This window comes from Papio anubis, chromosome 8 (genome assembly GCF_008728515.1).
Source record: "Papio anubis isolate 15944 chromosome 8, Panubis1.0, whole genome shotgun sequence".
Lineage (NCBI taxonomy): Eukaryota > Metazoa > Chordata > Mammalia > Primates > Cercopithecidae > Papio > Papio anubis.
Genome location: NC_044983.1, coordinates 88,592,998 through 88,665,086, shown reverse-complemented (window position 1 = coordinate 88,665,086; position 72,089 = coordinate 88,592,998). Strand labels below are relative to the sequence as shown.

General features: G+C 38.4%; 1 long non-coding RNA gene across 5 annotated transcripts; it reads left to right on the top strand.

The window, feature by feature from the left end:
• Window positions 1-11,903: 11,903 nt before the first annotated feature.
• Window positions 11,904-51,067, top strand: LOC103886963. 5 transcript variants are annotated; one of them, XR_650853.4, is made up of 7 exons: window positions 11,904-13,128; window positions 27,176-27,292; window positions 29,226-29,324; window positions 29,890-30,038; window positions 32,105-32,256; window positions 42,311-42,436; window positions 49,885-51,066. It is a non-coding gene; the product is annotated as an uncharacterized LOC103886963 (long non-coding RNA). The 5 variants fall into 5 exon arrangements; XR_650855.4 differs by having other exon boundaries at window positions 42,311-42,421; window positions 49,885-49,962; XR_002523887.2 differs by lacking the exon at window positions 11,904-13,128 and adding an exon at window positions 17,310-19,356 and having other exon boundaries at window positions 49,885-51,067.
• Window positions 51,068-72,089: the final 21,022 nt, after the last annotated feature.

The window sequence follows — 72,089 nt, the reverse complement described above, 5'->3', positions numbered from 1 at the left end:
CTGGTACTGTTTCATAAGAAGAGAGTGAGTGAACTGCAAAAGCCCATTGCCAACAAAGCAGCTCCTTTAATGTGATGCTGTTAGAAGAGGTTTTTCCCAATCAAATTGCAGTAAATTCCTAGGGGATAAGGAGGTCTGGGACTCCATGTTTCCCACCTCACTCTACCATTTATTCCTGGTGATAAAGAAGGCCTCTGTCTGTTTCAATGACTAGGGGCTGTTTTAGGACACATTGATGGCAGCGGTGGGCTGTCTGGAGTAGCCACTACCATCATACCTGCTGCATCATGGAGGGATGACTGGGGCTGCATGCTCCATGGAGCTGGAAGCTGGGAACAAGCAGGAGCCCTGCCCCTTCCAAGTTGGGGTGGGAGCTCCCTGGATGCTGTTGCAGCTGCCCAAGCCACGGCTGCAGACCTGGGCATCCCTCTGCTCTCAGTGCCCAGGAGCAGGCCCTTCTGGCTACAGCCCTTCTGGCTACAGCTACAGTCACCCAAACCATAGCTGCAGACCCAGGCCTCCTGCTCCACAAAGCAGGTAGAAGCCCTGCACCCCCCAGGTGCAGCTGCAGCCACTCAAACAGCCACTGTGGACCCAGGCATCTCTATAATCTTGGGGGCCCCGTAAGGCCCCCCTTCAAATCATCACAGGCTCAGAAGTGCCTGCTCCTGCTGCCTGGCTTCTCCTTGCTGTCTGCACCTGCTCCAATCTTGGAGAAAAGTCAGGGCCAAGCCCAAGAACTGTCACAGCCTGGCCGGGTGTGCACATGCTTGAGGCAGTGCTGACGTGCCAGACCCTTGCTGTCTTGGCACCCTCTGGACTTCGGGCACTGACAAGCATAGGAGGGAAGCTGAGATGGGGCTGAGGACAGCTCGGTGCTGGTCTACAGGTGCCTCTCAGCACCTACAGCCTGGGCATCATGAGGAGGCAGACAGGTTCTTGGGCAGAAGAGGGCAGGTCTCCAGTAAGTCCTCATCTTCAGTCTGGAGTGGGAGGCCTAAAGGCTGGGGGCCAGGCTGCCAGTCCTTTGGACTGGAGTGTGAACTTGTGATGCCTTTTCTGGGCTCACCCATGGCTGCCCATGGACCAATTGGAGTGCATTTCTTCCCCTCTAAGGCCCATAAAAGCCTTGGGCTCAGCCAGAGCTGAGAAGATGTTGGGACAGCCAGCTGCAGAGAGGAGCAACCCACTCTGGGAACTCCTCTCTGCTGAGAGCTGCAAAAGACGAGGGAGAGACGATGGGAAGATGATGGGATGACCTGCCTGCAGAGAGGAGCCATCCACTTTAGGGCTTTCTCTCTGCTGAGAGCTGCATAGACGACGGCACAACCAGCTGCAGAGAGGAGCTACCGTCTCTGCTGGGAGCTGAACACTTGTCAGGACACCCTGGCTGCAGAAAGCAGCTGCCCCCTGCAGCTTTCTTCTGAGTTCTGTTGCTAAATAAAGCTCCTGTTCATCTTGCTCACCCTCCACTTGTCTGCATACCTCATTCTTCCTGGCAGGACAAGAATTCGGGACCCACCCAATGGTGAGGCTAAAAGAGCTGTAACACAAACAGGCTGAGACATGCCCCTTGCTTGCCATGTTGTGGGTGAAGAGAAGGAAAGAAAACTTGTGGCCCTCCTGGGAGCCCAAACTTAGGAGCTCCTCAAGCTAGAGCTGTGACTCCCTCTTTTGGACTCTGGTGTCATGGTGTTTGTGTGATTCCTGGTGTCTCCAAGCTTCTGGGCACCACCATGTTCCTTAGTGCCAGCTGTGGAAGCTGCTTGTGGTGTGCCTGGTCTGGTCACAAGCTTGCAGAGAGCCAACACCTGTGCCGGCAACTGGAGCTGCCTGCCCCACTGCAGCAGCTCACGTTTGACTGCACAGTGGCTGGACCCATGCTAGCTCACATACCCCTCATCGTTCTATGCTTGACTCACCCTTGGCATGGGACCCAGGCCGTTAGCATAAACCAAGAGCGCCCTGCCAGGGAAAGTGGGCAAAATAAGCCCAGAGGGCCTGAGCAAAGCTCAGGCAAAGGCGCCCCTGGCCACAGAGGTTTTCAGCCAGAAAAACAACACCCCAAAGATCATGTAACACCACCATCATCTAGGTGCTTTTTCCTACCAGTTATTGGCTTGAAGTGCTGATAAATCACACTCTGTCCTACCTATGCTCCCTATAAATATACATAAATGATAATTTCCCTAAGCATGGTAAAACTCTGATCAATGCTATAAAGCAAAATGTAGTTATTGCTGCCTGGCATATAAGTAATGCATTTCAACACTCACTGTCCTCCTTTAATAGTCCAGGTAGCATTTAGTCAATAAAGACTCAGAGAGAGTGTGTGTGTGTGTGTGTGTGTGTGTGTGTGTGTATGCTTTTTCTTTCCTTTCTTTGCCAGACACGAGATTCTATTCTCTGCCCCACAGGGGTGTGGAGTAGACCTCAAGAAATTAGCCAAGTGAAACAAGGACATCCTGGGAGGTGAAAGCAGTGTAAACCCCGCAGAGTGAGCTTCCCAAACTTCTGTGGGATTCAGACGTTTCATGGAACATAGACACTTCCTGGTGGGAGATGAGAACACTGTGTACAAATAACTCTATTTGCTCAGGTTCTGCCTACTTCTATTTGTTTCTTTTGTGACAGCATGATTTTTAAAATAGCATAAGGGCAGGGTGATGCTTCTACTTACATAATGTTGCCCCTGCTGGGAGGTGGGATGTGGAGCAATGTCATGTGGGGTACACATGCATGTAGAATAGTGCACTTAGGCAAAGAGCAAGGGTGTCTTCAATGCCAGGTTTGCAGCAACCTCCCTATGGGTGTCTTCCATTGTGACCTCAGCAATGTAGCCAAGGACTGGGATGTACTTGGGGTGAAAGTTGTGCCAAAAAGTTTAATTAGTTTTCTTTATCTTGGTTGCCACGATCTGGGATTCAAATAAGCCACTGAAAGGAAAAGTAGACTTATTTTAAGAATATGTGTGATGAGAATTGGAAATGAAAGACCATCTAGGTCTTGGGGAGCTCTACGGGTCTGTTACTTGTGGCCAGCGTAGTACTGAGTCTCACAGCACATTGATCATCAGTTTTACTGCATGCCCAGCTCATTCTCCACCCATTGCTCATTGGATAGTTTCTCCGTCTTCTGCAGGACTGAGGAGAGTGCTCATCTGAGTGGTCACATGAACACCATCACCCATACTGTTATCAGGTCCAGGGTTCCCTCTTTACCAAGTAAATAATTCACTGTAGAGTTAGAGCTATATTATTCAATGTCTTTGATCTATCAAGGCTCTACTTACCCATAGGGAAAAGGAGTGCATAGCTTGTCTTTTTTCCTTCCTGTGCTGAGTGGAGTGTCTCTCTCCCAGGATCTTCTGCCCCAAACTGTGCTAATTTGTATTAAGTTATTTTATAATATTTTATTGACTTGAAGTGAATGTTTCTTTGATTTAAGTTTTAAGAATTATATAACATCATGGGGCATTGCAAAACTGTAAGACAAACATTTTATTGAATTGTTTTCTTAAACTCCGAAAAGTAGAATGAAACTCAAAATGAGCATGGAATGAAAATAGTCTACTTACCTTGAAAACTAGGCTTTCCTCTTAGCTGGTGATAATTACCTGTATTCACAGCCTTATTAATGTAACATCTCTATCCTTAAACATTATATTAATAAGAATTCTATTTACATTGTATCCCTTTTAACCAGTGAAGAGTTTGATAAGCACAGTTTCTATGTGGCTTTTACTGAATATTACTTTTAAATGTCATTGTTTTGATGGCATTTATCAGGCATTATAAGGACCTACCTCTTCATCAAACTTCAGTAAATTTAAGTTTCAAATTTATTTAGATAAATAATACTTAGATAAATATGAAAATTATAATTTACATTAGTTCGGTCCATTGTGCTTTACAAAGCCATCTCAAGTACACTATGGTATCCAATCCTCAAACCAATCATTTGAAAGACGTAGGATGAAAGCTTTTGAGTTTAAATCCAACTTCCATTAAATGTTGAAGTTGAGATAACAACTTGGATATGTATTCTCTGAGTTTAATATTCTTCTTTTCTAAGAGTCAATATTATTGAAAAACAGCATCTCAGATGCAGGGAGTATAACAGTTTCTGACTCAGTCTCAGTCAAGACCTCACTGTATAGGAGAAGTTTTATGTACCACACATTGTGAGGAGTTATCATGGGAATAACAGCTTGTGTTCACATTACACATGTGCAAGCTCATCATCTTTGGTCAAAATTGTAATCCCAGCATGAATTCCCCTCGACACTCTGGTTCATCTTTCTTTGGTCCCAGCGGTCAGTGTTCAAACATCAAATAATAAGAATGAGCCAAATACAGTTAGGAAAAGAAATTTACTGTGAAGAAACATAAAAACCTTGTGCCACAGAGGTCCTTTGACAGAGGTTTGGCTTATATTGACAGGATTGATCATACTGTTGGTTTCTGTTCCTCTAAAAGTCTGTAAAAATACATCTCACAGAATATCGATTTTCTCTATTCATGATAATTCATGTATAGGTCAGAAAGGACTCTCCTTTATGAAGAATATAACTAGGATGACTACCACATTAAAATATTTTTATTATTATTTTTTAAGGGATGAAGTCACACTATGTTGCCCAGGCTGGACTTGAACTCCTAGCCTCAGGGGATCCTGCCTCAGCCCCCTGAGTAGCTAGGACTATAGGCATATGCCACCACACCTGGCTTTACCCCCATAAAATTTTGTACTCTTTCCATGATGAGATCTTTTTCACATTGGGGGACATTAGGTTTAGACTGAACAGACAAACCCTAGTAGAGACATTTTTATCTCCCAGAAACACTCCTGTGTTTGATTAGGAATAAGGTTAATCAGATGGAATCAAAATATGAATTTCCACATAATGAATTTTGACCTCTTGAACAATAAAAATTCATTGTAGCATGGTTGAGCAATACTTTGAAATGTTAACTAATGTATATTTAGTGCTCACCCTGGCTGCTTGGCTTATGAGTTTCAGAATCTTAAGTCTCAAGCAAACAGGGAGGATTTATGCACTTAAACATAATTCCAAGTGAATATATGATAGGAAAAAGCAAGACTTAGCACACACATTTCCTCCTCAACTTCCAAGACTTGAAACCAATTATACTACACTGAGGAAGGAGAAGAACATAAAGGTGAAACAAAAAGTGAGTAGATAATGTGGATCCTTGAGAAAGAAATTCTCTCACCCTGGTTCCTCCAACTCCTGAAAACAGCATTTTTAGGAAGATTAAATATAACAGCTGTCAAAGGGAAGACTCAGGGGGAAGCAAACTCAAAACTTACTTTCAGAAAGCAAAGCAACCCTGGAAAAGCTTATAATCTAATGTTTAAAAAAATAGCAACCAATGCCACACAAATCAATGATTACTGGTTGAAAATAGTCTTGGAATTTGTTGAGCTCACTAGCTGTACCAATGCTTAATGGATTACACTGGAGTAAATAATGCAACATTTGAAAAGAATGACACCACCTATTGTACTAATCTGGATATTACTCGCTTCTACTTTCAGGCCAGTGATTAAGGTACCCACAGACAAGTTACTAAACATTAGGGTTTTTAAAAATATATATATTCTTCAACTCCATAAGCAAAAAGTAAGAGAAGTAAAAGAACTTTGTCAATTGCAGTTTTTGAATGTAAGCAGCAGAAGCAGAATTTAGCTAACTTTAAAAAAAGGCAATTTGTTAAAAGATGATGGAAAAGTTTTAGGATCAAAGCAGAGGCTGCAAATCAAGCAGGAAAGGGGAGACAGGCAGCTTCTAGGGGCTCAGGAACATCACTACATGAATTACTTGATGGTCTTCTCCAGGCACCATTGCAGAATTGAGTCACATGCAAACATGTTTATTCTCTGCCATTCAACTTACGATTTATATTTCAGAGGTAGGAATTTGGTCACATGCCTGTTGCTTGGCTAAGGAAAGAACAGGGTTCCTTGACTGGCAGGAGTACCACCAAGCTGTATTCAAAGGTGCAGTTTCCCTAAAAAGGAAACTGAGGTCTAGTACCCAAAGGAGGAGGGAATTGGTTTTACAGGGCTAACCAATTATGGGCTTTACAGGGCTAACCAATTACAGGGCTAACCAACATGTTCCCTGCAAATTGTATGGCATTTTGATATTTGTGAATAAACAGCAGCAAATAATACAGAAGTATTATTATATTTACATAATATATATAAGTATGCAATAGTTTCCTGTGTTTCTTTCCATGTTTTCTGGTTTGCAGTATCCATTTGCACAAAGGATGTCAGAATTCCTCTCAAGTTCCAATTGCCTTTTAGGAGAAGGAACAACTTAACAGATCCTGAGATGCTAAGACTGGGTCTGAGCCAGAAATACTAAGTGCTGAACATTAACATTTGGCAAGTGACCATGAGATCTCCTATAGGCAGCCATATATCTCTTCTTAAAAGAGAGAGTGTCCTTCCCAATCAGCTTGAAAAACAACCCCAATACAGTCATCATTTAATATGCTTTTGTAAATTTCTTCTTCTAACTGAACATTCTTCTGTTGTAAGAACTGCTATCTCTTCATTCATCACTGATATTATCACTAGGAACCCAAATATTTAGAATCGCTCAATCCTCACAATTCACGATTAAGTAAAACTTACGCTTAAAGTAAATATCTCTTATTTATTAAACTGGTTTCATGATAAAGGAATGGAAGATGGACATCTATCATTACAGTCTACAATTTCCAGTTTGTAATAATGGCATGCTGATGTAAGTCATGCTTAGCTCTCTAGTGGACTTTCTGCACCAGTGTACTGGGCCTTTCAGTTAAACTAAAGACCGATCAGCTGCTTTCTATATAAATGCACTAATCACTCATTTATTCATACTATTTATTAGAAACCAATTATTATAGGATATTCAAAACTCACTTAGGGACCAATTCATTTAAAAATCAATTACACAGTTAGATTGTATAATGTACCAATTAGTCTAAATGATTTTCGGCTTTTGGAAACTATTTGTAATTTACAAAATATATCTCACTAAGTTAATAGAAATGATATATAAATAATTCAGCAACTTGTATGTTTATTCACATCACTTCTTGTAACATCACTAGTTATAAATGTTGGAGATGGGGGTATGGAGAATGCTACAACTCTTTACTTCTTATTTACCTCACTGCAAAGAGTACTTGAGGGTGGGCAACAGAAATTGCACCTAAGATGGGCTCCAGCTCCTTCAGGTAATCTAATCTGGAGGCATAAAACCAGAGCAATTGATTTGAGGTCCAGGTTGAACATAAGCACAACACATAAACACTTTTAGATACACACTCAAATGCACACATAATATACACACCCACTTACAGATACACAGAGCTCATGAAAGTACTCATCATGTAAGGCCAAAAGTGTTGACTCCCAATTATCTTTGAGTGTGAGCAGGTTACATCAAGACTATGAGGCCATTTTTTTTGTTTCATTTTTGTATCCATTTCACCATTATATTCTTCACTGCACCTAGCATCATTCCTTCATACTAGTTGTTCAGTTGTGGTTTTTCAAATAAAAAAACAATTAAAAATTCACACAATTTAATAATATCATTTTACAGTAATTACTGTACCCAATTATTTGTTCTTTAAAAGAAAGAAGAATTCACTATTTTATTCCATTTTGGCACCTTTCCTTATTCTAGTGAAAATGTTAACGAGAATTTTATAATCTCAAAACAGATGCTGTTGCAGAAAAGCAGTCCAAAATCATCCACGAGCTGAGAAATCAGCTGCTGGACATTAGAGAGTAAGTCTTCTCCCTACGGAATACCCAAGGGTCATATAATGTCCCACACCATGCTTTTTTCCTTCTCAGGAATGTAGAGTGAAACGTAAGTTACAGCTAATTTGTAAGAGAAAATAATACCAAATTTATTCAATATATGATAAAAAAGACATGTATATTGAAGACAAATTTCATGCTCAGAATCCATGACATTCCTAATATTGCTCACATATTCCTGTGAAATTCCTGGAATCTTGAATATTTTAACCACGTTAGAGATGAAGCTACTGTCAGACACATGGGCCTTGGCACTAACTATCCCGACTCTTTGATTTGTCTTTAAATTTTCAGTACTGCAAAGAACTCCAGGGAAACATTTAAATTGACGGTTGGCAATCAGAAAATTGAAATACTAACAAAGTAATCTCTGCACATTACTATTTTTTCAAAGTAAAAACTTGGCTCGTTTCAAAATAAATCATTTTGTCAACCTTATAACCTAGATAGCAGCAAAACTTCATTTTGAAACAAAATTGAGTGAGGACAAAAACATCTTAAAAGCAAATGTTATATTCACATACATCCATATTTAGAATCATTGTCATTCATCACAAGCAATTGGATAGTCTTTTCTGAAATTCAGTCAATATTATTTTCCTACTTAGTTAGGTATTTGTTTTCAGAGTTTTAAGGATTTCTGGCCATTTCCGTTTTGTTGTTTCTTACATTTTTTTCCTTTAAAATAAATAGCCAATAGAAATGACAATGTATTTCACATCTTTTGGTGATACTGTAGATATAGTAGAGCCATCCATTCCCAAAGAGATTTGGCTGCTGTCTTAAGAGTGTTCCTTCTAGAACCTGGTTTCATCGGATGAGAATCACTTTATTTTCAGTGGGATTTGTGTGGACTGATAACAGATAAAGAAGTGCAGAGGACTCACATTATGATTAGGAAAATAACTCATCATGAGAAATATAGATTGACAAAATGGAGAACTTTGTAATGAAACCATGCCCTCGGTAATGTTAGCAACACGTAGTTAGTCACCTTTCAGGTATTAAATGAATAATTTACTCTTAAATTTTAAGAAACAGAAGGAAAGGAAGACACTTTCTGGCAAATTAAAGAAATATGGATTACCAGTGTCTGCTTCCTTGTGCCTCTAAATGTTTCTATGATAGAAGCATTTGGTCTAGAATGTCTTTCCCATTATGAGAAGAACTTGTCCCTATGACTCTTGGAATAAAATTGCAATGTCCCTGTATTAGTCTGTTCTTACACTGCTATGAAGAAATGTTTGAGCCTGGGTAATTTACAAAGAAAAGAGGTTTAACTGACTCACCGTTCTGCATGGCCAGGGAGGCCTCAGGAAACTTACAATCATGCAGAAGGCACCTCTTCACAAGGCGGCAGTAGAGAGAATGAGCACCAGGAAATGCAGACACTTATAAAACCAAACCATCAGATCTCATGAGAACGCACTCACTATCACAAGAACAGCATGGGGGAAACCACCCCCATGATTCAATTACCTCTCACTAGGTCCCTCCCATGACATGTGGGGATTATGGGGATTATAATTCAGGATGAGATTTGGCAGAGGACACAGACAAACCATATCAGTCCTTGTCCAGGGCACTGAATGTTGAGAGTAAAGTAGGCTGGTGGGGGAAAATAGGAGGTGAGGGGCAAGAAGAGAGAAGAAAGGAAAGTGAGTCCAAGTTTACCTTCTGTGGAAACTGCAGCCCCTGGAAATCAAGCAGTTATCCAACTCCATTTGAAAGAAGTATCAGAGATCCCCAGATCTTGCCAGGGTACTTGGTGCCTGGGTGCTGGCTACAATCAGCTAGGCTAGGTCAAGGACTAACACTTTCTTTTAAATTTCAGCACAAATTTGATCAGATGGAGCATCAGAAATATGATTATCTGACTAATTCAGTAAAGACAGAATTTTGATTGACCCACGAATGAACAGACTGAGATCATCCACTCCTATCTCCTATAAGCATTCATACAAAGTTCTTTTTCAGTTCAAAACCCACAGAACTAATACCTGAGGTAAAATAGAGAATGATTTTGGGGAATTTGAACGAATATAGGAAACTAGAACTCCAGTTTCTGTGTTTGCCTTGCAGAATCCATGAAGTTAAAGTAATCAGTTATTGCAAGAAGAAGGGGGTTCAAATCATTGTTTTCTAAGTTCATGTATATGTGTGTGTGTGTGTGTGTGTGTGTGTGTGTGTGAGAGAGAGAGAGAAGTGCAAAGAACTTAAGAGCAGAGCATTTTTTAGTTAAACGATTTTCTGCATTTTGAATGAATATGATTCAGACTTAAAACCAAACAAAACTTTTAATTCTTTAAAGTTGATCAGGTTTATTTTAAGCAGCAGGACTGATCTGCAGAAGAATGACAGAAATGTTCCTTTCTCCCTTGGTGGTTTACGGCTGAGACCTGTACTTCCTCAGTATATCAAAAAATGGAAGAATGTGTTCTGGCCTTGGGGTTGCCAGATTCAGTAAGTAAAAATGCAGGATTCCCAGTTAAATTTGGATTTCAGATTTTTAAATGAATGTTGTTTTAATATAAGTATATTCCATGCAACATTTGGGACATACTTATATGGAAAAACTTGTTTATCTGAAATTCAAATTAGCCAGGTACTTATATTTCACCTGGCAGTGCTATCTGGCCTCTGCCTGGCCGTTGTTTCTGTGGGTGGCTTATTTGACAATGTTTCCTGTACTATTTTTTCTATCTTTCTGGCCAGAGATCCAGTGCTTTTCAGGCTCCCACATTCACCAGAGCCATCATGGCCGCAGGGTTCTCCCAGACATAAACCATTTTGCTTCTGGAGACAAATCATAAAAGCCAAGATAATTGAAAATTCCAGTGAGAGACATAAAACAACTTATTGCACTGAGTATCTGATAAAACCTTACTGTTTAAAATTTTATGTTAGTGAAAAAAAAAAAAAAAGGAATGAGATAGCGTGTACCAAATCTTCCTTGTCAAACTTTGGCAACTGAGATCTGAAACTTCTGAATCTGAATCCCAACTCTGCCATCTACAAGCTGAGTAAAACCAAGTTATTGAACTTCTCTGAGCCTCAGTGTCCTCGCTTTTACATTGGAGATAATGACAGATAATAATATTAGCTACCCTAGGAAGAGGATTAAATGAAATAAGATACATAAAGTACTTGACACAGTCATAGTAACAGCTCTTTCTATTACTACTTTTACTACTGCCACCTCTACAACTATTGCGATCACTAACATTACGTGCAAGGCATTGTGGCAGACAATATAAAGCAATTGTTAAAAAGCTCACAGGCTGTTTTGGAAATAGACCAGCTCCTAAAGAAATAAAGAACAATATAAGCCAGCAGGTCCTAAGTGCCAAATGAGGGTCACAGATGGGTAAACTACAGGAGCTCAGAGGAGGAAGGGACATTGGCCATATCCCTGGAAGCATATGAGGATAGAATGGTTCATGTCCTACCATGTTCCCCTGGGAACTTTCCTCTTAATAGACACCTCCAAATGCAGATAACTGATTACTTGCTACAGCTCTACCAGCTGCCTCTATTTCCTCCATACTACCTGCAATGCCCTAGGTCTCTTGACTAACAAACACAAGTGTGCTCCCTAGAATCACCAATAACTTTCTCCAGGTTAAATTTGAAAGCTGTTATTTCTTTCTGTATCCATCTGAAAACTTTTTTGACCCTATGTTCATCATGCATCCATTCTTTTCTTAGTATACTCTATGTATTTACCTGTTTGACTCTCTTCTATTCTCTGCTTATGGATGCCAGCCAGTCCCTGGCCTTCTCTTTTTGCGCCCCCCGCTTTTTTTTTTTTTTTTTTTTTTTTGAGACAGAGTCTCATTCTGTCACCTAAGCTGGAGTACAGTGGCACAATCTCGGCTCACTGCAACCTTGGCCTCCTGGGTTCAAATGATTCTCATGCCTCAGCCTCCTGAGTAGCTGGGATTACAGGTGCCTGCCATCACACCCAGCTAATTTTTTTGTATTTTTAGTAGAGATGGGGTTTCACCATGTTGGCCAGGCTAGTCTCAAACTCCTGACCTCAGGTGATCCACCCTCCTGGACCTCCCAAATCTTTTTGCTCTTTTTAATTCCTCTGTACACTTTTTACTTTTTAGCTCATTTGTGCAAATGGTTCCTGTTGCTAATTTTATATGAATAAAATTTATGTTCCCTCTAAACAACTTCTTTCCATTAATCACTAAAACAGTTGAAAGAGGAATATCCTGGTAATGTGCCACATTTATGAGAATATTAGTAAGCCTATAGTCTTATACCAACAACAAATTCATAAAATTGAAGTCAATATAGAATTAGCATTGCACTGAACCAGATTAAGGTTGACAGATGTCCACTCAACTAAATGAATATTTCCAACTTAATTGAATCATTTGGCAAGTTTTCCTAGCTGACCCATGTGGTTATTCCCCATGCTTTGCCTTAAAAAGTGTATTATTAGGATGTCACCTTAGTAAACATTGAGAAATGGTAAACTTTCTGGCTTCTTTATTTTCTTTCTTTTTCCCCCCCCCCCAATGATATCCATTGAACTACTCTTGGCGTTTTGTGAAACAGGCATGCACCAGGGACCACAACAGCAGAACGTTAGAGAAAAAGATAGTGTCAGAACTGGTGGGGACTTGGGGAAAAAAAGTGGTGACGGAGTTTTTTTTCTCTCTCTCTCTTTAACAGATTCATTTTATTTTCATCACGGGGTGCACCCTGTTGGCGAGTTCTCTGGGTCAGACCTCCGATGGCTCCTAGGTCTCGGGGCTGCGTCTGAAGTTACTCGTTGCTCAGGAAGAGAGTGGAGACGGTTGCAGTCCCCTCACTCAGTGGGTCCGGCTGTGTCCCCTCACTCTGTTCCTCCGCCTGCGTCCCCTCACTCAGTGGGTCGGGCTAGGCCCCCTCAATTCCGGCTGGTTGCCCTCACTCAGTTTTTCCTCTGGCTGCGTCCCCGCACTCAGTGGCTCCCGCCGCAGTTCATGCTGAGGGAGCTCCTGGTTCAGCGGGCCAATGGGGCCTGATGGCGCTGGCCCGCTCCCTTCCTCAGGTGTTCTTACAGTCGAGGTCTTTTTTGGAGCACTTTTCTTCCCGGCTCTCCCTCGACGAGTTGCTTTTCCTTTCTTCGCTATTTTGGGACACTTCTTAGGGCTTCTGGGCCTTGGCTGAGAGGAGGACTTCGTCTTTCGTGTTCCCTTGGTGCTGGCTGGTGGTCCGGCGGTGGGCAGGCTCTCGGCTTTCCATCCGTCTTCGACAAGTCAACGTCTCCTAATGGTACGGAGTTTTCTAATTTATCAAAATAGGAGTCCTGAGACTTTTAAAAAATAAAATAACGTAGATAGCCTTAAGATTATTATAGAAAAATGTTCAGCTAGTGGGGGGCAAACAAACTTTTCCAGAGCACCAATTGCATGCCTGGTTTCATTTTTCAAATACAATTAAAATGGAAGTCCTGCCCTTTATCCAAATTCTCACAGAGAACATGAGATTCGACTTTTGAACTCAGTAATACTGATAATATTAGACTAATATCTTAATGATATAGACTACTAATAATTAGACTGTTTCCAGGTAATCACGTTTGCATCTGGAAAAAAGGGAATGCTAACATTAGATGTCAGACTAATATCTTAAATATATATTCTAATTATTATTAGACTAATAAATTGGCCTATGGAGCAAGAGATTTGCTGTTCTACAAAACTAACAAATCAATAGACTGGTTGGTTTAGGGAAACTACTCTTTAGAAAAAAACTTAAAACCCCAACATGAAAAAAGTGAAGTCTGTAGCTCTGCCTGGAGCCTAAAGAGAATTTGGACATTAAAGAAAAATAAGGTAAAACCAACTATCAATCAATTGATTACTCGTTTTTTAGAATTGAGGATCTATTCAAAGATATAGTCCATCAACCACTTTCCTCAGACATTTTCATCAGAAGAATATTTCATTTTTAATAGAAATAAAATTATCTGCAATTCATATAAAGTTTTGTCATTTTCAAAGAGCTTCTTTACACACATGATGAATGGGACAGGATCTACAGTAAAAACAATAACAGCAACATGGCTGTTGGTTTAGGCTCTGCCATTTTCAAGGTAATCAATTTTTCCATCTGGAAAAAAAGGGAATGCTAATACTTCTCAGGATTGTTAAGATGATTTATTTAAGTCACCTAGTAAGTTTGTCCATTGGGATCCATATTGACATAAGGAAATAATACCTCAAATATCCAAATTATATAAAAATAATTGTTATTATTACAATAAAGTATACTAATTTTGAAGCATATATAAATGATTTTCTCACATTTTTCTGTCCTTCAGAAATGCCTGTCAATGTATAGAAATGATTTACTTAATTAATTACATGTATGTGAGCATCTTGAACATAGCCAGCAACAAATACCTGCTAACTGGTTATAAATGACATTGATGAATATTTAGACAAAAATTTCAGCAGGTAACTCTGAAGTTTCTATGTGCATAATGTAAAAGCAAAAAACATATTTTAGAATTATATCTGGATTACATGTATTCTAGTGGTAAGGGAGATTTTGTGCTGATTCATGTAACAACAGGCCTACCTGTCGTTCAACGCCAGCATCCATTATGATTGGTGGTTGATTTCCATGCCATAAGTTTTAGATATTTTGCATTTCACCCTTCCCTTATAGTTATATAAAGATATTTTTAAAATTGTAAAAATCAATTGGTCAACACATACATGTGAACACATACCCATATGTACATTTGCAAAACACAAACTCAACAAAAGACAAGTATCTAGAATATATAAAAAAACTCTAAAAACTTGCTAGTAAACAAACAAATAATCCAATTAGAAATGGGCAAAAGATATAAAGAGACTTTTTTTTTTGAAGAGGACACACAGATGGCAAGTAAGCTTATGAAAATATGTTAAACATCATTAGCCATTAGGAAAATGCAAATTAAAATCACGATAAAATATCATTACACACCTATCAGGATGGCTAAAATAAAAACATAATGACAAAGCCAAATGCCGGTGAAGATGGTGAAACTGGATCACTCGTATATCGCTGGTGGAAATGTAAAATGTAAAATGGTACACTTTGGAAAATAAGTCTGGCAGTTTCTTGAAAACATGCAACAACCATATGACCCAACAATTGCCCTCCTGGGCATTTATCCCAGATAAATAAAACTATATTCACTTTATGGGTAAATAGCCCTAAACTGGAACAATCCAGATGCCCTTCAGTGAGTGAACGGATAAGCAAACCATGGCACATCCCTACCATGGAACACTATTCAGCAACCAAAAGGAACAAACCACTGATACACATGACAACCTGGATGAATCTCCAGAGAATTATGCTGAGTGAAACAACCAAAATATCCTAAAGGTTATATACTGTATGACTCTATTTAGATAACATTCTCAACAGGATACAATTGTAGAAATGAGAAACAAATTAGTAATGCTCTAGGGCTAAGAATAGTGGGGGTGGGAGGAAAGGGGTGTGACTACAAGGGCAATGTGAGGAACACCTGAGTAATGAAAACGTTCTGCATCTTGACTGTATCAATGTCAATATCCTGGTTGTGATACTTGAGTTTTTCAGGATCATACCACTGGGGGGAACTGGGTAAAGGATAGTGGTGGGGAAATTTTTCTGTATCATTTCTTACAACTGCACATGAAATAATTATCTCAAGATAAAAGTTTAATTTTAAAAAACGTTAAAATATATGGCATTGAAATATTAATCTAGGCTACTGAGATTTTGATGCTCTCTTAAATTTTATACCCGAGTACTCAAGGTGAGTGACTATCTTGCCTTACTTTGGCTCCTGTCCTAGAAATCAGATTAAATGTGGAAGAAATCACAATGAATGGGGCTCGAAATGAATTGTCAGGAGTTTCTAAGGAGGATTCTGCAGGCTTGTGGTGATAGAGGTGATAGAATGCTTTAACATATTTTGGGAAATAAGAAAGGTAGTTAGTAGGGAGACTAGAAACCCCAAGAAGTTCAGGAGAAGTTTAAGAGACAGAGCTTGGGAACAGAATCTTCCTTACAGCACTTATAGGGAAGCACAAAGAGAAGGGATATTATGCAAATATAGATATTTAGAGGAATCAAACAAAACTAGGTTTTTGTTGTTGTTGTTCCCCTTCCATCACTCCGTTCCCCCTGCTGTGAATCTTGCCAAGAGGAATCTTAGAATGCTAATGTCTCGGTATTTGACACAGCAAGTGATAATTGCACAGTGGCCGATTGATTTCTGACTCACCCTTTTGCAGATCAGTCCTGCAACTTTGCATTCATTCCAAGCCTCAAGGAGTAGAGCACAGCAGCAGCAGGGCCCACCTTCACCCGTCAGATAATAAAGTTTAGTCATGCAGCTTAAAATAAAATAAGCAAGAAGCAGATGGTGAAAAGGACAGAATGTAGCATATTTAATCTGTCCATGTTTGCGAGGAAGCAATTGTCTTCTTAGCTTCAGAAAACAGAGCAAGACAAACAATAAAGCTTCTCTTTCCTGGACACATATGAAATTGTTGATAGAGATGATCTGGAGTTTGGGGTAATTTGACCCTCATCTTGCTGAATTCTCTTTCTTGGAACCAGGAAACTGAGCTGGTCTGCTTCTCCTGGTAGGCAATCAATGATAGGAGGAGGTTAGCAGCAGTCTGCTCAGTAAACAACTCCGAACAAAATGATCATACCCAAATGAAACCAATATTGGACAAAGTGAACCTCCCAAGGCCTGGGGTGGTCATCTATAATAAAAGAACTGTCAGAGCAAATGGGCTAGTGTTAAATACTTCAGCCTAAACTGTTAGGCAGCGGACCCTACGAAAACACAAGGTGGTGAGTAGTGTCATGGAGCGTTTATTCCAATTTGGCTTGTTTAGAATCGCTACAATGCTGGAGAAAGACGACAGAAAAAATGACTTTGCCTCCTCTGAGAGGGCTCTCTGACACTGAAATCTGGAAGGCTGGCTTGAGCCCTTTGTCTGGAATTTATTCTTATTCCAGTTCAGATGGTGCCTGAGTATTTTTTAATGATGTGTCAATTAAGGCCCATTGCTGACTGCCAGAGTGGAAGGATCGGGTAGAAATCTGTGTGCAAGACGAGGTAGAGACGGGTGGCTAAAGAAGGAGAAGCCGTGAGGAAATAGGCAGAGTTCGGAGAGCAAATGAAAACGAGGTTCAGCCTGGTTGTTGTTGTTGTTGTTGTTTTTCTTTTTGTTTTGTTTTGTTTTTTTTTTTGAGATGGAGTCTTGCTCTGTCGCCCAGGCTGAGTTCAGTGGCGCCATCTCGGCTCACTGCAAGTTCCGCCTCCCGGGTTCATGCCATTCTCCTGCCTCAGCCTTCCAAGTAGTGGGACTACAGGCGCCCGCTACCACTACCACGCCCGGCTAGTGTTTTTTGTATTTTTAGTAGAGATGGGTTTCACCATGTTAGCCAGGATGGTGTCCGTCTCCTGACCTCAGATGATTCGCCCGCCTCGGCCTCCCAAAGTGCTGGGATTACAGGCGTGAGCCATGGTGCCCAGCCTGTTGTTTTTCATTAAGTTTAATCACATAATGGGGAAAACATTCATAAAATCTACATTTTTTTTTTTTTTCAAAAGAACACATTCAAATAGAAGAAACTTGGAGGTGGTCAAGAAGAGAACAGGCCTAGCAGGCCCAGCCATGACTCCCTTGCCATTATTCCATATCCTTGTGGAGTGTGAATTCCAAAACACAGGGGCGGGGTATGCTAGTGGACTACCTTCTGGTGAACGCCAATTCCCTTATCTGCATACACTGGGCTTTATGCTCTGCCTTATAGTACAATGAGTCGAAACTGAGTGAGGAAGACGAAAACTGAGCCTCCCCTTCCCATGCTATAGCTGTTTTCGACGGCCTGTGAGTCTTCACCTGGAACAGTACACCTCACACTTCCCTTCCTTCTCTGTTTCGGACCTACAGAGAATGTAGCACACATCTCAACATTTAGCTTTCTCATGTTTTCATTTTCATTTACCTTGTTTGTTCATCCACGTGGCCAGCAGGTTTTGAGCGCTGAGGTTAACACAGTAAGCAAAATAGCCACATGGAGTCATATAGTTCCTGAGTCTCTCATAGAACTTCCTGTTAAGCCAGGTAGCAGACAATACCCAAAATACCTTAAAAACAAGGCCCCTCCCTGCATCTCATGATTTCTCAGAGATAATGGGGTAGGTTTAAGTGGTTCCATTGGAAAGTAAGTGATCTGATGAGTTTGCTGAACTCATTCTCTGTAATGGTTCCTAAACTAGACTTCTTTTACAAAAATACAGACATCAGGCTTATAACTTTGATGATTTCCTAACAGCGAAATATGAGACTTTTAAAAATGGGATTATTCTACACTATAGTTATATCGGGCAATAAAACACGAAATTGCCCATGCCATAACAAAATTAGAGATTAGAACCTGTCCTTGACTGTGGTTCTAACCATATGGACAGAGAAAATGGAGGAAACGGGTCAGCAGGGGGAGAGGAATGAATCAGACATTCAGAGGGTCACAGGAGCCAGGGATGGCGGCCAACTGTCTCCGTTCGCGTGCGCTGAGGGGTTTTCCAGGACCCTGCACTTTTAGTGCTAATGCCAGGAATGAGTGAGTTAGCCACCGTACCAGGGGCTGAGTTAGCCACCTTACCAGGAGTTTCTGGACCCCAGCTTTGTTGCTGCACTCAACTCTGTGAGAGATTTCCCTTTTTGCTTATGCTTATCTGATCTGGGTTTCTGTCACTTACTTGCAAACCGGAGTCCTAACAAATGGTTAAGTAGCATTTTCCACTTTGTAAAGAATTTTTGAGTCTCAAGACAACTTTTTGAGACAAAGTAGATGACATCCCCATTTTGAAGAGAGGAAAATTGGCTTGAAATCCCAGGCACATTTACCAGCTCATATGGCTAAGTAGGTCAGGTAGCAAAGCTGGGCCCCCTGTCTCCTATCATGAGAGCTTTGTACTTCTGGAAAGCTCCCTTTCAGTGGGTGGGGGTGGGTATCTTGCAGGAATAGATTCTCTACTGCCTGGGCATCCATCAGTCACAACCTGCACTTTTAAAGACACTTGCTCTTATATACCCCCTCTTCTTTACCTCTCTTAAGTTTGCGTGCTGCATAAACTTCCTCCACCCTACATTGTTTGAAACTCTGCCATTGTAGCCCCTTTTCCTATCCAGGGTTTCCTTGCCACTTCACTGAGTGAAAAGGTGGGAAAGTAAGAGTAACCAGAACTCAGAGATGACCTCCCTTACAGTCTTTACAAACATGTAATTTAATCCTCAAGGCAATTGTATGATATAGATTTTACTCTTTCCTTTTATAGATAAAGAATTTGAATCCCAGAGATGATTAAGTGGCTTTTCCAAGGTCACTCAGCCATTATGCAGTGAAACTGAGATTCCAGTTCAGAGTGTCTGACTCCAGAGCCCATTCATTATTTTGCCCATATATAATGCAAACTTCTAGGTAGGCACAGCCCTCTATTTTGGAGCACGTAATTTATTTCACTGGGAGAACAAAGGTGAGTCTGTGCAAACTCTCAGGACAGAGAAAGCTCGGTGATAATGTCAGGTGACTCTGGCTACCGTTTTAGGGCTGTCCTATGCAGCATAATTCTAGAGCTGCTAGAACAGTGTAGGCCCTAAGATAAAGTATAGTTTCTGTTCACAATTCATTTATACTCACTCTGGAAATTTTTCCTTCAAGCATTTGGAAGACCCTTATGTTATCAGAAAGGGGTTCCAATCCAGACCCCAAGAGAGGGTTATTGGATCTCACGCAAGAAAGAATTCAGGGTGAGTCCACAGAGTAAAGTGAAAGCAAGTTTATTAAGAAAGTAAAGGAATAATGGCCAGGTGCAGAGAGTCATGTCTGTATTCCCAGTGTTTTAGGAGGCCAAGGTGGACAGATCACTTGAGGTCAGGAGTTCGAGACCAGCCTGGCCAACATGGTGAAACCCTATGTCTACTAAAAATACAAAAATTAGCCAGGCATAGTGACAGGCCCCTGTAATTTCAGCTACTCAGGAGGTTGAAGCAGGAGAATCACTCGAATTTGGGAGGTAGAGGTTGCAGTGAGCCGAGATCACTCCACCACACTACAGCCTGGGCAACAGAGCAAGACTCTGTATTTAAAAAAAAAAAGAGAGAGAAAGTAAGGAAATAAAAGAATGCTACTCCATAGACAGAGCAGCCCTGAGGGCTGCTGATTGGCTAGTTTTATGGTTATTTGTTGACCATATTCTGCCAATAATCCAAGAGGTGGAATTTTCATAAGTTTTCTGGGAAAGGGGTGGAGATTCCTGAAACTGAAGGTTTCTCCTCCTTTATGCCACATAGGGTAACTTCTGGACATTGTCATGGCATTTGTAACCTGTCTTTGCTCTGGTAGGAGTGTCTTTTAGCATGCTAACGCATTATAACAGGCAGTGAGGACAACCAGAGGTCACTTTCATCACCATCTTGCATTTGACGGGGTTGGTTGGCTTCTTTATTGCATCCTGTTTTATCAGCAGATTTTTTTGTGACCTGTATCTTGTGACCTCCTATCCCCTCCTGTGACTAAGAATGCCTAACCTCCTGGGAATGCAGTGCAGCAGGTTCCATCCTCATTTTACCCAGCTCCTATTCAAGATGAAGAGATGAAATTGCTCTGGTTTCACTGCCTGTGACACGCAGGATGAGTGTTCCTCCAAAGGAAATAAAACATTTCAGGGAGAAGAAAGTGAAATAGGCATAATCTTTTGTTTAATGTCTATTATTAGATTTACTACTAGATGTTTATTATAAATTTATAATTATTGAAAATAATATAATTTTAAAAGTGTTTAAAATACATATGAATAAAACAAATTATAAAAAGTCATCCTAAAAACACCTCCCCAAAGTCACCTCTGTAAAGATGTTGCTGTTCATTCTTCCAGGTTAAATACACACACTCCCCCAAAAACATCATATAAAAAAGATTTTAGAACCACCTTATTTTCCTTTAACAATAAATTGTGAATATCTGTACATGTCAATGAACAATTATATTTTTAATAGCATAGAGAATTAATCTCTACCCAGATAGATGCTGGTAGTTATGTTTTATATCCATTCTTTCCTCTTCCCCTTCCCCCATCGCCAAAATCCAGGCCCATCCATGGGTAAAGCGGTGTCTGATGAGCTGAAGTATTTAGTAAGCTAATGTTCACTGTCCCCAGCAGGAGGCCTGCACAGCTTGGCTGATGAGAAATGAACTGCCTGAAGCGATCTTTTAATGGCAACTAATTTCCCATATTTGATTCTCAGCTTAGCCAACTAACATCTAGTTCAAGCGTGACAAGGCATTCACAGTTCCTTTTGAAAGTTCTCTATCTGAGAAGCCAAACAATATGTTCAGGGCCATCGTGACCTTCCAAGATCTTGTCCTGTCTACTCCAGACCAAACTTTGATCTGCCAGGGTCAGTGATCTTATGAGAAAAAGTTTATGTCTCTATATTGAGCTCTTCTTTTTTTTGATTCTAACTATTTTCAGATAAGTTAGCACTGAAAATTACTGAGCAACAAAGTTTGTAAATGTCAACTAAGACTCTTCAGAGAAACCATAGAGCTATTTTCATTTTCTTTAGGTTCGTGTAAACAGTTTCCTATCAATTGGTCTTTTTCATTCTTAATGCATTTAAGATATCTAATAGGTATTAAGCTCCTCTGTCCTTGCTTTAAACAAATCCTATTACTCTGTGATTCTATCCCATTACACAGTGATTATTGAACAGAGCTCAACTTAATTGGATATGATCATGTCCTGGTATGTAGAATTATCCAGGAAAATTAGTACTTTTAGTTGTCTCCAATAGCCCTATTTGTGGCTGTATTTTATACTTTTTTTTCTAAATCTACAGATGAGTTCTTTTATATTTTTTTGAAAGTGGCTCTAAAATTTCTTGTTAATAGCTAGAGCATGGCTAGATTCAAGGGAGACTACATTCAAGGATTACTTGATCTTAAGTTTTATAGGCAGAGAGGTAGGTGCAGCGTAGCTTAATGAATATTAGTGCCCTGGTCTTATACATAGGGCTGTGTGTGTGTTTGTGTGTCTGAAGGTTTTAATATCATCAGAGAAAATTGCCAGGTCCTACTTGCCACCTCCCACCTCTGTTTCACATACCTAGTTTTGGAAGCCAGAATTCTAATTATTTATATTTTGGACTAGATGGCCATTTTTCAATTCAGAGACAATCTCACCACTTTATTTACACCTGAGTAAGAATGGCAATCTCAAACAGTACTATAAATCACTTGCCAAAGCCTAGCCGAATGTAGGCAGCATTACAAGCCTCAAAGAAAAAACCAGTCAGCAGAGGCCGTCAGGGGGCACGATAGGCCTCGGGTCCTCACCCTAGACGGACTAAAGCATGAATGTGTTCCTGTCCTTGAGATGATCCTGAACTGTTCATTTCAGGAAAGAAACCATCACACAAAACTAGACTCAGTGGTTCATTTCAGCTCTTTAGGAAGAAGTGAGATCCTTGTTGCCTTAGAGAAAGGCCATTCCAGATACTCCTCTGTCCCAATAGTCTCTTAAATTGCACATGAAACAGTTTACCTAGTTTCAGACTCACTGATATTGGTTCATCAGCAGAGTAGTCATCTAGCATGGAAACTTTTGCTTTTCTATAAAACCTAAAACATTTGATAATTTTGCAGGAATATCCTTAACCTTGATGTGGTTCAAAACCACATCACACAGTGGTTATGGCAGTAGGCTCTGGTGCCAAACTGGTCTGGCTCTGAACCTCAGCTCTGCCACATGTTCTTGCTATGACGTTGGACAAGTAAGGTGGCCTTTAGAAGTCTCAGTTCTTCAATCAGTGAAATAAGAAAAACAATAACAACCATCTCCTCAGGCTGTCATGAAGAATAAATTACATAAACCATGATTTTAGAGCAATGCTTGAAACATAATAAATTATTATTCATTGTTACTGTTACTATATTAGTTTTACTATTATTATTTTATCCATGCTTTCAAAGCCCAGGCAAGTTAGGCATGATTTTTAGGATACAGGATTTTAGATACCTACTTAGGTCACAAACTCTGATTCATTAACCTTCCATCTCAATTAGATGACAGTCTCATACCTAATGGTCATCAACCATCAGGTTGCAGGCACCAAAAGCCCTAGACAAACTCTGCCTTTCTGTTTCTTTCTTGGTTTTGTTTTGATTTGGTTTTAGGATGGATTCTAATAAGAGTAATTATTTCAGTCTTAGATCCTTGTGCTTTTTTACCTTATCGATGATGACCAGGAATTGGCCAAGAAATGGCTAAAAAAGTGTCAAAGATGCTCTGGAAAGGGAGGATTGGCATTACATATTTTTAAAGGGTAGGAGTAAACAACTGTGGACAGTAGCTGACATTCACAGTTGATAGTATGGAGTTGTTATTTGATAAACTGTTTTGTTTTTTCCTTGCTACATTGTTCAATATGGTGGTCATTAGCCTCATGTGGCTCTTTAAAGTTAAATTAAATTCATTAGAATTGAATAAAATTAAAAATTCAGTTCCTGAGTTCTCATTACCATTGGCTACACTTCAAGTGTTCAGTAGCCACATGTGGCTAATGGCTAACATAGTGGACAGTCCAGGTTATGGAATATTTCCATCATTATAGAAACTTCTACTGGCCCACTTGACTTTCTAGGGTGCAGGGAGAAAATGACCAGCTTCTGGGTAGGTTGAGGCTTATGTGCAGATCCTTTCCACTGTCCCAAGTATTCACACTGCCGAGGCTGAAGTGCCCTGAAAATGTGCTTACTTTTCAAATGTTCAAGATGAATTCAGTTTTGACCCAACCCTTGGACTGTGAAGTAGCCTGAAGGGACTTTTTTAGGTCTGGAAAAAGGTAGGAAAACTGTCATTGAGCCTGACCCTGTCTGTCAAGGATGACTTCAATCTAGTTGGATCACCTGTCACTTGGTAGTGAGAGGGGTGGGGTCCAGATTTTCAGCCCCGCCAAGTGAAGGAGATGACGAGATGCTGAACAGACCAACACTAACATGTTTCCTAGGGTTCACCTGGACCTGGCATAGGCATCAATACGATTTACTTAATGTTGACACTTCTAATGCAGGATGCAATGAGTAATCACCAGATCAAGTTTCCATATAAACAAAATTATTCTCTCCATTTTGAAGAACTATGATTTGGCATTTTTAGGTGACTTGCCTAAGTTTGGATATCTGGAATTGACATAGTAGCTACACGCGATTTTAAGCCAAATTTTCTGATTAGAAGTTCTGAGACTCCCCCAATAAACTTAGCTATGTTGTAGTTTTAACAGTAAATATAAAATCACAAGCATCTTTGGTAGTGTGGTCAGAGTTTATTTTTATCTTGGGCTAATGATCTTTCATTCATTAGCATGAGCATCCCATTCACACATGGACCCATGATTCCAATAAAAATGTCAAAAGGTAATATGACTATAATTATTTTATTTTTCAAACTAGGATACCATGGATGCAAAGCCAAAAAAAAGTACATTTGCCCTCTTATCTCTCACAAGCTCACCTGGCATATGCCAATCAGGTAATTGCTTGTGCAAACGGATCATTAGGTGCACAATTACCTCATTTGAAACACAAATTCAGGGCTGAGTAGAAGCATTCCCTGCATGTGCAATTTTGTGAGTGTACTAATCATTACAGCCAATATGGAAAAATTAGCCCTTAAATTCTTTTCGCACCTATGGCTTTCTGTTTCCTTCGCTGATGGTATTCATTAAGATCAAACAAACATGATGTGTTTTTCTGGACATAAACAATTAGTCACTTTCCGTCATCGCTACTTGAGTAAACATGTACATAAAACCATGTTGTGTATGCAAACTTCACCTCATTCAATCTAAGCAGGGTAGTTCTCCTTTTACCCCAGGCTTCAGCTGACATTCTAGTTCATAACTGTTTGCATGGAAATGATGAAGCCTTTATTTTATTTTATATTTTTTCTTTCCAAATACATTTGGCAAAATCTTCCAAGCTGTCTCCTTTATGGCAGAATATTGTCCTTGGCCCATTTATATGCTAATTGCTGAAGTGTTACCTTTTACTGACAAGTATTTACATGTTAATTAACTTTGGGAGGATGGTTAGAAATACTAGTTTGCCCTCTTTAAAGTGATAAAGGGGATGTTCTTTCCTTTCAAGAAGAGAACAAAGACAGTATCATAAAAGGAAATTATTTAATTACCTCCTTCTAAGAATTAGAAATATGTTTTCCAGCCTTTCTCTCTGTAGAGGAATTCTCCAGATTGTGACCTGAGGCACAAAAGGAGCAGGGAGTGAACATTCTTCCTTTTAATCTGAGTTCCAGGTGAACACATCTGGTACATGGAATCTAGGTCAGTGATAGTGAAGGAGGAAGAGGAAAAAGAAAAAGAAAAAGAAAATGAAAAGCAAGCTTGGAAATAGTATATATTTAATCTAAAATACATGAGCATAAATTGATTCCATGAAAACCAATACAAATGAATTAAACATAGTCTCTTGACCTCTGATTTTATTATACTGTTGTGTGTCCTGGCAATCACTGAAGGGAAGGGAGTAGGAGAGTTAGGATGTGATAGAAGATGATGTGATGGAAATACTGAACACCTGACAGGAAGAAATGATCGAAGTGGGAGTTAATAACATTAAAACAACTAAAATGAAGACTACTTTGAACTTAATGAGCAAAAGAAGTATAGTGAAGTATGGCTCATCAAATAGGAGCAACAAGTAGAAAGACACAGGTATAAACCAAAAATAAAAATTCTAGGTCCCAGAACCAACTAAATGAATACCCTCTTCTTAGCCAAGGGCATTCCAAAATAAACCTGAAACACTAGTTCAGGCCACGATGGAAATGAGTGGTCGAACATGACCCATTATACCTTTCTCCCTTTGGAATTCAGTCTCAACTGACCAGCATTAACATTAAAACAGACCTTAAGACTAACAAAGCAGATTCTTCACACCAATAAAATGCCAAAATGACAGCTAACAGGCCCTAAAAGAAATCAAAGTACCTTTCCCCCCAAACATATTTAATTGACATATTTTGAAAAGGCCCTGCAAAGCTGTCTCCTGTGGGGAAAATCTATATCCTGTACAGAATCTCTTTCCCTTGCCATGTTTTTTTCCTGATCCAGGAGAGAATTAACTAAGAATCTGGTGCCTTTTATTAAGTCTGATAAGAAATATTTACAATCTATTCTCTCTGAAGCCCTGTTACTTGGAGGCTTTATCTACATAATAAAAACCTTGGTCTCCACAAGATCTTATGTTAACCCAGACACTTCCTTCCTTAGATAAATTTTTTCAACCACTTGCCAATCAGAAATATCTTTGAAATCTTTGAATTCACCTATGACATGGAAGCCCCTCCCACCCCTCCTATAAAACCAAGCTGTAGCCCGATGACCTCGGGCACATGTTCTCAGGATCTCCTGGGGCTGTGTCATGGGCCATGTCACTCATATATGGCTCAGAATATATCTCTTCAAGTATATTTCAGAATTTGACTCTTTTTATCAACACAGGAAAGCTGATCCTTGTCAGTATGTAGAAGGATGTTTAGGGGAGTAGATGATTTAGTGAGTCATACTTAGGCACTCTAAGGCTTGTAAACTTATAAATGTCCATGTTTGTTCTAATGATATTCACATAATTTTTTGAAATCTTCATTTTCAGGTGAATACCAGTGGGTACAGTGAGTCCTGTCTTTATCATCCTCTGGATGCTTGCCCAAAATTCATTCTGGCAACAATTTCTGGAGATTTTACCTGTCCCTATTTTTAGAATATACCTAGACGTTGTTCTCCGTTTCCGCTGCCTTTTAAAAGATCACTACTTGCCTCCTCAATGTTATTTAAAAAATCTCCTAACTGGTCTTATACCTTCCAGCTTGTCTAGTCTCCAATTCACTTTCCGTACCTTAGCCAAGATGATTCGCCACATCCTCACTTCATTGATTTATCCATTCAGTAAACATTTTCTTGTTGAGGGCTCAGTGGTTGGTGTGTAATTTTACATAATTGTGTACTCTAAGAAATTTGAATGGGTTTACTATACAAGTTACATACCCTTTCACTTGCTAACTGATAGTCACTTTCATAAAATCTAATAAGGTCTAAGAAGACTATGCTGTGAGCTCTGAATTTTGGATTTGAGGCATTTTTGGTGGTTCAATAGAAAAGGTAGAAATGTTTGTATTTTTCCATAAATGTGAGTATGTGAAGTTTACATTTTTCTTCTCTAGTAATATAGATCTGCCCTACCAATGGAGGTATCTTTTGTGATGCTACCACTTAGAAGAAGTGGAAAAACAGAAAGTTACATACCATCTTCTCCAACTTCTTTATTCTTCAAAAGGAAGGTAGTGAATGCTTAAAAAAAAAGTGAGGTCATTGTTGGGAGGGAGGTGCGAACTTGTGCATATTAATGTATAGAGAAAAACAAAAAGATAAAGACAAAAGATAAGTTCAAGGAGTTGTGTGGGGAGGAATGGGGATAATGGGAGGAGGAATAAGGAATGCCAAAAAAAAAAGAGAAAAGACAAAAAGTTCTGATTTCAAAGCAGAAAAGTAGTCCCTGATGGGAAACATAAAGAATACAGAGTAAATGTTTTATATGCATCTCAACATGCTTAAAATTAGTCTCTGGTAATAGAAGTAACATCATTTTGCAACCGAAGATGGATATATCTCCTTTGAAAGACTTTCTGTTTTAATAAGGAAACATAGTATGCGAATAGGGTTTTATTCATTAATTTAAGCATTGTATGAAATCTTAAACTTCTGATCACTGGAAGAAAGTTAACATCAGTATTTTGTAGAGAGGAAGTAATTTTCTGATCGTGTGCCACACGGAAAAGCATTATTGCCCTGTTGCATTTTTTCTTGACTTTTTTTTTTTTTTTTTTTCCTTTTCACATTTTGTTTGGTCTGGAGCCAAAAGAAGAAATAGATAGAGTCTGAGTGCCAGAACTTGGAAGGATAATTAGGGCCTTTCCTCTAACTGGTTGGCTGTAAGCAGGCAGTGGGAGCTCTTTCTCTCTGAAGTAGCAATCTGTAAGAGAAGAAAGACCAAGTGTTTTTTGTTTTGTTTGCTTTTGTTTTTATGCCAATGTCGCTCTAGCTCTAGCAGTATTTACTCCCCCAAAGGGCTCTTGTCTAGACATGGTGATCCCCATGATGACATTACGAACTATCCTACACAAACCTGATAGAAAGCCACAGGTAGACAAAGACTGTGTGTGAATAGAATTCAAGTTGAGTAAGAATGGTATGTTGTGAAAATATATATTTACCTTTTTTTCAACAAATAGATGAAGCATTAAGTATCAATAACATATGTCAGACTATGTTCTAGGTGATCAGAATATATCAGTGAACCAAGTCACCTGCCTTAATGGAGATTACAGTCTGGTAGAATTATACCTTCTTGTTTGCGTTTTTTTCCCCTTAAATCTTGCTTTATTAAAGTATGTTTTCAAATATAAATTATTACAAGTTACATTGGATTACAATAATTAATTGCAGTATCTTGGGAAAAAGTAATTTATTGGGAGAACAGTCATTTTTTCCACTTAATAAAGAATGGAAGAGCCGTCTGTATCCCAAATCCCTAATTAAACCCCACCTCTAGGCCGCCTATGAATTTACTGGAAGTATATTTTAATTACAGACAAAATATCAAGCATAAAATTTGTTTATGTTCTGCTTAGGAACCTGAAAATAAGAGATGAGAATGAACACCACAGTCACAGAGTCTTTGGAAATGTTTTATATTTATAAAGAAAAAGTTTTCTGTAATACCTTACATTTTGTTAAACTTCTCTCATGATCCACACACACATAAATAGCCCATTAAAATCTTCTCATTTATTGTTTACTTTTACCTCAAAAGTGAATATAAAAAGGAAGAAATTGTTATCTTTTTTTTTTTGAGACTTTAGAAATGTTGTATAAAAAGGGGGATAAAACGGTTAATTCTCTGTCCAGTCAATAGCTATGGTAACTATTTAGTATGATGAAGATGCCATAAGATATGAAATTAATGAACAATTGTCCTAATTTTCAGTAAACATTATTATTTTAAGTCTTCTATTGCTCAAGTCTCCTATTGTTTAAATTTTTATCTTCCTTTCCTTTTGAATGCTAGAGTTAATGACTGAAGTGTTCACATCAGAATTTTCCCCTTTTATGTAGCCCTCTCAAACCCCACAGTTCACATCCACTTGAAACATACATAATTATAAAAGATGAGAGACCAATTATTATCTTCTCTCCTCCCCTGTATCCTCACAGGTGCCTGGCTACTTCAAGAGTTGAGCTAATCACAGGGAAGATTCAGTCTCAGTTCAGCTGCCTCATTTGATCAACTCAAGACTGAGTCCAACAAAAGTGGTCTGTTTACTGAAACTCATTTTCATTTTTTCTCATTAATCTATACATGATTGAGACTGGAAAAGGACAAAAGAATAAAACGAATAATGACAGTTAAAAATCATTTTCTCTGGCCCTTGATTTTTGCCTTCTTTTTTTTTAAATGTAGTTACGTGCTCATTTTTTTTTTTCCTTTTTTATTCTCTGCTTTTCTTTTCTCTTGATTTTCCCACTTATGAAGGGGGATTTAGGAAATCCATGGTCTGAGTGCTGAGATGTTCTTATAGACCTTCAAGTTTTCAGCAGTACTCTGAATCAGAATAATATACTCCATCAAGGAGCCTGACAATTGGCACCACCTTCCCAGAAATCCAGGAGTGCCTTTGCCTGAGGAAAGCAGAAGGGAGTAAAGTCATGAAACATTGTGTGTGTGTTTGGATAAAATTATGTATTTTTGTTCACATGTAATAATTATGTATTTCTGCTAATTTTTCCTTTTAAAGGCTGCTATTAAGTTATTTAAAATCTACTGCCTAATAAAACTGCAATTCACCTTTGTAATTCACTCGTTTGTTCCCTGTCACAGAGAAGATAGAAACTGAGCAAGTTTTCTGCTCTCCTTCAATACCAACCTCCGAATAAAGTGATGGTGGAGAGAAAACAAGGATCTTGTTTCAAAAATCCTTTAATTCCATGTAATTGAAAACATGAGTCCAACTGACATTTTTAAGAAAGGTAAGGAGGGAGTGTATTACATAACTAAAAGTCCTGAAGTAGTGGTCACGTAAAGATTATTACATGTATTAACAATGTCACTCAAATAACCATTTTTTCCTTTATGTCTTTCTTTCCTGGTGCCATAAGATGGCCTCCCACAGCTAGTGGAAATTATTTGCTTCTAATTCACATTTAGCAGGAAGTAACAGTATGTCTTGTAGCAGCTCTCTGGAGGATCAGATAAACTTTTTTTTCCCCCATGAGTCCCTATCTGAGTGTTTGATTGGCGCAATTGGTCACATTCTCTGAACCAATCATGCAGTTAGGAGGATGGGACCTGCGTGTTGACTGGCTGAACCAGTCAAGACCCACACACATGGAGGTGGGGTAAAGTCAGTACATAGGCTATATGGGTGCCATGCTGATGGCTGAATTATGAAAAACTCAAGGAAAAGGGTGAATGCATGTTGGGAGGTTGAAAACAGTATATAGTCACCTCAGAGATAAACATCGGAAGGGTTAGGCAATTCTTAAAATGTCATTCTCAGCCCTCAAATGACATCCAGAACCTTAGCCTAGTGTAGATCAAAAATTTGTCACTCACATTATTGATAATCATGGAGTAATCATTAATTCAATGGCATTTAAAAATTCCTGTACAATGAATTTTACTTATGTAAAGTGAATTTTTACATTAGGTGAATTTTACATATACATGGTGAATTGGACTGGTTTTTGTATTTCAAAAAGAAATTTAGGCACAAGGGCTGTATGAGAGTTACATTTTACCGAGTTTTCCACCAGTTATTTAATAATGACTAGTCACACCACATGCCCTGCAGTGACACCAGTCTGTGGGTGTGAACTGGCCAGAAGGAAGGAGGGGATAGTAGGCCTGGCAGGGCCTATTGCACAAATCATAGTCTAGGGATTTATTAACAGGGCCCTGCAGTAGTGCTGACTTTAGCACAACACAGGGTTTGCTTTGCACATTATAGAGAAAGCTCTACCTGTTGGAGATATCTAAAGAACTTCACCTAAGCAATGATTTTCTTATTGTATAGACTGTGAGTTTTATTCTACAAATGTGAAAGGATAAGAAGTATAACATTCCTCTGTTTTTAAAAGTCAAACTAAATGTAATTCATTTATTTGGTAATGATCGAGAATGTAATTTTAGACATTATCAAAAGATTTTTCCTCCTTATTTTTCTTCCCCTCCTCTTGATAGTCCTTCTACCTTTAATTAAACCTCCTTTCCACAACCACAGTGGCTTCACATTCATCAGTCTTCTAGCCTTTATATCCCAGTAAGTTTTTATTGTATTTTGAAACAAAGACTTTCGGCACAATAAGGGATCATAAGGACCAGGCTGTTTCGTTTAGAAAAGGGAAAATGCAATGAGAATCAAAGACAAATTAATAATTCATTATATTGCTGCATATTACCATAGGATATATTCTGCAAACAGTTATCTAGCGTTTCTTGCATTATATATTATAATTCACCTCCCCCACAACAACAAAAACACACACACTAGAATAGGTTGCCAAAGGAAAGTGCAAAATCATTCCCTGGAGGTCTTCATGATAAATCTGAAAACTTCTTACCCTAATGAGTTTAGGAGATACTTTTTAGGTTTTCAAATTCTTCCTACATGGAAGCTTCTTCCCCTCCCTTTTCTCTCTTCACCTAATTCAATCCTGTTTACCATAATGACCTCAGGTACTCTTTCTGTTCAAATTATCCCAGCATATCCTGGGCTTTTCCTTTAGAATACACAGAATTGGCAAATATAAGTTGTATGTCATTAATGGGTTAATGTCTATCCTCTCTGTTAGACAGTCACACTCATTTGGCCAATGGTCATGCCCTATCTCCAGGTTCCAACACAGTGCCTGTTATATAATGTGTTCCATAAATGCTACCAAACAAATGAACATCTCACTTGGTAGACAGAAAATGGAAAGGAAGAAGAAAAAGCATATAGTCTTTTGTAGTGCCTAGCATTGTGCTAGGCATTACTTATTATTTTATTCTCATGACAACCTACAGTGATAGCTGATATTATCTTCTTTTGCAGATGAGGACACTGAAGCTTTAGAGATTGTTTAACTTACCTGAAATCAGTCAGTAGATATAAGAATATCTGCCTTCAACTAGCAGTGTGTTTTTCCATGATTCTATTTTCAAGATGATTTGCATCTTCTTTCAACAGGTTCTGGAATATTGAAGGTGGGGAATGTGAAATATTGTTTTCCTCTTAGAAGGAAATGACAGAAAAGATATTATCCTGAAAAAAAAATAAGGGAAAAGACATTTAAACTAGCTGTGGAAATTTAAAGAAAGGTGCAGAGAGTAATTTTACTGGGATGGCTTTTCTCTTAATGTGCCCTAAAGAAAGTACAGTACTGCATATTGAGTGAGGTTCACTCCCAGCAGCAGGGTGGGTCCGCATGAGCCATGTTTCCACCATGCACTTGGCATTCACTGGCCCCTGCAGCACTCCTCCAATGGAGTTTGCAAAGTTCTCCCTAATTTGGACCTGCTTCAGCCTTTCAGTCAAACAAAAGGATCACTTTTAGTGGGTGCCCTTGTCAGCTGTTTCTCTGAGAACCGGGCCTTTTATAACACCCAGAAAAAGCACTCAGTAATTGTGCAACCACCCCTGTTTCATTTATATAACTGAGATTGATGAGAAGGGAAGGAAAGTGTTTACAGTGCAGGAAGATAGGAATTTTGGGATTAAGTAGGAAGCAAACTGAAATGAGCTGTCTGGGGTAATTATGAAACACATACTTCATGTGTTTTCATTAGATATTACTACCATACTACATAAGGCAAAGGAGTTTGATTAAACTACAGTTCAGTATATAAATGTATGCATAAATTACAGGGAAAGTGGTTAATTCATTACATTTCAAAAACTCTTCAGGGACATTAAGTGAGTAGAAATTTAGTCACTAGGTACATAGCATAAGAAGAAAACTGTAATTAGGTGAAGGATGTGAAGACACAAAACAGACAACAAGTGTGCCACCAAAACATGGCCAGTAAAACTTGATGCTCATGGATTGAAAACATAAAAGCCAAGGTAACAATACATTGCAAAATCTAAGAAGCTATGACAACTTCATAACTATTATTGGAATCTATCATAATATCATTAAAATAATCTTCGCGTGAACTATATGAGTCTACCAATTCCCCTTTGTTATGTATATGATTTGTCCTTTTCTTTAAACTTATTTTAGGTCTGGGGATACAAGCAAAGATTTGTTATACAGGTCAAATCCTGTCATGGGAGTTTGTTGTATGGATAATTTTATCATCCAGGTTAAGCCTAGTACCCAATAGTTACTATTCTTAGTATTTTTTTTTTTGAGATGGAGCCTCACTCTGTTGCCAGTCTGGAGTGTAGTGGTGTGATCTCAGCTCACTGCAACCTCCACCTCTCAGGTTCAAGCGATTCTCGTGCCTCAGCCTCCTGAGTAACTGGGATTACAGGTATGCGTCCAGTTAAGTTTTGTATTTTTAGTAGAGATGGGGTTTCACCATGTTGGCCAGGCCGGTCTCGATCTCCTGACCTCATGATCCGCCTGCCTCAGCCTCTCAAAGTGCTGGGATTACAGGCGTGAGCCACCACACCCGCCCCCAATAGTTATTTTTTCTGCTGCTCTCCTTCTTGCCACCCTCCACCCTCAAGAAGACCTCAGCGTCGGTTGTTTCCTTCTTTGTGTTCATGAGTTCTCATCATTTAGCTCCCACTTATAAGTGAGAACATGTGATATTTGGTTTTCTGTTCCTGCGTTAGTTTGTTAAGGATAAGACTCTAGCTTCATCCGCACTCCTGCAAAAGATATGATCTCATTGTTTTTTATGGCTGCATAATATTCCATGGTGTGTATGTACCACATTTTGTTTATCCAGTGTGTCACTAATGGGCATTTAGGTCGATTCCATGTCTTTGCCCTTGTGAACAGTGTTGCAATGAACATTCACATGCATGTGTCTTTATGGTAGAATGATATATATATTCATCTGGGTATATATCCAGTAATGGGATTGCTGGGTTGACTGGTAGTTCTGCTTCTAGCTCTTTGAGGAATTGCCATACTGCTTTCCATAATGGTTGAACTAATTTACATTCCTGCCAACAGTGTATAAATGTTCTCTTTTCTCCTCAACCTCACTAGCATCTGTTATTTTTTGTCTTTTTAATAATAGCCATTCTGACTGGTGTGAGGTGGTATCTCATTGTGGTTCTGATTTGCATTTCTCTAATGATCAGTGATATTGAGTCTTTTTTTATATGCTTGTTGGCCACACTTATGTCTTCTTTTGAAAACTGTCTGTTCATGTCCTTTGTCTACTTTTTAATGGTGTTGTTTTTCTCCTATAAATTTGTTTAATTTCCTTATAGATGCTGGATATTAGACCTTTGTCAGATGCATAGTTTGAAAATATTTTCTCTCAATTCTGTAGGTTGTCTGTTTACTCTGTTAATAGTTTATTTTACTGTGCAGAAGCTAATTTGATGAGATCCCATTTGTAAAATTTTGCTTTTGTTGCTATTGCTTTTGGTGTCTTTGCCATGAAATCTTTTTCCGTTCCTATGTTCAGGATGGTATTGCTTAGGCTGTTTTACAGGGTTTTATAGTTTCGGGTTTTACATGTAAGTCTTTAATCCATCTTGAGTTGATTTTTGTGTTAATATATGGTGTAAGGAAGGGGTCCAGCTTCAGTCTTCCCCATATGGCTAGTCAGTTATCCCAGCACCATTTATTGAATAGGGAGTCTTTTCTCCATTGCTTGCTTTTGTTAGGTTTGTTAAAGATCAGATGGTCATTGCAGGCATCATGTTATCTGACTTCAAACTATACTATAGGGCTACAGTAACCAAAACTTCATGGTACTGGTACAAAAACAGGAATATAGACCAATGGAACAGAATAGAGACCTCATAAATAAGGTTGATCTATACCTTTTTAAGTGCTCAGCTCAAAAGAAATAATTTTTTATAACATTATCTCAGGACATCTTTGAGGAAGCCTCAATAAGTGATCTGTTTTTCCTCTGATAGCTAACAGTGTTAGTCATAGTTTCTTCTTCCTGAACTGCTCACATGCTTGGCCCTGCAGAGGCCCTGCCTTAGTCTTGTGTTATAAGAGAGTTGAAGAAGAACATGGGTTTCCTCCAGCCCCAGCCACATGCATCCTGTCTCCTCCTCAAGCACTAATTAATAAATATTTTTCTTAGTCAACCACTGTATTGAATTGAACTCATTTATTCTTTTCACTCAACAAATATTTCTTCCGCAAATGTTGGAGGGCCTACTAAGTGAAAGGCAGAATGTATTACTTTCTGAGAGCTGACGTAATAGAGGATCACAGATTTGGCAGTCAAAAACAAAGAAATGTTTGGTTCTTACAGCTCTGGAGACCAGGAGTCTAAAATCAAGGTGTTGGCGGTTGATTATTTCTGGAGGCTCTGAGGGAGAAAGCTCCTCATGCTTCTTTCTGAGCTTCTGATATTTCTTGGCAATCCCTGGAGCTCCTTGGCTTGTAGATCAATCACTACAATCTCTGCCTTCATCTTTACAATGCTTTCTTCTCTATGTCCTGTGTCTTTTCTTTTTCTGTGCCTTACAAGGAGGCTGTCATTAGATTCAGGTCCCACCTTAATCTAATATGATCAAATGTTGAGCCTTATCTTCATCATATCTGTAATGACCCTTATTCCAAATAAGGTCACATTTTGAAGTTCTGAGTGGATATGAATTCTGGGGAAATGCTACTATACCCACTATGCACATTAAGTTGGATTTGACTTGAAAAATTACTAGAGCTTTGGAGATCACATATTTGGGACTTACTCAGTGTGGCACAGATGTCTGACAAGTTAGGTATCCTGTGAAGAAAGTTCAGATTGAAGCTCAGAACCTGAGATTTGGCCAAATCCTCTGATCTGGTAGGATCAGAGCAAGGTCTTTAAACTGTGTCTGGGAGAATTCTAGGTCTTGAAAGGGCCATCAAAGGAAAGGGGAGGGAGGGTTAGGGAGCATCCAGGTAAATGACACTTTGATGAGAGCTGCTGGGCTTTTCTCTGTTTTGTATGCTGTGACTCTGTGTAAGAATTGATTTATAAAGAGTGTCCACTTCAGAAATGATAGAAAATTAGTGGTCAAGAACACCTCTTGCCCTAAACACTTATACTTATTTTAGAAGTATGTTTTCAAGTAGGGTAACACATTACAGCTTTCAAAGTTTGCTGTGGAATTAACCCCATCATCTCCAAAGGACCTCAAGGCTCATGGGGCTGGTGAGTTTCAAAATAAGGGAGGACATGAATAGTATTTAAATAGGTTGTAGGCCCAGATGCGGTGGCTCATGCCTGTAATCCCAGCACTTTGGGAGGCTGAGACGGGCAGATCATGAGGTCACGAGATCAAGACCAATTGCTGTTCCAAGATGGACGAATAGGAACAGCTCTGGTCTGCAGCTTCCAGTGTGATTGACACAGAAGATGGGTGAATTCTGCATTTCCAACTGAGGTACCTGGTTCATCTCATTGAGACTGGTTGGACAGTGGGTGCAACCCACGGAGGGTGAGCTGAAGCAGGTCAGGGCGTTGCCTCACCCGGGAAGCACAAGGGGTCGGGGGATTTACCTTTCCTAGCCAAGGGAAGCTGTGACAGACTGTACCTGGAAAAATGGAACATTCCCACTCAAATGCTGTGCTTTTCCAATGGTCTTAGCAAATGGCACACTAGGAGATTATATCCCATGCCTAGCTTGGTGGGTCCCACGCCCACAGAGCCTTGCTCACTGCTAGTGCAGCAGTCTGAGATTGACTTGCGAGGCAGCAACCTGGCAGGGGGAGGTGCATCCACCATTGCTGAGGCTTGAGTAGGTAAATAAAGCAGCCTGGGAAGCTCGAACTGGGCACAACCCACAGCAGCACTGCAAGGCTTGCTGCTTCTATAGACTCCACCTCTGGGGGCAGGGCATAGCTGAACAAAAGGCAGCAGAAACTTCTGTAGACTTAAATGTCCCTGTCTGACAGCTCTGAAGAGAGCAGTGGTTCTCCCAGCATGGTGTTTGAGTTCTGAGAATGGACAGACTGCTCCCTAGGTGGGTCCCTGACCCCTGTGTAGCCTAACTGGGAGACTCCTCCCAGTAAGGGCTGACTGACACCTCATACAGGTGGGTGCCCCTCTGGGACAAAGCTTCCAGAGGAAGGATCAGGTAGCAATATTTACTGTTCTGCAATATTTGCTGTTCTGCAGCCTCCACCGATGATACCCAGGCAAACAGGGTGTGGAGTGGACCTCCAGCAAACTCCAACAGACCTGCAGCTGAGGGACCTGACTGTTAGATGGAAAACTAACAAATAGAAAGGAATAGCATCAACATCAACAAAAAGGACATTCACACGAAAACCCCATCTGTAGGTTACCAACATCAAAGACCAAAGGTAGATAAAACCACAAAGATGGGGAGAAATCACAGCAGAAAAGCTGAAAATTCTAAAAACCAGAGCACCTCTTCTCCTCCAAAGGATCGCAGCTCCTCCCCAGCAATGGAACAAAGCTGGATGGAGAATGAATTTGATGAGCTGACAGAAGTAGGCTTCAGAAGGTCAGTAATAACAAACTTCTCCAAGGTAAAGGAGGATGTTCAAAACCATTGCAAGGAAGCTAAAAACCTTGAAAAAAGATTAGACAAATGGCTAACTAGAATAAACAGTGTAGAGAAGACCTTAAGTGACCTGATGGAGCTGAAAACCATTGCATAAGAACTACGTGATGCATGCACAAGCTTCAATAGCTGATTCGATCAAGTGGAAGAAAGGGTATCAGTGATTGAAGATCAAATTAATGAAATAATAACTTACAAGGGATGTGAAGGACCTCTTCAAGGAGAATGACAAACCACTGCTCAACGAAATAAAAGAGGACACAAACAAATGGAAAAACATTCCATGCCCATGGATAGGAAGAATCAATATCATGAAAATGGCCATACTGCCCAAGGTAATTTATAGATTTGATGCTATCCCCATCAAGCTACCAATGACTTTCTTCACAGAATTGGAAAAAACTACTTTAAAGTTCATATGGAATCAAAAAAGAGCCCACATTACCAAGACAATCTTAAGCAAAAAGAACAAAGCTGGAGGCATCACGCTACCTGACTTCAAACTATACTACAAGGCTACAGTAACCAAAACAGCATCATACTGGTACCAAAACAGATATATAGATCAATGGAACAAAACAGAGGCCTCAGAAACAACACGACACATCTACAACCATCTGATCTTTGACAAACCTGACAAAAACAAGAAATTGGGAAAGAATTCCCTATTTAATAAATGGTGCTGGGAAAACTGGCTAGCCATATGTAGAAAGCTGAAACTGGATCCCTTCCTTACACCTTATACAAAAGTTAATTCAAGATGGATTAGAGACTTAAATGTTAGACCTGAAACCATAAAAACCCTAAAGAAAACCTAGGCAATACCATTCAGGACATAGGCATGGGCAAGGACTTCATAACTAAAACACCAAAAGCAATGGCAACAAAAGCCAAAATAGACAAATGGGATGTAAGTAAATTAAAGAGCTTCTGCACAGCAAAATAAACTACCATCAGAATGAACAGGCAACCTACAGAAAGGGAGAACATTTTTGCAATCTAGCCATCTGATAAAGGGTTAATATCCAGACTCTACAAAGAACTTAAACAAATGTACAAGAAAAAATGAAACAACCCCATCAAAAAGTGGGCGAAGGATATGAACAGACACTTCTCAAAAGAAGACATTTATGCAGCCAACAGACACATGAAAAAATGCTCATCATCACTGGTCATCAGAGAAATGCAAATCAAAACCACAATAAGATACCATTTCACACCAGTTAGAATGGCGAGCATTAAAATGTCAGGAAACAACAGATGTTGGAGAGGATGTGGAGAAATAGGAATGCTTTTACACTGTTGGTGGGAGTATAAATTAGTTCCTTAGTTTAACCATTGTGGAAGACAGTGTGGCGATTCCTTAAGGATCCAGAACGAGAAATACCATTTGACCCAGCCATCCCATTACTGAGTATATACCCAAAGGATTATGAATAATGCTACTATAAAGACACATGCAAATGCGCACAATAGCAAAGACTTGGAACCAACCCAAATGTCCATCAATGATAGACTGGATTAAGAAAATGTGGCACATACACACCATGGAATACTATGCAGCCATAAAAAAGGATGAGATCATATCCTTTGTGGGGACGTGGATGAAGCTGGAAACCATGATTCTGAGCAAACTATCACAAGGACAGAAAACCAAACACTGCATGTTCTCACTCATAGGTGGGAATTGAACAATGAGAACACTGGGACACAGGGAGGGGAACATCACACACCGCGGCCTGTTGTGGGCTGGGGGGCTGGGGAATGGACAGCATTAGAAGAAATACTCAATGTAAATGATGAATTAATGGGTGCAGCAAACCAACATGGCACATGTATACCTTTGTAACAAACCTGCATATTGTGCACATGTATCCTAAAACTTAAAGTATAATAATAATAAAAAAAATTAAAAAAAAAAAAAAAGAGAGAGCTCAAGACCATCCCGACCAACATGGTTAAAACCCGTCCCTACTAAAAAGTACAAAAATTAGCTGGGCATGGTGGTGCACGCCTGTAGTCCCAGCTACTCGGGAGGCTGAGGCAGGAGAATTGCTTGAACCCAGGAGGTGGAGGTTATAGTGAGCCGAGATCGCACCACTGTACTGCAGCCTGGGCAACAAAGTGAGACTCTGTCTCAAAAAAAAAAAAAAAAAAAAAAAAAAAAAAGGAAGCGAGGAGAGGAGAGGGGAGGGAAGGGGAAAGCAGAGGAGAGTTGGCTGTAAGGAAAGGTCTAGAGACCTTAAGATGCTGCTCGGAAGGACGACCTCCTTTCATCACTGTTTTGAAACTGGCGGCTTCACTAGGACTGTTGCTAGGGGTCATCAATATATTCTGAGAATAGGACTGTTGCTAGGGGTCATCAATATATTCTGAGAACAGAGCAAAGCATTTTATAAAAGGGTCCTTTCTCTCGAATGCTTAAGAGGTGAATGTTCCCAGCTTAGAGTCAAGCTCATTCATTGCCATCACACTGGCAAATGACTAGTAAACATGAATAGTATTTAAATAGGTTTTAAGAAGTGGACTCAGGCTGAGGTACCATGGTGATTATTCAGGGAAATGGAGAAAGCTTCTTTAACTCAGATTTGGGCTTCTAAGCTCTTTAGCAGCCCCAAAGCAGTGAGATTGTTAAAGTTATAGAGGCTTTCTGGACCCTCACATCTGTTTATGAATAACCTCAAACCCTAAGCTAAGCAAATCTATTTAACTCAATGTAATTATAAATATGAGCTTTTATTATTCAAATGACTTCTTCATATGCCGGGAAAACCACCTTGCAAAGCTTATTAAGAACCACAGAACAGAAATCTTTGTTCTCACGAATGACAGATGTCTTAAAGCAAAACAAAGCAAAATAATAACAAAATACCCAACATCCTCCAAATGGCAGCTTTTTATACTCGATGAATAATAGATATTTGACCTCCAAACCAGTGACACATTTGGAAGGGAAAAAATGACTGTTTGGCCACTTGCTGCTCCATTTTGATTAATAGGCTTCTCCTTCAGTTGGTTTGGGACCCACATAATTTAGTATTTCCGTTGAGATCATGTGGATTCAACTCTGACAGCCCCTCACCTTCCCTTCCTCTCCTCTCCACCTGCCTTACCAGCACCACCAAATAAAGAGTAATTGTAAATTCTACATTCTCTGATATTACTTTGATCTTAAGGGCATTCTTAGTAATGTTGGATTCTCATTCTGTAGTTTCCAATTAGTTTTGTTGCCTTGATTTAAATTTGTCTTTTTGGAGATGGGACTGGAAAAGGAGATTAAAGCACATGCCTCCATCAAAGTGTGTCTGTTCAGAATGAGTTTAACCACGAGCACTGGTGGCTTGCTCAGGAGGCTATGTGTCGGGGAGATCATAGAGAGATGAGGGTGTGTTTCCAAAGGTGGGCTGGTGGAGTCTTTGATTCCCTTCAAGGGGCAGTTAAGACAAGGTGGTGAAAGGCACATGGTCTGGGTACAATTCAGTTTCATCACTTTTTAGTTGGTGACCTCAGACAAGGTCCTAGGCTCTCTGTCATAAACATCACATGAGTCAGCATGTGTAAAGCATATGGACCCGTACTTAGCACTTTGTAAATGTTGTCTATTAAGCCAGACAAGGATTCTGTCATCATCTTCACGATCAATCAATCAGTTGGCTCTTTTCAGAAACTGGTATGACATAAGGAATAGAAAAGGGACAAAGGCCCAGCTGGAGAAAAGAGCTTGGTGTGAGGGGGTTAAAAAGGAAAGTAGAGCTAGAGCTAGAAAGAGGGGAGAAGAGTGGGAGGTTAGGTGAGGGAAGCAGGCAGCGACCAGACCAGAAGGGACCTCTCTCACTCTGGTAAGGAAATTGAATTCTAGCCAAATGTACTGAGAATTCATAGAAGCGACACAATCTGATGTATGCTTATGAAAGATCGCTTGTTTGCGTGTGGACCATGAGTTGTAGAGAGGCAGACGCAGAATCAGGAAGACCATTCAGGACATTGGAACCGTGGAAAGGATATGGGGATTAGAACGGGAAAATTTGTGTTTGACAGGGAATGTGGTTTTAGGGGAAGCTTTAGGAGCCTTGCTTTTCTCATTAAGAAACATGGAAGACAATAATACTTACCTTGCAGGGTTGTTATAAGAGTGAAATGAGATTATGTATATGGAAATGTTTGGTGAAGTGTAATGATAAACAAACACCAGTTCTTAACATTACTACTACTAGTACCTACATCTGTTTTTCAACATGTGGTTCTCATATCATCTGTGTTAGAATCATCTGAAGCATAAGCACAGAGGTTTTAGTTCAGACTTCCAAATTTCCACCTACCTTTTCTAGTCACCAATACCATTCCAAATGAGGGATTGCAGTGTAGTGGTGAAGAGTGGGGCAGGACTACCTGTTTCTAATTCTGGTTCTGCCTCCTTAACTTTCCTTACCTCTCTGTGTCCCAGTAGCCTCATCTGTAAAATGGGAATGATAATTAGAACGTATATTTTCTGGGGGTTTTGAAAAGGAAATGGATTAGTACATTTAAAAGGCTTAGAATAGAGATCAACTCATGGTAAGCACTAAATGAATGTTAACCATTGTTAACAGGACAAGTCTGATTGGGTGCAGATGTTAACATTGGACGCAAACATTCAAGACTGACCTCTTAACATGCAAAGACGCAGTCCTTGTTTGTGAAGTGCCTACAGTCTTGCAGAGGTGATATATAAATAGGTCAGTACATTGCAGGGTAATAATTGGCACAATAAACATTAAAAGAAATAACCATACATAATAGAACATTCACACTGATGACTGTGGGTTTTAAGTTGTATTACATGCCAATCTCTTTTTATTCAGGCTTAGTTTAATATTCATCTGTCTTTAGACTCGTTAAACCTGGCTAACTTGTCTGGCAGTTAAAATCCCATTTAAATATTTGGTTCTGAGAAATGAGCCTTGGAGAAGAAAAAGGATTGCTTTACTCCCTTTATTTTTCTCATATACTTCCTTCTAGTTTGTGTTCCAGTAAACATTTATATTTATAGCTGACTGAATAAGCTTGCTTCAGCTTTAAAGAATTCAATGCAGTCTGGCTTTAGATGTGAAAACATTAGCTAAGCTAAAAGTATGAGGAGCAAGCAGAGTGTAAGTTGGAGGCTTGGAGAAATGATCTTTAAGAGTTTTGCTCTGGGTGTGGACTTTTTAATTTAGTGTTGAGTTGTTTTTAATATGTTTCACGCAATAATTTATTAAATGCCTATTGTGATAGAAGACAGATTTACTTCTTTAGAAATTTTGCATGAATTTCAGGAGCCTTAATATATCCAAAAATGCAATATATAATCAGGTGGGTTATGATGAGGCATGGATTATGTGTGCCGTAAGCATTTAGAGAGGGAAAAGAGTCAGGAGAACTGCAACAGAGACAATGGTTCTTGAGCTGGAACTAGGAGGAAGTTTAAGAAAGAATACATAAAATAGGCTGGGTGCGGTGGCTCATGCCTGTAATCCCAGCACTTTGGGAGGCCGAGGCGGGTGGATCATCTGAGGTCAGGAGTTTGAGACCAGCCTGGTTGACATGGTGAAACCCTGTCTCTACTAAAAATACAAAAGAATTAGCCAGGAGTGGTGGTGGGTGCCTGTAATCCCAGCTACTCGGGAGGCTGAGGCAGGAGAATTGCTTGGACCCGGGAGGTGGAGGTTGCAGTGAGCCAAGATTGCACCATTGCACTCCAGCCTGGGCGACAAGAGCAAAACTCCGTCTCAAAACAAACAAACAAAAACAAAAACAAACAAAAAAAGAATACATAAAATATTTTGATAAAGAGACATTCTAGTACTTAGTATAGGATATCTAAACAAAATAAATATTACTTTTTTGATAAGTCCTAACATATCATGAGATAACATTTTTGAAAATGTAATCCATCCCTACATTTCTGGAACTGATCTTTTCATCCTGGACAAAGCATTTTATACATTGATTAAGTTTTTAGATTTTATGGGAGCAATGTACATTGAAGTCAAGAGTATGGGCTCTAAGTACCATATTGCTTGAGGTTTGAAATATGGACGGAACTGGTTCTGTGTCATCTAGGGAAAGTTAAATAAACCTCCCTAAGTCTTATTTTTAAAAAATGATAATAACAATAATATTTACCTCATAGATTTTTTAATGAAAGTTAAATGGAGTTAATGCATATAAGTAATTTAACACTAATAAATGATGATTCTTTAGAGGTATTATTTTCAATAAGTATAGAGTATCTAAAAAGATAAATATTACCTTTTAATATTAAAATTCTTGAGATATGCTTATCCTTAAAAAACAATTATAACAACTTGCAATTTATGATCCAAACTGTTTTCTTACAAATAAACAAAGTCCCTGTAGGCTATGATGAAAATTGAGAAAAGCTTCTCTCCAGTTGCCACCTACTGTTATTTCCAAGGATTCAGCATCTCAACTCCTTAGCACACAAACACAAACCATTTTGCTGGTGAGTTATCAATGGCATATTTAGACATAGGATTGGGTAGAAGTTATGATCAGATCAATTCAAATAGTATATTTATTTATTTATTCTTTTATTTATCTTGAGAATGAATCTCACTGTGTTGCCCAGGCTGCAGTGCAGTGGCACCATCTTGGCTCACTGCAACCTCCACCTCCTGGGTTCGAGTGATTCTCCTACCTCAGCCTCCCGAGTAGCTGGGACTACAGGCGCCCACCACCATGCCTGGCTAATTTTTGTATTTTTAGTAGAGACGGGGTTTCGCTGTGTTGGCCAGGTTGGTCTCGATCTTCTGACAGGTGATCGGCCCACTTCGGCCTCCCAAAGTGCTGGAATTACAGGCGTGAGCCACTGTGCCCGACCCAAATCATTTTTCTATTTAAGCACTCTACTCAAGAGAAGAAGATGATGGCCATATTTTTCTTAAATATTACCAAGGTAAAACTGAGTCTCAGGGAAGTTAAAGCCTTCCGAGATTTATACACTGACTATTCAGTCAAACCAGGAATATAGTGATAAAAGTTTCCCATTCCATAGCACCACATTTTCCTTCCAAATATGTCCATGGCTATCCAAGTCATGTCTGCCCTCTTACTACCAGTTGAATCCTTGCAGTCTGGTTTCCATCCAAATCTGCTAGGAAAGGCTTAGGAGGTAACCAGTGCGCTTTGAATATAACCAAATTCTCTTTGGCCCCAAAGAGCATTTGATATAGTCATCCTTTTCTCCCTGAATACTTGCTAGTGTAGGCTTCCCTGACATGGCACAATTGGCCTATCATCTTTTTCCTAAAGATTATCTGTTGACATAGCATCTTCCGTTTCTTTTTGCCATTTCAACATTCTGCCTGTACTATGCTTTAATCAATAATTTTCTTTATACACTGATTTTTATTAAAACTGAATTAGATCTACTTAATAAGTAGGAAAATGCCTTAATGGCAATACTATAGAAAAATAAGACCAATATCAATTGCCATAAACAGGAGATGATTATTAAGATACATAGGATTTTTGTTTGTTTGTTTTTAAGAGACAGTGTCTCACTCTGTTGCCCAAACTGGAATGCAGTGATGTAACCATGGCTTCCTGTAGCCTTCACCTCCTGGGCTCAGGCAGTCCTCCCATCTCAGCCTTCCAAGTAGCTGGGACTACAGGCACATGGCACCATGCCTGGCTAATTTTTAAATTTTTTATAGAGATGGGGTCTTGCTATGTTACCTAGTCTCATCTCAAACTCCTGGCCTCAAGTGATTCTCCTATTTCAGCGTCTCAAAGGGCTGAGATTACAGGCCCGAGCCATCATGCCTGGCCATGAATAGGATTTGAACAAAACAAATCCTTAATTTCTAGTTAGACAATCAATGTTTTCTGCTGAGAACATTGAACCTGAAGTCTGTACTCTTTCTGTTACAGAGGGAGTTTAACAAATTTTAAAGAGGCGTTTCAGAGCCTAACTGAAATTTTCTCCTTAATGTGATCCCTGGGATAGCTACAGTGTTTTCTTGATATAATTAAATGTTCAAAATGAAATTCATGTGCCCTTTAAAATAATATTTTTTACCACTAGTCATCCTGGCTTCACTCTTCAGGAAACACAAACATACAAATGAGACCCAAGTCCCTCCGCCTGGCAACAGAGGTCCCCAAATACATCTCAATTCTTGTTTTTGTCACCATTGTTATTATTTCTCTACACACATCATTTCCTGTGGTGAAACTGTACTACTCCTCCTTTCTGTTTATATCTGAAACTTTCCATACCTTCCCCACACTTTTTCCTCGTAATGGAATGTCACCTCAAATGTACAATTCTCTATATATTGTCAAATGCTACTTGAAGCCTTTCTTGATTTCCTAACTTGAAGCAATTGCTATTTTTGAGGGGCGGGTGGTTTAAGAACTTACACTTCCCTTGGGCTACTTCATTATTGACCTCATCACCCAATGTCATAATTTTCTACATTTCTCTATGGCAGTGAAGTTCATGTTCCTTTAGTTATTCCTATTTAGTTATTCTTAGTCCAGCTATGTGCTAGCCAAGTATTCGTATTCCAGCTATGTGCTAGCACATAGTAGGCACTTGGAAAATATCCACAGACTTGCATGAATTTGATGATATTAAAGTTGGGTTGAGTTTGGGTGAAGGTGCCTTATCTGTACTTAGCTGTATGCAGTATGATAGAAAGGAAACTTAGGAAACTTGTCTGTGAATCAGGACATCTGAATTTTTACCTTACTAAACTGAGAATTTAGCACAGTAAAAAAATTTTACCCTGCTAAACTGAACAATTAATTAATTTATCTGACTATTTGTGATGATACCAAATCTGTCCCTGTTTATATATGGGGTGTGGGGAGAGGTTCAGGTACTGTGTATTTAAAGGGGCTGGGGCAAATGCCACTGAGAGAGGAAGGAGGACTGGATGGAGTTCCAAAGATAACTCTGCCCAGGGGCAGTCATTGATCATTATTTGCCCTGTGTACTCAAGCTCTTCCTGCCCATTAGTTTATTTTATTTATAAGAATAAAGGCATTGCACACCCTCCTTTAAGAGACAAAACACTGTACTCAACCTAGTTTATTTTCTCATGTTTAAACTTCTTGTTTGTCATCTGTAATAGGGAGATAATAATGGTATCTACCTTCCAGAGTTAATGTGATGATTAAATGAGATAACCTGTGAAAGATTTAATCGATGTTGAGTACATAGCAAGTGCTCAATAAAATATTAGTTAATTATTTCTACATATTAAACTGTATCTGAAAAACTTATTGAGCAACTCAGATTAAGCATAAGACATATAACCCTAATGTTACATACATTCTTTGTTTATTCATTTTAGAGACACGGTCTCGTCCTGTTACCCAGGCTGGAGTACAGTGGTGCAGTCACAGCTCTCTGCAACCCGTAATTTTTGAGCTCAAGAGATCTTCCCGCTCCAGCTTCCTGAGTAGCTGGGACTACCGACACATGCCATCATGCTCAGCAATTTTTAAATTTTTTGTAGGGATGGGGTCTCACTATGTTGCTCAGGCTGGAATTCCAGGTGTGAGCCACCAAGCCCAGCCAACATACATTCTTATAACTAATGAAATGAAATTTGGTTAGTGAAATTTGAATTTGTTCCTGTGTATGTTAATCTCTGCTCCTCCTCTCTGTATCTACTAGACTATATCTCTTTCCAAGGCTTCTGATATCAGTGAACAGACAACCCATAAGCACTGTTCACCTGCAATCAAAACATTGCTTTTCTTCAGAGATGCTCAAGGAAAGCCCTAAGGAAGAGGAATCAGCAGGGGGAGTGGGGAGATGGGACAATGTGAGGAAGACAGGCTTGATTTCCTCTGTACCTTAGGCACCTTGCTCTCACATGGTTATTTTACTTTCCAGATAATTTTAATCTCACCCATGACAATGTTTGTGTCTCTGTCAAGCTAACACTAAGTATTTAAGGCCTTTTTGGCCACTCGGTCTCACATATGTGTTGCTAAAATAAAAAGACATAAGGCTCCTCATTGTCTATATTTGAATTAGCCATGATTCTCTCTTATTATTATTATTATTTGCTTCTGTCTTTGGTCCCTTTTCTCTTCATTCACCCTCCACCCCACTCTGCACTTTGCTAACAACTATTTGGATTTATTATTAGTTTTCTGGCTGTTTGTTTGATGATCATTAGTTTGTGGTCTATGCTGAAATCTGATTCATGAGTCTTCTTTCTTCATACCCTCTGATTTCATTCCATGATATCTCTGCCTCCACTTGTTATTGCTCTGAAATCTCCTGTCTTATTTACGCCAACGGCTTCAATAAAATCTATGGCTACTTCTTCTTTCATTCCCTCTAATCACTTTTAGGCAGTCATTATGCTTAAATATTTAGCCTCCCTTGATTTTCACTTGCACATAACAGTTTAGTTAAGACCGTGATGTCAAATACCCTTTATAGCTTTCTCATTCCTCTTTTTCCTTTGTCATGCTTCTTTGCTCCTGCATATAATTTTCTTAGAAATTTCCCTGGAGTGACTTTCTAAGATGTGCCTCTATTTTTTTTTTTCCCCCTTAGGCTGTAGGCTTTCTATTTCACTGCTTAGTATTTTTTCATCTCCTTCTGCTTATATTTACTGTCACTTCTCTCATTTTCTTTCCTACTTTCACTCACTAATGAACACAGTTCTGATTCTTTATTCAATCTTCTAATTTAAGGAAGTGAATAAAATAGTGGACAAAGAGGTTTTCAATTGCAGCTACTCCAAAATTTCTCTTACATTATGTTAGATTGTAGAGAAAAAAGAAATGTTATTAATTAATATATGAAGGACCATCATGGCAAGTCATCCACACAAACTAGAAGAAAGCAAAACATTATTTTTGTATGCAGGACTCTGGCCATGAGATGACTAAGAAACAAAGGTGAATGTCTAGATCTCTGAATTTGGGAAGGTAATGTGGGAAAGAGCTTTGCTATTCAAATCATGGTCCATGGGCCAGCAGCATGGACATCACCTAGATGCTTGTTAGAAATGCAGAATCTTTGGTTCCACATCAGACCCACACAATTGGAATCTGCATTTTTAACAGATGTATTCACATTAAAATTTGAAAGCACTGGCATAGAGGAAAGAATCCTTAAAATTCAGATCAAGCTCAGCTCTAGCATTTCTTAGGCAGACTTTGAGTAAGTTACTTAACCTCTTTGAATTTCTGTTTGCTCACCCATGAAATGTGAGTAATAATACCTACTAACCTTTAAAATTGTTGTAGGGAACAGAAATAAAATATGTACAATTCCGTAGCAGTCAATAAATAGTAACAATTATACTTGTGGATTCCTTAAAAGAATAGAACAGGAAGGAGATTTCAGCTTCTCTAACTACATTTTAAATTTGTAGTCACTAAACGGGGAAAATATCTGGTTAAAAGTATGTACGCAAACCGGAAAAATTGATTAGATGTGAACTCTGGTAACACTGCAGGAGCTTCTCTTTAGTAACAATAATAATGACTGACTTGACTTGGGTTTGAGTCTCAATTCACTTACTAGTAATGAGAGATTGGGCGAGTCACAGAAACTTTTTGTCCTCAATTTTCTCATCTATAAGACATGGGAAATAATATTTGATTGATAGATTTGCTTTGAGAATGAAAGTTATGTGATTACTTATATATTCCTCCTCCCATTGATCCATCTATCCATTCATTTGACATATAGTTACTGCTTGTTATGTTCTGGGCGCTGGGGAAAGCATGAAAGGTTTAAAAGTGAATGAGACATAGTTCTATCCAGGAGCTTATTCTTTTTAGAAAACTATGTGTCAGTTTTAGCTACTGGTGATTTTTAAACACATCATAAATGCCAGGCACCACATCAAACACATTACGTTATTCTACTTGTTTCTCAGGAACACTGAGGCTTAGAGAGGCTAAGTTACTTGCCCACGGGCATTCAGTTAGGAAGTGGCAGACACAAAATACAATACACCCTACTAGTTTAAGTTATAGAGCAAGCACTATGCAAAAGTAAACTATTATGATCAAGGCAGAAGGAAAGAACCAAAAACTAGGTGGTTTTATTGTAGACTCCCCCGCCACTAGATTCCCTGTTTGCATCTTTTGCTAAGAAATGAATTCCTTCCACTGTGTGCTGTTTTCTCTTGTACAGATGCCTCCCAGCTGGAGCTGGGACTGAGAAGTCACCTGCAGAATGTTGAGACTCACTCTCCTTCCATCCCCATAAGAAGAAAAAAAAAACCTTCTGTGGTTAAATTTCATGAGCCATTTAACTCTCCAGCAGCCATTTGGTCTTTGCTGTTTCTGTTTTGTGGATGAATTTATTTTATGTGTTATTTCCCCCTTAAATTTTAAGGATATGTATCTTCATGAAAAGAACAAAGGAAGAAAAACAACTTGTAAATTATCACAAGAAAAACCACTGCTAAAAGCAATAAGTTTGCTGACAGATGGCAGAATCAGTTGAAAAGCGAGTACCATATTTACTAAGTCTAACCCATTTAGTAAGCCAAAAAAGTGTTATCTAATTCTATCCCCTGTGTATGCATGTGTTTTGGAATAAACAGATGCCTAATGAGGAATGTGTCTAGTGTAGTTTTGCAGGAACCTGGATAAACCCAGGTTCTGATTCAGGGTTTGATTTTGAAAAATATCAGTGTGCAAAGTTGAATCTGTTGTAAATAAAGTTGTCAGAGCAAAAACGGCATTAAAATGTGGTCAAAGCAACAATATTACTTTAAAAAAAAACACACCACAGATTATTATACCACATACATTTGCTTTTCAAAATCATTTTATTATTTATATAGTTTTAGAACAACTTAAAAGTACTTTTTTTTTAAAGTACACATATCAGGAAACCAGGATGTGTGCCTGGCCAGTCTAACCAATTTGGATATTATCAAGCTTTTTACAAAAAGATGTGAAAATAGTTCATCAAAACATACATTTGCTTATAATGCATGGAACATGGCTAAGATACAACCTCCCCACCTGCCCGTCCTGACCTCTTTTCCTTCAAAGCTCCAGTTTTCTAAAAGAAAGAAATGCTAATCCTACTACTGTCTTATTTTGAATACTGAATTTTGAGACTGTGTATTCAGATGAAGATGTATCATGATCGAGTCTAAGTCGCAAAGAATAAATAAAGTCTGGAATGCTGTATACTTAAAAGGAATTTAGAATAGACTCAGATTCTAAGTGAGCACATGTACCATGGTCTCTAGAAAGTGGACTTATTGGTTATTATTTAATGCCTCTGTGAGTTTCCTCAAGAATAATATTGAGACTGGTGATTTGCACAGGGTCAGCATAGGCCTAAGTATTACTCACTAGGTAGCCAACACATATGGTAGAAGGAGCCAAGGAATCAATCAGCCTTCCTTCCTTCCTTCCTTCCTTCCTTCCTTCCTTCCTTCCTTCCTTCCTTCCTTCCTTCCTCCCTCCCTCCCTCCCTCCCTTCCTTCCTTTCCTTTTCCTTCCTTCTTTCCTTTCTTTTCCTTTTCCTTCCTTCTTTCCTTTCTTTTCCTTTTCCTTCCTTCCTTCCTTCCCTTCTTTCCCATCCTTCCCTTCCCTTTCCTTTCCCTTCCCTTTCCTCCCTTTCTCCCTCCCTCCCTCCCTCCCTCCCTCCCTTCCTTCCTTCCTCCCTTCCTTCCTTCCTTCCTTCCTTTCTTGCTTTTCCTTCCTTCCTTGCATTTCCTTCCTTTCTTCCTTTTCATTCCTTCTTTAAAATAAATCATTTCTTTAATCTGGAAATATGATTAATTAATCAATCAATATCTCACAAAGAAAACTTCAAAACAAGAAGTAGAGCTAGAGATAAAGAAAAACATGCCATAATGACAAAAGGGTTAATCCATTAAAAATGCATCAGTCCTTAATATGTATGCATCTAATAAAAAATTTCAAAGTATATGAAGCAAAAATGCCAGAAATAGAAAGACAAACAGAAAAGAACACAATCAAAATTGAGCATTTTAATACTCTTTCTTCAGTAATTGATTGAACAGACAGACAGTGAGGGAGAAAAGATATAGACATGAACAACGATCAACTTAGCTTAATAGGCATTTATAGAATTCTACACCTAATAACAGCAGAATATACATTCTTTTCAATGCACATAGAGCATATGGCATCTCACTGTTTTTTTGTTCCTTTGTTTGTTTTAGACGAGATCTGGCTACGGCGCTCAGGCTGGAGGTCAGTGGCTCAATGATAGCTCACTGTAGCCTCGAACTCCTGGGCTGAAGCAATCCTCCTGCTTCAGCTTCAAGAGTAGCTGGGACTACAAGTGTGACCCATCACACCTAGATACTTTTTAAAATTTGTTGTGGAGACAGGGTCTCATTATGTTACCCAGACTAGTTTGGAATTCCTGGGCTCAAGCAATCCTCCTGCCTTGGCCTCCCAAACTCCTGGGATTATAGGCATGAGCCACAGTGCCCAGCTCCTCAAATGCTTATTGAGTTTTAATTTTCATTTTTGTAGCCAATGAGCATAAGCACACATTAATATGTTTAGTGGCTATTTTGCTACTGATATAGATGCTCTTGGTGCCCTGTTCAGATCTCCTTAATCAGGATAGTGTAACTTTATCTCAGCTGCTGATAATAGCTTATATTTGCCTCTTCTTAGAGGATTGCCCTGGGCTGATGGGAGCCACATAAGCTTATATAAATCAACTTGCTTGGATCACCCAGAAGATGATACAGCCCATAGCCAGTGACTGATTGATGTGAGGTGCAACAGCACCAATCTTGCTCAGCTGGGCAGAGCAAGCTCTGCGGTACAATTCATGTTGCAGAGTTCCTTACAGGATGAGGGTGAGGCTAGACTTTTTAAAAAAGATAGAATAAAAGCAAAGTGCTTGGCCTTCCCTTTTTCCCATGCCTGCCAGGGACGAGAGCTGTGTGGAAGAGGGCAGTAAGGCGAGAGGTGTCGCCAATTCTTCCATTTCCACACACCTAAGAAAAGTAGTGAAACAGACTTGAGCCTTCTACTCACTTTAGTCCTTGTTTCTTTAAGGAAGAAACTGCTGAGTGATGAGATAATCTGTTGTCTGCTTTTCATCAAAACAATGATGCACTGCATTAGAGCAAGGGTACCCAACCCCTGGGCCGCAGATGGGTACTGGTGTTTGGTTTGCTAGCAACCTGGCTGCACAGCAGGAGGTGAACTGCAGCCAAGCCAGCATTACTACCCGAGCTCCACCTCCTATCAGATCACCTGGAACATTAGATTCTCATAGGAGCGTGAACCCTATTGTGAACTGTGCATGCAAGGAATTTATGTTGTGCACTCCTTATGAGAGTCTAATGCTTGATGATCTAAGGTGTAACAGTTTTATCCCAAAACCAGCCCCCCAGGGCCCCCCACCACTTCATCCCCCAACTTGGTCCTTGGAAAAATTGTCTTCCACAAAACTGGTCCCTGGTGCCAGAAACGTTGGGGACAGCTGCCTTAGAGGATCAGAACAATCTTGATTTCCTTCATTTGGAATCCACAAACCTTTTAACCATAGTTACCAACTGGTCTTGGTTACCTTCTTAAAGCGAGCAGAGCTAATCCTCTAAAACTAGTTAGTAACACACATTTTCCAGGCGATAGCCAGTGCTTTCTCCTTTCTAAAATACAGAAAGTTCTAGCTCGTGTAAAGGTCCTAGAGGAATTTCTTGACTTTTGTATGGGTAAGTTAAACCACGATTCAAATATGCAGCTTCTTCTCTCTTTTTTTTTTTTTTTTTTGCTTTCCAGTAATTTGCTGAGCTGTGCTGTGTTGCTTGGCAAGCTACTTAACCTTTCTGAACCTGAATTTTAAAAACTCCAAAATATTTGACACATTTCTCCCAAGGCGCCAGTGGAATTAGCGAATGAGTCAGCAAATTTGTTTATGATTCCTGGAAAAGTAAGCTCATAGTTTTTATAAGCACTGAGCAATGTAAAATAAATCTTATCAAACGCTTTGCCCATCTGTCCTACTGTACTATTTTAAATGAATACTCCAGTATTTCTGTTATTTATGTTCTTATTTCATTTATGCCTTTCCTCTTTCTAGAAAGCCAACTTATATAGCCTTCCTTTGAGGAAGTCTGGAAAAGCCAAACCTTGAATAGTGTGCATATCGTACTGTACTGGTTAGTTCTTTCTTTCTTTCTTTTTCTTGTTTTTGAGACAGCCTCTCACTCTGCCGCCCAGACTGGAGTGCAGTGACATGATCATAGCTCACTGCAGCCTTGACCTCCTGGGCTCAAGTGATCCTCTGCATCAGCCTCCAAGTAGCTGGGACCACAGATGCAGGCTACCACCCCTGGCTGATTTCATTTTTGATAGAGTCAGAGTCTCTCTATGTTGCTCAGGCTGGTCTGAAACTCCTGGAGTCAAGCCATACTCCCACTTCAGTCCCCCAAAGTGCTGGGATTACAGGTGTGAGCCACCACACTTGACCTCTATTTTTTTTTTTTTTTTTTGATTGAGAGGCAAAAATATATTCAATCTGTTAAAACTTCAAATACGCTCAGGTATGACTTAGACCAGGGACCAGATAGTACGTATTTTTGGTTTTGCAGGTCATGTGGTCTCTGTGATGGCTATTTAAAGCTGCCTTTGTAGCATGAAAGCAACCACAGACAAGGTATAAATGAATGAGCATGACTGTATTCTAATAAACTTTATAAAAACAGCAAGCTGGATGGCCTATGGGCAGTAGTTGGCCAACCTGTGACTTAGTTGGTGGAAGAATTCCATATTCATTCTACCTGCCGCCCCAATGCACATGAACACCTTACTTCCATCACACACACACATTCCCATATCCTTTATTTATCTGTGGTTTTGTGCAAAACTTTAAGAGTTTTTTCTTTTTTCTGTATATATTAATGTAGCAGAATAATCTCACAGAGAAATTAACTCCATGTAATATTCAGCTGTTGGATAATAATAAAAATAAGAAAAGTGGTTTTCTCCATCTGAGCACTTCAGTCTGTCATTGCCACCATCCCAAAACAACTGAGTTTTCCTACCTTTTCACTTTCAAATTTTAAAATTTTATCTTTAGTCATTTTAAGTTTACTTTTAATTTTTACTCAAAATTTGTTTCACTAAACTTTTTATTTTCAAAAATTTCCAACTTACAGAGAGGCACAGTGAATACCCATACAATATCAACCTGAATCTACCAGTTATTGACATCTTGCAAGATTTACTTTATTTCTTTCACATATATTTACTTTGCCTAATTATTTGAAAGTAAGTTGCAGATATACAAGTATTTTGACAACACTTGACCCCTTTATACTTCAACATATATCCCCTTAGAACAAGGATGTTTTCTTGCATAAACACAGCATCGCCACACTCCCAAACTGACAATGACAGAATACTATCATCTAATAGATAGTAGTCCCCAAACATCTCTCAGTTGACCCTTTCCTGCCTACAGGCCTGAATTAGAATCCAATTAAGAATCACATTTGGCATTCATTTACCATCTAACTTTGGTCTCCTTTAATCTAGTACAGCCCCTTGCCTTTTTGTTTGTTTTACATGATGCTGACATTTTTGAAGAATCCAGAAATCCAGATGAATTGAAGCATAGGATGGCTTCAATTCTGGATTAGCCCAATAGACTCATTATTATATTCAAGTTAAACATTTTTGGCAAGAATGCTACACAGGAGCTTCTTGGATTTTGCATTGTACCACATCAGAAAGCACATAATGTCTGTTTGTCTCATTATTAGTAATACTTACTTTGATTATTTGGAACTGGGAGAATATATCTCCTTGTTTTCCTTTTGCAACCAGGAAATACTCTGTGGTACATTTTGAAACATGTGAACTTCCTGTCCCTCCATAATGCCCCAATCTTGGTGTTCAAGCAAAAGGATGATCACCTAATTTTTTCATTCCTTTCACATTTATTAGTTGTCATTCTTATTTAAATAAAAGATTTACCTTCTGTCTCCCTTACTTCTTGTGGCTATTGCACGGATTCTTTCTTTATTCAAAGTGTTATAATCTATCACTATTATTATTCTTTTTCATGCTGAAATTATAGGCAATTTGGCCAATGGAAGCCCACAGGCTGACTTTTGAGTCTTGTGCACATGACTGCGTCATTCTTGGAGTGCTTTAGTGCAGGATTTTCTAGGTGTACTTTGAATTTTCCTCGCCTACACTTGAAATCAAGCATCTCTTCTAGAAGCCTTGTTTTCTTCTAGATAGGAGTGGTATTTAGAAACCAAGATCTTGGCACTAGGTGCGCTCATTGCTCCTAGGATGTCATGGCTTCTAGGTTCTTTCAGCAACCAGTTAGAATATTTATCTTTGAAAACATCATAAGTTCATATGGGTTGTTCTAGTTAGAGTTCTTCTTCATCTCCTCCCCATTCCATATTCATATCTCTTTTTTCCCCATAGTGAGGAACCTGATTCTCAAATATCATTCTTTTTACTAATGTTTTCTATCCTCTATGAAAACATTTTAGATTAGTACTCTAATAGTACCACAAGCAAAAAACCCACTATGTAGAGTTTAAAATTTCTTTCCTAGTTTTCTATTCCTTTAGACTATATTCCATTAAGGGTATAGAACATAGCTGCTGTGTCTGTGAGTAGCTTAATATTTTTTCTGTTTGATTATACTATCAATTTGTTTAAAAATTAGGTTTGTTTCTGTTTGTGTTCAGTTATATGGTTAGATTTTTACATCTTTTCTGATTTGATTCTTTTAATTTAAAAATATTTGTATGTTTCAAATGTTAAACTATATTTAAAAATATATCAGAGACATCTCATTCTTATTTCTATCCCTTCTACCACATTCTTTACTTCTATAGGTAATAGTTATGGTTGTTGCATAGTTTAAACTATCTAGTTTAGGCATTTTTTTTTTGTGAAATTAGCAGCATCTACCAACTCACACTATATATTCATATTTGTTAATCTTTCTGTATATATTCATGTGCATCTTACTTTGTTCACCCAACAATATGTCCTTGAAATCACTTCCTATCACTTCATAGCGATCAACTCATTCTTTTGCATAGCAGTATATTATTCCATTGTGTGGATTTTCCATAGTTTATTTCATCAGTCTTCTAATAGGCATTTAAGTTATTTATAATATTTTGCTGCAATAAATACTTCTGCAATGAATAATTTTGTTCGTATCAGTATGTGCATTGTTTTGTATTTAAGAAGGGATATTGTTGTCCTAAGGGCTTAGATTTCATTGTCTTCTAGGAGCCAGGGAAAAGAAAGAATCAATAGAATTGAGTAAGAAATGAGTGGCAGACCTTTGAAGAAAGGGGTTGGATTAAATGAAACTCATAAAGGGAAAAGATGCTAAATTCAGTAGCTGATAAAGTGCTAGACCAGTGCCACACAGTGCCTGAAGACATGCAAAAGCCATACAGGAGAGACTCACGAAGGGAATGGAAAGAAGTTGTAAGGGCCCAGACGTTTGGAGCCTAATAAATTTCCTGGTGGCTGAGTGGACTTGGAAGGAGAGAATTCTATGAACAACAAAGCTACGTACTCTCCAAAATACCTGTGCTTGGGCAAGGCTCATCTCCTTAGTAGTCATTATAGATGCAGGGACAGAATTTATTTCCAAGTTTCATGACTTTTAAACCCCTAGAACGCTCAAATAATCTTAGGAAAGAAGAGGAAAACTCAAAATGTTACTGAGACTGAACTTTCTACCAGTCAGAAGAGAAAAATAAAGAAGGTTTCATTGCTTCCACTGTTGTGAAACAAATTCATTTCTGTTCCCAAAATGATTTATTATGTGTGTGTGTGTGTGTGTGTGTTTATAGAAATGGTATTCTAAATATTTACTGAATAACATAACCTTTTCTTCTATGACTTATTTTTTTTATTTAACAAAATATATTGGACATCTTGCATTTTTTCAACACCTGAAAAGTGTCTAACTATATGGATACATGCTGTCTTGTTCTTCATAAGGTGCTGTTGGAAGAAACAAGTATAAAAGATCCAGAAGGTATTACACTGACTTTTTAGAAGCAGAGTTTGCAGCTGATTATACTGTTCTAAGAAAGTTTTAGCTCTAAGAAAGTGTGCATTCATGTTTTTCATAAAGAAAATAATTGCACAGTATTCTTTGTATTTTTTCAACACTGACAGATGGTAAGTGAACAGCCTGGGAGGAGGAGAAGTGACCCAACTTGCTTCTGCAGTATTAGAAAAGATATCAAAGTAAGAGGCAGACACTCCCAGTGCCAAAGATTTTGTTTTCTTTCTTACTCATCTCATTCAAACTGATCACAAATTGCTTCATTGCATTCTATGGTGTCACTTCATAATAAAGTAATTCCTTTTTACCTTTACATTGAAGGAGTGTCTTGGCCTATGATAAAATGATTTCCTCAGCTCACCCAAGGTTGAAAGTAATAGTAGTGAAAATTATTCAGAAATCTGTCATAATCATAGCAATAGTATAAGAAACACAGAATATATAAATGTACTATTCAGCATCAAAAGACAAAAGGAAACTTTCTAATGAACATTACCCTGTGGGTTTCAGGAAGCACAAGAAGTCAGGACAAATTTTGATACTATTCCCTCCCACCAAACGTTTATGAGAATTGTAGTGCTTTGCACAATGCTAGACTTAGGTTGTCAGTTTAATAAACAGTAATATTGAGAGATTTTCTGCATTGCCAGTGAAAATTACTTTATCAATTTTTTCTTTGTGTTTAGCATATTTGTAGAATCAGCCTAACAGTCCCTAAAGTAAAACTCGAAGACATCCAATTTGCATATATTCTTGAAAAAAAAAAAAGGTTTGTTAGTGCATTGAAAAAGGTTTTTGTCTAATGAGGCTGGTGGTGGTGGGGAAATATGAATAATAAATAGTCCATATGCTTAATTTATGTTTTCAAATATATCGCATATCCAAAATAGCAGGTAGAATTGACAATAGTAATGATTGAAAAGTGCCATATAATAGAAAGAGTACAAAAACTCAAGTTAGAAAATTTGAGTTTTGGTTCTAATTTTGTCACTAGTTAACTAACTGACTGTAGGTAAGTCACTTTCAGCGTAATTATCTGACAAACAGTTTGTGGGTGTGTTCGTGGGGAGTGGTTGCTAGACTATGTGATTGTCAAAGTCCCAATGATTTTTCTGCTTCTCCTGACAATAAGCTTTGCACAAAAGTAACATGTGTTTAAGTTAATGTAATGTGATTTAACACTCCAAAAATTTCTCTAGAGTTACATAAGTTTTTTTTTCAAAAATTTGTTTATTGATGACATATTCTGGCAAATAGAGAATATTTATTTTCATGGTATAGGTGATAAAACCAATAATATTCATATACTTTTTTCTCAAAGATCAGTATATTACAGACATATAACTACAATTCAGAATCTCTAATTATTTATTTATTTCATTCACAAATATAGTAATTCCCCCTTGATTCCCAATGGATGCCTGAAACTATGGATAGTACTAAACCCTATGACCTATGCATATGGTGTTATGTGTTTTCCTACACATACATGCCTATGACATTTAATTTATAAATTAGGCACAGTGAGATTAATAACAGTAACTAACAATAAAATATAATAATTGTAACAATACGCTATAATAAAAACTCTGTGAATGTGGTCACCTGTCCATCAGTTTCCTAGTAGCTAAGAGATAGCAAGAGCATGAGATTTCAGCATGCTACTCAGAATGGCACGCAATTTGAAACTTATAAATTTTTTGTTTCTGGAATTTTCCCTTCAATATTTACAGGCTGGGGTTGATCATGGGTAACTGAATCCTCAAAATGCGAAACTGTGGATAAGGGGAGGCTACCGTATTCACTTACTGCATACTAGGAAGGGACTAACGTGAATTGATCACTTAGCATGCCAGGAAGTTTGAAAGCAAAGACTCTGGAATCAGAATCTGAATGTTAGTCCTAATTGCTATTTCTTAGCTGTGACCTCAGGCAACTTACATGATCTTTAGGTGGCAGAGAGAAGTTTATGAGGTAACTCTCAACTCTTTGAAGGTGAAACATAGCTGCTTAAACACTTTAGCTATTCTATTTCTGGTGCAAGTGTGCTATAAAATATTGCTTATGAATCTGGATTACTATAAAATTTTAAGTAGAAAATTATATGTAATTATCAGAGTATATATTAAGCTTACCTTCATAAATGATCTAAGTTGGTAACAGCCAAGGTCATTAGTTCATATGATGATCATACATTGTGAACTAAAATAGTGCCTAGAAGGAAAAAAACATCTGAAATACTAAGTAAGAACCAACTCTCAAGGTAAGACATCTGGAACACTGGGTCAGGGATATGGAAACCCTGCAGAGAGATGACACACTGCCTGGCTATTCAGTCCAGGATCCCTCTGACAGAAGCATCAAGGATTATATTACACTCATTTTAGCAAATAAAAACCTCGAACGACCACCTAAAAAGATAAAAGCTTTGACCTCTGCTCTTGGAGAGCTATTCAGGTTGTTTGATCGGATATATTGTCTATGAGGGTCTCCGTTTTTTGAGCCAAGAATCCAAAGAAAAAAACAGGTGCCTCCTCCCTCCATTTCTTTTTGTTTTCTCTGGGTAAGTAAAGATGGGACAAATCTTTTAAAATTAAATCTGTGATTTTAGTTTTAGTTCCTGGGCAGCCTTAAGGTAAAAGAAAATAATTTTTAAAATCCTTTAGGTATTATAAATTTAGATCCCAAAGTGATGCTATCTTACAGTCAAGCATAAAATGGGAGTGCTAGTAGTACTTCTTTTACAAGGCTATCTGGTGAATTAAGTGAAATAACATTTGAGCCGCTGAGCTATAACCTTGTAACCAGTCTCTACTTTGCCACACATTCATGAGGAAAGTAGATGTGAGTTCACACAAAACACCTCAAAAATCATGAATGTTTTCTCTATATATCTCTTGGGAGCACTAGGGAGGAGCTTAGACAGTATGCCACACAGAAAACCAAATCTTTACCCGTTTGTATGCCTTAGATCCAACCCCACAGGGCAGCTGCCCCAATCATTGCTAATTCTCCTCTACACTCTTCTTAAAACTACTCTTTCCTTCCTTCACCTTGTTTCTTCTCTTCCTCTTCCACTCACCTGCTGTGGCCTGCTCCTTGTTCTATACCACAATCTGGTCTTGGTTCCTTCCACTGAGTTCCAACTGAATACATTTTCCCTAGTGATCCTCCAATCCCATGGCTTTATGTAACATACATAGGCTAATGTCCACCAAATTTTCATATTTAGTAAGTGTCTATAGAGTCTGTAACCACTACAGACTCTTATAGCCAACTACCAACTTAAATGTTAACTCCAAGTAACATGCCCAAAATGGAACCTTTGATTCCCTCTTCTATTCTGCCCTGTATCAGCAAATGGCACCATCATCCACTAACTTTCTTAAAGGGAAGAACTAATTTATCCTTTTCCTTAATCGTTATGTTGAATCCATCAGCAAAACCTTTCCTTTCTGACTCAAAACACATCACAAATCCATCCACTTCCATCATCCTAGATTCAGATATAATCACTTCTGAAACCTCAAACTGGACACACGATTATTGATACTTGACAGTGGGCTTTTAAAACTGAAACCAGAATTTTTACAAAAATTTTGTAATTTATATCATGAAGGTCTTCTGCTTGAATCTCTCCAAAGGCTCCCACTGTATTTGGGGCAAACTGAAAATTCTTACAATACCTGGTTCCTGCTTTCTAACCCCCAACCTCATTTTATAACACACCCTCATCTCTCAGAACATCTCACACATTCTAGCCTTCCCCTTTGTCTCCTATTTCAAGCACGGCCTTTGCACTTGCCTATCCTATGACCAGAATCTTCTTCCCAGCTCCAAATGATTGTCTTCTTTTTTCATTCATGTATCAGCTCAGTCATCACCTGCAATGAGAAGCCTTCCCTTACCACCATTATCTGACAAATCTTCCTTCCAGTCAGTCCATTTTGTTTTCTTAACATCAGTCATAACTCTGAGCAAGAATTCTGTTTATTTGTGTATACATTTGTTCATTTTCTGTCTTCTGTCTGTCTGGCATATGTCTTATTTGAGGGTAAATGCCAGGGAGACAGGAACCATATTTTTCATGTCTACAGTTATAATTACACAGCCTAGAACACTGAATGGTACAATAGATACTGAACAATTAGTAGCAGAATGACTGCTGAATGGAGGAAAGACCTTTACATTTTTTTTCAAATCACTGTCACACTGTTCTCCTAGTGAATCATTGTGCCCACTGAGGACACTCAGGCTTTCTTCTAGGAAATCTTCCTTTCCTATGTCTTGCTAGGTTAAGAGAGATAATTCAAATGCCATTACTTATTCATCTCTGTTTTTTTGTTTTTGAGGCACAATTTTGCTCTTGTTGCCTAGGCTGGAGTGCAGTGATGCGATCTTGGCTCACTGCAACATCCGCCTCCTGGGTTCAAGCGATTCACCTGCCACAGCCTCCCCAGTAGCTGGGATTACAGGCCTGCGCCACCACTCCCGCCTAATTTTTGTATTTTTAGTAGAGACAAGATTTCTCCATGTTGGACAGGCTTGTCTCGAACTCCTGACCTCAGGAGATCCGCCTGCCTCAGCCTCCCAAAGTGCTGGGATTACAAGCGTGAGCCACCGTGCCCAGCTGGCGTTACTTCTCTTAACTGCATTGTTTATCACAGCTTCTTCTATTGTATCTTGAAGCCAAATAATTAGAAAATGTTCTTGAGAGTAAATCCAGAAGTTTCAGACTTGATTTCGTCAGCATTCTCCACATCTATCTAACAAGAGAACGGAGATAGATGGGTGTCCACGCAGTTCACTCCCTTATGTTTGTACCTCTTGCCACAGTGAAATACTCAGACAGGTATCACCAACCGTCAAGTATGAGACTATCTTGCATGTGTCAGCAAATCGCATAATCATCCTGTGGTCCATAAGGCACACAGAATTTAATGTCAAGACTTGCACAGACATTCTATTTAAGATCAAATCTGGCACATCAAAAGCAAAAGAGTCACCACAGTTTAGTTTGCCCACATCTTTAACTGTCCCTTAGGGGTTTCCTAGGAGTCCCCAGCTTTGTTAAATTGTGATCATTTTCGCAGTAATTCTTGCTCATCCAGCCTTCTTTGGCACCTTCAATTTATTTATTTATTTTTATTTGTACAAGTTTATGGGGTATGTGAACCATTTTCTTACATGTATATAATATGTAGTGATCAAGTCAGGGTACTTAGGGTGCCCACCAACTGAGTTAAGCATTGTCACCCTACTCTGCTATTAAGCATTGCATTTATGCCATCTTACTGTATGTTTGCATCCTTTAACCCAGTTCTCTTCATCCTTATCCCTTCCCCCAACTCACGCTTTCCAGTCTCGTTATCTATCATCTCACTCTCATGTGATCAAACTTTTTAGTTCTTACATATAAGAGACGACATGCAATATTTGTCTTTTTGTGTCTGGTTTATTTCATTTAAGATAATGACCTCCAGTTTCATCCACGCTGCTGCCAATTACACAATTTCTTTTTTTTTAATGGTTGAATAGTATTTCATTGTGTATATAACACATTTTCTTTACCTGCTCACCATGGATGGACACTTAGGCTGATTCCACATCTTTGCTATTGTGGCATATCTGACTGAAACCCTCTTCTTTCGTCTTGATCCCTGAGGGCAGCCGTGTTGTTCCCCTTCTCTTTCTCCTCTTAAACAAGGTTCAGTAATAACATGTATTTCAATGACCTCTTCAGTTTGAGGCGAAACCTAAATCTGTTCAGCGGTGTTTTGCTGTAAATTGTTCAGAGCCTGACTTGTGTTTTGGATTCTTTAAGCTGTGCTCCACTATACCTTGCCAGAGGGCAGACTGAAGAAGTCAGTTCAGTCTGAATACCAGTAGAAAACACCTGTCTCCTCTGTGGCCATGTGCAGTTACGATTTCACACATGAATCCTAGAAACTCCCCACAATACTGCAGACACCAGCTGTTCTCAACCTTTCTGGCACCAGGCACCAGTTTCATGGAAGACCGTTTTTCCATGGATAGGCTGGGGGAGTAGGGTTTCAGGATAAAACTCTTCCACCTGAGATCATCAGGCATTAGTTAGATTCTCGTAAGAAACACACAACCTAGATCCCTTGCATGCACAGTTCACAATAGGGTTTGTGCTGTTGTAAGAATTTAATGCCTCCGCTGATCTGACAGGAGGCAGAGCTCAGGCGGTAATGCTCACTTGCCCATGCTCACCTTCTGCTGTGCCGCCCGCTTCCTAACAGGCCATGGACCGGTACCTGTCCATGGCTCCGGGGTTGGGGACCCCTGCTATAGACTATTCTGGAGATGCCTGACAATCCACTATGGGACCAGCTTCTTGGTGGCCTCAAGCTTCAGAATAATTATGATGGAACATGAAGACACTAGCCTTCATCAATTCCTAGCCTCTGATCGCCCCACCAGACTTTATGTTGTGTGATCTAACTACCATTCTGAGTCTTCTCTCATCTCTAGCAAAAGGTTCCTCATCAGTTTCTCTAGTTTTGAGTAGCAAGCAGTTTAAATCATACATGGTTTATAGCTTGTATGATTGCTTGTCCAGGCTGAGGCAGACATGATTAGACTGATACAGTCCACTTGCCTCAAATTCTTTCACTCTATCTCCTTCGGTATCACCTGGTTCATATTACTGTCATGCTTTCTCTGACTCCGGCATCAGCCTCCTAGCTAGTGTCCCTGCATCTGCCTTTGCCCCAATTAACCTTTTGTACACCGTATAGCCTGGATAATCTTTTCAAAGGTTATATGTGATCATGTCACTCTCTTGCTTAAGCATTTTAAAGATTTCCCATTGTTAGGGTAAAGACCAAAATCTTTAATATGGACTTTAAGTAGAGTGATCACACAATTTTCTTAGTGAACAGAAAACTCAAACTGCATTTGAGAACGAAAGGGTGTGCTATTGTTAATTATGCTGAGACAGCAGGTACAAAGGTTGGGTGTCAGACACACTGGGGGAAATGTCTCACTCCAAGCCTCTGCATTTGAGTGTCCCTGACTCTCTTTCCAGCCTCCTGCCTCACGTCACTTGATCTTGCTTTCTACCCTTAGTCACACTGGCCTTCTCTTAATTCTGAAACGTGCTGTGCCATTTTAACTACAGAAGCACTTTTTCCTCTGTCTGAATTGTTCTTGCATCCACCTTAGCCCCACCCTTCTCTTTGCATAGTTACGTTTCTTAAGTAAAATCTTACTCTAACATCATGCCTCAACTCATGATCATTTCTTCAGCAAACTTCACCCTCGCTGCCTGATTTAACCAGTTCTCCCATTCTGCACTGTCTGCACCTGATGCCTCACTGACACTCACTTACACTCTTCTAAAGTTTACATTTATTGATGTGATTATTTCATCAAGTTTGACTCTCTCCGACTAGACTATGGGAGCAGCAGAAGGCATAGCACTATTTTATCTTTGCACTTGGAAAGTGCCTGACACACGGTAGTGCCTTCTTAACAGCTGTTGAGTAAGCTAATTAATACTGTGCTTACTCTCACAGAGTTTATACAGGAGACTTAAGGTATAAATAAAGTACACTTCCACAAGAATAGTCACCATGTTTGTAAGTTGTTTTAAAGCACGTTTTGTTTTCTCTTTTAAAAATATCAAGTTCAAGCTATCTTCAATGCTTACCTACATATGCTACATAGCCATTTAAATTTCTCCTTCTTTTGGAAGAAAAATAAAGGAAAGTGAATGTTCTGGTCTTCATAAGATGAGGGGACCAGCATGGGAATTCAAACTCCTGGTTCAATGACTATTCCGCATTCATGAAATGATGAAATGAATAGTCCATAGTATATCCAATATTTTAATTTCAGACACATTCACAATCAATACTGATCATCACAGTCTAGTCAATTGTTCAGTGATCCATGTCGCTCATGATGACAGCTGAAATTCATTGATTGGGTATGTCCTACACTGGCATAGTTGCCATCGGAAAAAGGATTTTTCAAGGAAGCAAGACCAAGCTTAAGCCAATTTGTAAAACAACTGTCAAATGTCACATGAGTCCTCAGATGGTCTTGTACCCTCAGAGGATTCCTCTAATTCAAGTGCCAAATTCTCGAGATGTATCCCCATCCTGAACAAAACTTACTTTCAGAAAATTATCGGTTATGTACATGGTAAGAATTCTAACTTCAGTTATGAACACTTCAGAATTTTAAGCATCATCTCAATGTGCTGAAGGAATAGGAGATTTGGCATGGGACTTATGGACAGTCCTAGGCATTTCCAAAATAAAATCTACTGAGGGCTGTAACAAAGAATTAGTCTCCCTCTGCAGGGAAGGATTCTCTACATTAATGATTTCACACGCATGTCTAAAATACTGGTTCCATTTCTTAAGGTTTCAAGGATCTTTTTCCTTTTAAAAAAATTTTCCTTTCTGCCTGAAGGGTAATGGATAAGTTTAAACATAATTAAGTATAAAATAGTTAACCAATGTTGTTTTCAGCACAAAATTAAAAAATAAAATTTTAAAAAGCCCTCAATTGACACAAAATCTGCTTTAAATAGGTTAGTGATTACAATATCTAACTTATGCCTCCTTAGTAGCTTATACCCAAAAATGTGGAGTTGACTTTCATATAGGCCATCAGACAAGAAAGAGAGAGAGAGAGAAAGAAAGAGAGAGAGAGGCAGAGAGAGAGAGAGTCCCTATAAGTTTTCTATCATCCTCCTTTTCTACCTTATAGTACATGCACACACACAAACAAACACACACACACATACACACACACAGAGGGAGGCAAACATAATGTCCTCTTCTGTGACATCAATGCCCAGTCATCAAGTTGTATCATCAGGGGAGAAGATCATTAGCTAGGTAAGGTCAATAGGAATAAATCATGGAGATTCTATCACACTTTGTCATAGCAAATAGAGGCTGTCAGAAATGTCTGGAAACAGAAAAAATTTTATTGAGAAAACTTAATTTGTATTTTATAGACTTTTAAAACACCCTATCAAAGACCTACAGAGAGTCCATTACTGTATTAGTCTGTTCTCACACTGCTATAAAGAACTACCTGTGACTGGGTAATGCATGAAGAAAAGAGATTTAATTGACTCACAGTTCCCCAGGCTGTACAGGAAGCATGCCTGGGAAGGCCTCAGGAAACTTACAGTCATGGCAGAAGGCAGAGGGGAAGCAACTACGTCTTCACATGGCCTGCCTGAGAGAGAGAAGGGGAAAGTGTTACATACCTTTAAACAACCAGATCTCGTTAGAGCTCGCTCACTGTCACAAGAACAGCACGGTGGATGTCCACTCCCATGATCCAATCACCTCCCACCAAGTCCCTCTTTCAACATTGAGAATTACAATTCAACATGAGATTTGGGTGGGGACACAAAGCCAAACTATATCAATTACTTTTAAAGTCATTATGTTTTCTCATGTCGAACATGGGAAAGAACATAATTAATGGCATAATCCTCTGAAATGTTAGAATATTTCTTATGAAGAAAAGTAAAAGAAACATAATATGCTTCATCCTATGAAAATACAGTGGGAGTTTAAAGATCAAATGATAAAACTATAGAATGAGATGAGAATATTGAAGAGGCATTTCAGCATTCCTTTTTCACTTTAGCTTCATTTTTTTTGTCAAAATTACTTAAAATTAACTTTAAATGCTTTTTACCTTAAAAGCAGTGTATATAATTTTATGTCCTCCTAATTTCTCATTATTCCCTCAGTACATATGATCATCCCATGTTAACAGTTGTTATTTTGGGATGATAACAATTTGCATAGCTACTTTTTTAGTTAACAGTTTGTAGATCATAGTATTGTTTGAATTTTAAATAATAAGCATACATTATTTTTAAAATACAATAAAGTCATCTAAAAACAATAAAAAAGAAAGTTAAAATCTCTCTTAAATTAATATCTGTGGATAAAGAAATCTGTTGAAATTCTCCTTTGCCAATGATTAACCTAATCATTTGCCAATGTTAATGATTAATCATTTTTTATGTTAAAATGATTTTTTACTGTAAAATTTTTTATGTAAAAATGATTATATTTTTAATCAGTAATTACAGAGTAATTTCATGATGTTTCTTACATGTATATAGAGTTGATTCACTCATAATTCTTATTTTCATTTGTCTTCTGTTGCTGTACTGGCACAAAATCATTTTCTTAAACCCTAAAGTAGAAAAAAAAGTGTGTACAATTAATATACACAATTTAAAGAAAAACAAAACTAATATCTAGGTCCTTGACACATAGCTTATAAAATGGATTGCTCCCGGAGATTTTGAAGTCCCACTCCCTAAATTTTCTGCCTCGCTCACCTCATTGTTCATTCTTTGACCTCTTTCTCCTTTGCTTTGCTTTATGAAATGTTCACGTATCTATGTATCAAAAATAAAATACTACTTAAATTTGTCTAGTTTTGAGTCTTACAAAATGAGATCATTTTATATATATATAGTCATTCTTCTGTAACGCTGTATTTTGAGATACATTCATTTTATTTATTTATTTATTCATTTATTTATTTATGGATTATACTATATACTCATCACTATAGATTACTGTATTGTAAGAATATTTCAATTTATTTATACATGATTAATGGACAACTGAGCTGGTTCTCAACTTTTAGCAATGAATAAATAATGCTGTTATGAACATTCTTGAACATGTTTCAATGTACATTTGTAAGAATTTCTCTGGAAGTTAATTCTGCCTGAGTGAATTGCTGGGCTTCAGGAGATGTGCATGATAATATTTACTGAAAATGTCAAAAGCTTTGATGTGGCTTTTACCAATATGCATTTCCTCCAGCTGTGTTTCAGATGTAACATTAATCTGCATTGTTGGTAACATGTGGTACTGCCTGCTTTAATCCTGCCAATCTGATTTGTGGGAAATTGAATCTCTTTGTGGTTATAATTTACATTGTCATGATACCTAACAAAAGTTGGAATATTTTAAAATATAAATGGACCATTTTTTTTCTTCTCTTGTAAAATGCCTGTTCATAATTTTTACTTGTTTGTTTGGTCGAGCTTATTTGTCTTTTAAAAATATATACTATTAATTTATAGTAGTTGTTTATATTCTCTAGTTATTAATCCTTTATGGGTTAAAATTGCTAGAAATATCTTCCAGTCATTTGTGGCATACTCTTTCATTCTTTTTATGGTTAGCAGAAGTTACTTTTTCATGCAGTCTGAAGTTTTGATACTTTCTTTTCTAATTTACAATTATCTACTCTCCTACCCCAATATCATAAAACACTTGTTTCTTTCTGAAATATTAATATCCCTAATATATCTGATGTTGAGTTTTAGTTATATATTAGTTACAGATTTAATTTATATTTTTATTTACCACTTGTTTAAGTACTCCTTTCTTTATTGACTTGCAGTTCAAATTCCACACTTAAGATTTTCATATTTAAGTGGGTCTGTTACTGAGCTCAGTATTGTATTTATTTGCTATATTTATCAATCTGAATAAATGCCACACTATAATTACTATGGCTTCATAAAAAGTCTTAACAACTGATAGGATAGATTCTTTGTCTGATTCTTCTTCAGTAGTGACTTGTCCATTCCTGACTTTCTTACTTGCACTATTTTATAATTGTTTTAACAAATTTTATCCAAAACTCTTATAGTTTTCAATGCAATTGCTTTAAATCTATAAATCAAATTTAATATTCTATCCATAAATATAGCATTTATTTAAAATTTTTAAACGCCTTTTAATATAATTTTTATAATTTTCTATATGAAGATCATTGATATTAATTGGTCAGCATTATTTCTCATATATGTATCTGACCATAATATAAATACATAATCTAAATCTAAATATAATACACATAAAGTTTATTTTTTCTAGTTTAAAAGTTAATTTTTCTATACTACTTCTTCAATCACAAATCTATGTATTTTAACATAAATATATTTAAATAAATTGAAGCTTTTATCCTTACCTAAACAGTGCAATAATTTTACAATTCCTTAATTTTGAGCATCCATTACATGATTATAAATGTTGTATGCAATCAGTATTTATTTAGATTTACTCAAATTTTAACTCATACACATCTTTTCTTGCCATACCTTTTTGCGTATTATATTTTATATTTGAGATAAATTCCCTGAGCCCAAAATACATTATTTAAAATTTGCTTTAATGAGAGTCTGCTAGTGGTAAACTCAGTTATTTTTCAGAAAATATTTTTATTTAACCTATGTTCTAAAAGATTTTCAGAGTATAAAACTCAGATATACCACTATCTTCCTCTCAGTACATTGAAAATATCATCCCACTGTGTTTTACTTCTATTCTTGAGGTCAGGATGTCAGCTGTCAGTCTAATTGCCACCCTTTATAGAAAATTATTTTTCTCCAACTTTGTCTTTGCTTTTTGTAATGTCACTATAATGGGTCTAGGGCTTGATTGCTTTATTTTTTCCTGTCAGAAATATGTTGGGCTTCTGAATTGTAAAATTGTTCTCTCCCAACAGTTCATAAAAATTTGTATTTGAATATTTCCTTTTCACAATTTCCACGAATATCCTCTCCTAAAACACCAACTAGATATGTTAAAACTTCTCCTTTTATTCTCTATGCCTTTTAATCTTGCTTTAATATTTCCCATTTCTTTGTTTTGCTATGTTATAGCCTGGGTAATGACTGGGTTAATATCCCACTTTACAAATAATCTCTTCTGTCTAGTCTTCTTTTCAAACTATTCATTGAATTTGAAATCCTTGCTTTTGTGTGTTCAATTTATAACATTCTATTTGGATACTTTTTCAAATTTGTGTGATCTTTTGAAAAATAGTGTTCTCTTATGTTTCTATTTGTGATTTCTCTTTCATATTTTTAAATATTAAGGATCTGAAAGAGTAGCTGTCTGCAGACACTCTGTCATGGGACATCATTTCCTTGGGTGGTTTTATCACTCTTAACTATGAGCTCATGTTCCTCAGAACTTATCTGTGGAAATACTTTCATTCTGGATTGAAGTTGTGTTCCCCTAGAAAAGAACTACTCAGGTATTGTGAATTTTGATTGTAAAGATACATCCAATTTGTGTTTACAAATACTCAGGGACTATATTTATATTTTTTATCACCCAGTGTCAAGGCCTAGACAGGCAAATTTCTGCAGTTTCTTCTGTGCAATTAGCTTATGGTTTTTAGAATTCTGGCTTCATTTCCTATCAAACTGCCTACCTTGGATTTCTAAACTCTAGGATTTCTCTCTAGTCTACACTGAACATTGTAAAGAATCCCAATATTCATCAATAGTGTATTGGATAAATCAATTATGATTTATCTGTGCAACATGCCCTACACATCAAATAGAATAAACTATTGCTGGTTGCTACAGCATATATTCATGCTTTCAGACAAAATGCTAAATGAAAGGAATGAAACATAATTTTTTTTTTTTGAGATGGAGTTTGACTTTTGTTGCCCAGGCTGAAGTGCAATGGCACAATCTCAGCTCACTGAAACCTCCGCCTCCTGGGTTCAAGTGATTCTCCTGCCTCAACCTCCTGAGTAGCTGGGATTACAGGCATGCTCCACCACATGCAGCTAATTTTTGTATTTTTAGTAGAGACAGGATTTCTCCATGTTGGCCAGGCTGGTCCCGAACTCCTGACCTCAGGTGATCCACCCGACTTGGCCTCCCAAAGTGCTGGCATTACAGGTGTGAGCCATCACGCCTGGCCAACATAAAATATTTATAACATGTAATTCTATTTACATAAAGTCTAAAAATAGCAAAACTAATCCACAGTTTTAAAATCAGATTAGTGGTTACACCTTAAGGGCATTCGTGATTGGGATGAGAGTGACTGCTGGAGGACTAGTTTTGTTTCTTGATCTCTCTGGTATTACACGGGAGTTGTTATGCAGGGGTATGTTCATTTTGTGAAAACTCATTGAACTAAACATCTATTCTTTGCTTTTCTGTATGCATGCTATAGTTTGATAAGAAGTTGGCTAAATTTTTCTTTTGTTCCAAAACTGTTTGTTGTCTGGCCCATTCTTTCTCCATTAATATGAATATTTAACCTGAGAGAGAGAGGAAGAGACAACCAACATGCCTGCAAAAACAACAAATGGGACAGTTACCTGGATGGGCCCCTTCCCGAATACTGGCTCCTAATTCCATAGTATGCCATTGGCCTTAGCAACACAGGCTCATATTTGCTCTTCCATGAAGTAATTGCTGCTTCCTGACACATGATGATTAGAGGTGCAAGCATTCTGGGCTG